At 43.2% G+C, this 72,089-nt stretch overlaps 2 protein-coding genes and 1 pseudogene across 3 annotated transcripts; all 3 read left to right on the top strand.

Moving 5' to 3' along the window:
- Positions 1-19,024: 19,024 nt before the first annotated feature.
- Positions 19,025-26,739, top strand: LOC139550346 (uncharacterized). 2 transcript variants are annotated; one of them, XM_071361186.1, is made up of 2 exons: positions 19,025-19,107; positions 24,585-26,739. In XM_071361186.1, the coding sequence occupies exon 2, from the start codon at positions 24,592-24,594 to the stop codon at positions 26,038-26,040; it is 1,449 nt and encodes a 482-aa protein (XP_071217287.1). In that variant the 5' UTR covers positions 19,025-19,107; positions 24,585-24,591; the 3' UTR covers positions 26,041-26,739. The 2 variants fall into 2 exon arrangements, with proteins under 2 accessions (XP_071217287.1, XP_071217286.1); XM_071361185.1 differs by lacking the exon at positions 19,025-19,107 and adding an exon at positions 23,975-24,092.
- LOC139550345 (uncharacterized) lies at positions 19,965-21,627 on the top strand. The gene has a single exon (XM_071361184.1). It carries the CDS (start codon positions 20,055-20,057, stop codon positions 21,522-21,524), a length of 1,470 nt encoding a protein of 489 aa, XP_071217285.1. The 5' UTR covers positions 19,965-20,054; the 3' UTR covers positions 21,525-21,627.
- Positions 26,740-55,371: 28,632 nt separating the features above from the next.
- Positions 55,372-57,992, top strand: LOC139551396 (uncharacterized; annotated as a pseudogene).
- The last annotated feature ends 14,097 nt before the right edge of the window (positions 57,993-72,089 follow it).

Genomic DNA, 72,089 nt, shown 5'->3' on the forward strand with positions numbered 1-72,089 from the left:
GCGCTGAGCTCAACTCTCTCCCAGGACAGAGTACGGGCTGCTTCACTGGATCTTCTCAGCAGCATGAATCTGGCCTGGACCCCAGGAGCCATGACCATACTAGAGTTATACACATAGATGTCATACTCAGGTACATCCTCCAAATCTGATCGTTTTTCCATAGAATAAGTCACTGCTCGTTGCCAGGTATTATAGTTGAGCATGGATTTGTTATGGGAAGAGTAGAACCCAGCCCAGGAGTTATCCAACTTTATCTTCCGGTCAGTGAATTACTTTTTCACACACAGGAGAGGCCTGTCACACACAGGCCTTTCTGTCCTTGACAAATTGCTGGAGATAGACCTATGCCTGCTTAATGTAGATCAACAGGAATCTCTCCATTGTCATCATGAAACTCAGGACTCCTACATATTTTGTTGACAACAGTGGGAAGTCTAAAGAACCTTGTAAAGAAGTATGGTGCCTTCTTGTGGAGCCTGACCTGGAGACCAGTTTTGAGGTGTAGCGAGGTGTCCCAGCTCCCAGATTCTCTGTCTGCCGAGTCACCGTCTAGCTTGCTTTCACTGTCATTGTTCTCATAAAGAACCACCATCACGCGCTGGTCCAAAAGCCTCTTGGGGATCCCACTCCAGACATTCTTGCGTGGTTTTCACTTCAAGCTTAATTGATTTATAGTTGTCATCCTCCATGCCACTCTGGGCTTCAACTGCACCAAGCCTTCATGGTCTACATGACCCTCTGGAGCGTGTAAAGTACAATACAATTTCTATAAGAAGTGACAGACCATTAGAGCTCTCTCCCGCCAGTTGTGTTCAAGATCATGCATTATGTTGTTGTTGAACTCTACATTAAATCTATGTGACATTTCAGATCGGGCAAAGGTTGAGAGACTTTGGAACCTCTTGACACTAGGGGGGCGCCATGTCGACTTTGTAAAAATTCGTTCCCAAATTAAACTGCCTCGTACTCAATTCTTGCTCGTACAATATGCATATTATTATTACTATTGGATAGAAAACACTCTCTAGTTTCTAAAACCGTTTGAATTATTTCTCTGAGTGAAACAGAACTCATTCTGCAGCACATTTCCTGTCAGGGAGTGAGATTTCAGAAATCGAGGTCCCTGTTCTGAGGTCAGTTTATAAGTCCCCATGTAAGCCATTGGGCTACATGCACTGCATACGCCTTCCTCTAGATGTCAGTAAGCGGGGAGAAGTTGAATGGAGTGGATTGCGCAATCTGGGGCCCTATATAAGACCGTGGAACGGAAGTACCGTTCTTTTCAACGGGGCGCCTGGCGCAGCAGGGACATCTCAGTGGCGTCCTGCAAAGCTTTCGTTTTAGCAGTTCTATATCTCCGGTCATGTTTTTATTCGTTATAGTTGTTAAAGACATCATAAGGTAGTTAATTTAAACCGACTTATAGCAGTTTATATCAGTTTATTGCGATTTTCCTGGATTTCTTTGTGATGCGCTTTCATGAGTTGGACACCTCTCCAGTGGGTGGTTATCGTTAGCTGCTATTTCCACATGAGAAGAGGACATCTTTCAACCAAAAGACGATTGTTCTGGAGAAAGGACACCTTGCCCAAGATTCTGATGGAAGCTCGGCAAATAGTAAGCGATCTTTATGTTGTTAATTCGTATTTATGTTGACAAATGTCAAATAATAATTCCGCCATGAATTTCGGTGCGGTCTCGCTTTAGCGCACGCTGTATGCTGAAGTAACGTTAATTTTAAAAATGTAACACAGCGATTGCATTAAGAACCTATTTGTCTTTCATTTGCTGTCCAACTTGTATTTTTTAGTTTATGAATAGTTTTCGATTAGAATATGTGCCTCTCCAAGATGGCTCCGGACAGATTGCTTGAAGTTTTGGCCACTAATCACATTGTATAACCACAATTTGTGCCGCTAAATATGCACATTTTCGAACAAACTCTATATGCATTGTGTAATATGATGTTATAGGACTGTCATCTGAAGAATTCTGAGAAGGTTAGTGAAAAAATTTATATATTTTGGTGGTTTATACGTTATCGCTATTTTTGGCTTGAATCAATGCTGTTGTGATGTTTGCTATTGTGGTAAGCTAATATAACGCTATATTGTGTTTTCGCTGTAAAACACTTAGAAAATCTGAAATATTGGCTGGATTCACAAGATCTGTGTCTTTCATTTGCTGTACGCTGTGTATTTTTAAGAAATGTTTTATGATGAGTAATTAGGTAATACACGATGGTCTCTGTTGTTATTCTAGTCGCAATGGTAAACTATGATTTATACCTGAAATATGCACATTTTTCTAACAAAACATATGCTATACAATAAATATGTTATCAGACTGTCATCTGATGAAGTTGTTTCTTGGTTAGTGGCTATTTATATCTTTATTTGGTCGAATTTGTGATAGCTACTGATGCAGTAAAAAAATGGTGGAGTAAGAAAAGTGGTGTCTTTTGCTAACGTGGTTAGCTAATAGATTTACATATTGTGTCTTCCCTGTAAAACATTTTAAAAATCAGAAATGATGGCTGGATTCACAAGATGTGTATCTTTCATCTGGTGTCTTGGACTTGTGATTTAATGATATTTAGATGCTAGTATTTACTTGTGACGCTATGCTAGGCTATGCTAGTCAGCTTTTTTACTGATGGGGGTGCTCCCGGATCCGGGTTTGGGAGGAATTAGAGGTTAAGAGGGTTGGGGCAATGCAGAAGGTGTTCTCTGGGTTGTATGCTGTACCTATGTTCTGAATGTATGGATGTTGCTGTGTGATGAAGACATGATCCACTACTATGGACTGATCTAACCTTTCTGGACTAACTTGGACTATGATCCTGTCCCTGTTTCTCTCATCTCTCTCCGCACCTGTTCTTGAGTTATGGTATAGTTGAGAAACATAACTAGAATGTGCTCTAACATTAGGCCTACTAGGAAGTGCTCTAACATTAGGCCTACTAGGAAGTGCTCTGGCATTAGGTCTACTAGGAAGTGCTCTGGCATTAGGTCTACTAGGAAGTGCTCTAACATTAGGCCTACTAGGAAGTGCTCTAACATTAGGCCTACTAGGAAGTGCTCTGGCATTAGGCCTACTAGGAAGTGCTCTGGCATTAGGTCTACTAGGAAGTGCTCTAACATTAGGCCTACTAGGAAGTGCTCTAACATTAGGCCTACTAGGAAGTGCTCTAACGCTAGGCCTACTAGGAAGTGCTCTAACATTAGGCCTACTAAGAAGTGCTCTGGAATTAGGTGTATTGGTATTGAGATTCCCTAGTGAGTAGTAACTTCCACTCTCAGAGGACAAAATAGGTAACGGAGGGTGTCTGTCAGCATTTCCATAGAAATTAAAGCTTAAGTTTCCCCTGGTTGGATTGAAATTGTTGTCGCTGTTGTCAATGTTCATGTTGTTGTCTACCAGCGAAGCAGCATCAGGTCAAGTCTTGGACAGGTCTGGCCAAAGTGGCCAAAGTCCATGTCCTTGAGATCATCTATTGAATTAAGCGTTCCTTTGAAAGCACATGCTGCATTCAGGGACAGTAAAACAATGAAACAACACTTGAAGCCCTTTCCACCCATGGCCAACCTAAGAAAAAGGTCAAATAACAATGGTTGCATCTTTGATAAAAAATGTTTTACAGAGAACAGCACCCACACAATTTGACTTAGAAGTAGTTATGTTACTTATTCGGCATCAGATCTACCTAATCCTCACATTAAATTATTTTTCTGTGCCTAATTTGTCACACCCTGTCCGTTTTCGTGTTTCGTCATCTCTATTAAAAGATGATGTACTCATATCCCGCTGCGCCTTGGTCCGCTTATTATGACGATCGTGACAGAATTACCCACCAACCCAGGACCAAGCAGCGTGTGAAACAGCAACAGGACCCACCTACACAGGATTTATGGCAATGGGAGCAGGATCTGGGCTACACTACGTGGGAGGAGATCGACAGGTGGGCGATCGACCCAGGACGAATGCCGGAGCCCGCCTGGGATTCTCTGGCACAGTGCGAGGAGGGATACCGGCGAATGGAGGCAGCACGACGACGCGGTAGGAAGCCTGTGAGTCAGACCAAAACATTTCTTGGGGGGGGATAAAAGGGAGTGTGGCGAAGTCAGGTAGGAGACCTGCGCCTACTCCCTGTACTTACCGTGGAGAGCGAGAGTACGGGCAGACACGTGTTACGCAGTAGAGCGCATGGTGTCTCCTGTACGTGTGCATAGCCCGGTGCAGTACATACCAGCTCCTCGTATCGGCCGGGCTAGATTGAGTATTGAGCCAGGTGCCATGAAGCCGGCTCAACGCGTCTGGTCTCCAGTGCGTCTCCTCGGGCCGGCTTACATGGCACCAGCCTTACGCATGGGGTCCCTGGTTCGCCTACATAGCCTGGTGCGGGTTATTCCACCTCCCCGCACTGGTCGGGCGATGGGGAGCATACAACCAGGTAAGGTTGGGCAGGCTCAGTGCTCAAGGGAGCCAGTACGCCTGCACGGTCCGGTATTTCCGGGGCCACCTCCTCATCCCAGCCCAGTACCACCAGTGCCTACACCACGCATCAGGCTTCCTGTGCGTCTCCAGAGCCCTGTTCCTCCTCCACGCACTAGCCCTGTGGTGCGTGTCGCCAGCCTATTACCACCAGTGCCTACACCACGCACCAAGCCTCCTGTGCGTCTCCAGAGTCCTGTGTATCCTGTTGCTGCTCCCCGTACTAGCCCTGAGATGCGTGTCCCCAGCCCGGTACCACCAGCTCCACCAGTTCCGGCACCGAGCCGTCAGAGGTGCCCGTCTGTCCCGAGCCGTCAGAGGTGCCCGTCTGTCCCGAGCCGTCAGAGGTGCCCGTCTGTCCCGAGCCGTCAGAGGTGCCCGTCTGTCCCGAGCCGTCAGAGGTGCCCGTCTGTCCCGAGCCGTCAGAGGTGCCCGTCTGTCCCGAGCCGTCAGAGGTGCCCGTCTGTCCCGAGCCGTCAGAGCCGCCCGTCTGTCCCGAGCCGCTAGAGCCGTCCGCCAGACAGGATCAGCCAGAGCCGTCCGCCAGACAGGATCAGCCAGAGCCGTCCGCCAGCCATGACCAGCCAGAGCCGTCCGCCAGCCATGACCAGCCAGAACCGTCCGCCAGCCATGACCAGCCAGAGCCGTCCGCCAGCCATAACCAGCCAGAGCCGTCAGCCAGCCATGACCAGCCAGAGCCGTCAGCCAGCCATGACCAGCCAGAGCCGTCAGCCAGCCATGACCAGCCAGAGCCGTCAGCCAGCCATGACCAGCCAGAGCCGTCAGCCAGCCAGGATCCGCCAGAGCCAGCCAGCCAGGATCCGCCAGAGCCAGCCAGCCTGGATCCGCCAGAGCCAGCCAGCCAGGATCCGCCAGAGCCAGCCAGCCAGGATCCGCCAGAGCCATCTGCCAGTCATGAGCTGCCCCTCAGTCCGGAGCTGCCCCTCAGTCCGGAGCTGCCCCTCAGTCCGGAGCTGCCCCTCAGTCCGGAGCTGCCCCTCCGTCCAGTGGCGCCCTATGGGATGGTAATCAGTCCGGGACTCGCCGTTCCAGAGGCGCCACCAAAGCGGGTAGTGACTATGGTGGAGGGGGGTACACATCCCGCACCCGAGCCGCCACCATAGGAAGGCCCACCCGGACCCTCCCCTTCTGTGTCAGGTTTTGCGGCCGGAGTCCGCACCTTTGGGGGGGGGGGGGGTACTGTCACACCCTGGCCTTTGTTATATTGATTTTCTTTATTAGTTTAGTTGGGTCAGGGTGTGACATGGGGGATGTTTGTGTGTTTTGTCTAGTTTAGGGTGTGTGTATTGTTTAGGGGGTTTTGTAGTATGTATGGGGTTGTGTTCAGTGTAGGTGTTTAGGAAAGTCTAAGGTTGCCTGATTTGGTTCTCAATCAGAGACAGCTGTTTATTGTTGTCTCTGATTGGGAGCCATATTTAAGGCAGCCATAGGCTTTAGGTGTTTGTGGGTAATTATCTATGTTTAACGTTTGTAGCTTGTGTATGCACTAACGTTTGTAGCTTCACGGTTGTTTTTGTTTTGTAAAAGTGTTCGTTTTCGTTTTTCGTCATCTCTATTAAAAGAAGATGTACTCATATCCCGCTGCGCCTTGGTCCGCTTATTATGACGATCGTGACATAATTCTCACTATTTGTGTTTAATATCCTAAATTACACCTTCTGTTAACATCTGACTCCAGAGTAATCTGTTCCTGCAATTTTTATTCAATGACATTTCAGATTTGGATGCAGTGAACTATGTTTTCAAAGTAACTTTAGTTAAGTAAAATATATTTTTCTTAAGGGTAGCTTCAGTGTGAAGTGATTGGTAGCTTGGTAAACTATATTTTCAGAGTACCATCCCAAACACAGAACCTCACACACCTTCGCATGTACCACTAGGATTTAGTCTTCTAGTCTTCTGTCAGTTTTTCTCCCGTATCAACAGCACTCTAGATTGAAACTATTTATTTATTCAACTAGACAAGTCAGTTAGGAACAAATTCTTATTTACAATGACGGCCTAGGAACAGTGGGTTAACTGCCTTGTTCATGGGCATAACGACAGATTTTTACCTTGTCAGCTCGGGGATTCGATCTAGCAACCTTTCGGTTACGGGCCCAATGCTCCAACCACTACCACCTGCCGACTTTAAGGTGCTTTGTTAATGTTCACACACTCCTGTACACACATGATATAGCAATAAAAATGCAGTCATAACAAGGCTCATATTTGCCGTTACTTGGTCACTCATTATATTTCTGTCAAATGTAACTTTAGTCTTTCTCACCATGTTCAGACTGTCTTATGACCAGCAATCAGTAGCAGTTGCTACAAATATAGAATCTTCATTTGATCACCCTGTTGCAGGAGAACTCTCCTGCAATGCAAGACATTTAAAACTTGTATTGTATTTGAGGATTAAAAAGGCATCTGAAGTTTTCATTTACGAAAAATGTATTTAACCCCACATTTTTAACAATTATAATTCATATAAGAAATCCCATTTCCTGTTCTTGCAGGATTATTTTCCTGCTTTTGCAATATGTCGCAAATTAAGATCGTACATCTGTAGATAAGTGACATAAATTACTCAATAACTGTTATCAATGAATCTAGGTTACAATACTTAATATGACCCTGATATGAAGCATGGATTAGATTAGATAGTAAGAATTTTCCTCTGGCCTAGATAGACAGGGCCCCCCAGCCCACTACACCTTCTTTCCTCCCTCTCTTTTCTCCCTTCACACCTGGAGTATGTGTTCTACTGAGAACAGAAGAGGTTCCGCCAACAACAACAATAATCTCATTATTAATTAAGTTATGTAAATGACATGCTGCATCTCAGTTAAATATGAATACTTATTTGAAATTAATCACGTAACATGACCATACTACGTGTTTCAGACCCCATGACGCTGAAATATTAGTGTGTGACCTAAATTTCCTGTGTGTGTGTGCGTGTGCGTGCGCGTGTGCGTGTGTAAAGGCAGCAGGTAGAGCGTTGGGCCAGTAACCGAAAAGTCACTGTTTCAAATACCCGAGCAGAAAAGGTGAAAAATCTTTCAATGTGCCCTTGAGCAAGGAACTTAACCCTATTGTGCTCCAGGGGTGCTGTAATACTATTGCTGACCCTGTAATAAAACACTTTTCACTACACCTTTCTGGTGCATGTGACAATAACAAATATTTGTATTTTATGTGTGGGTGTGTCTGCACAATACTTTATTTTACCCTCTTTTTAATTAGCCGTCCTAATAGAATGATACAAAGATCCTAGGTTAATAGTACTGACTTCTCTGACTGACTTCTGAGATATGTCAGAAATCTGACCAGCTCCAGAATCATCCCGGTAAACTGTTCACTCTGTTTCCAGGAGCATATTGAAGGCATCAAGAGTGAATCCTGGGACTTTTTTGTTGTACTTTTTTAGCAGGTTTTTATAATATTTTCCCTTGAACTTCCTCAATAGCTTACTGAGAACAGACCTTTTTCCCCTTCACACAGATTAACAATTAAAATCAATCATTGAAGTGAACAAGCTGGTTACAGATATGTTAAACAAACATTAACAGAGGCAATAAGAGAGTTGCAGTCAGTTTTAAAATTGGTGGCGTCTTGTTTTGTACGCTTTGTACAAAAGAATAAAATGCAGTACAACAGGAAATTTCTTAACGTATCTCTCTATTTGCTAGCTATAACTGGCATGTTCACGTGTCTCATAGCATGATCAACTGACCATGACCTCACCACCTGGGTGGTCTTAACCAATTACAGCGCAGTATGATACAGCGGTAAAATGCATCTAATTACAATTCAGTATGTTTACACTTATGAATATTACATGTGGCTAGTAATAAACTAGTCCTGAACATCTCTAAAACTAAGAAACAAATCATTCCTTATATTACAAATCATTCCTAATATTCTAGACCTCAGCTGAATCTGATAATAAATAATGTAGGTGTTGAGCAAGTTGAGTAAACTAAATTACTTGGTGTTGACTTAGATTGTAAACTGTCATGGTCAAAACATATTGATTCAATGGCTGTGAAGATGGGGTAGGTGTTTTTTTGCTTTTTTGACACATGCTCTGCTTTATGACACCACACTCACAAGAAAGTCCTGCAAGCTCTAGTTTTATTTGATCTTGATTTATGCCAAGTCATATGGTCAGGTGTTGCAAAGAAGGACCTAGTTAAGCTGCAGCTGGCCCAGAAGAGAGCGGCATATTTTGCTTTTCATTGTAATCAGAGGGCAAATATCAATACTATGCATGCCAGTCTCTCTTGGCTAAAAGTAGAGGAGAGACCGACTGCATCATTCTTTCTTTTTACTGATAAAAAAAAGTCCCCCCTTTTCGCCACAATTTCATCATATCCAATTTGTAAGTCGCTCTGGATAAGAGCGTCTGCTAAATGACTTAAATGTAAAATGTAAATGTAGTTAGTCTTGTCCCACCACTGCCACTCCCGTACAGAATCGGGAGAGGCGAAGGTTGAGAGCCTTGCGTCCTGCGAAACACAACCCCGCCAAGCCGCACTGCTTCTTAACACAATGCACGCTTAACCCGGGAACGCCAGCCGCACCAATGTGTCGGAGGAAACACCATACACCTGGCGGCAGTGTCAGTGTGCAGTCGCCCAGCCCGCCACAGGAGTCGCTACAGCGCAATGGGACAAGGACAACCATGGGCCAATTGTGTGTCGCCTCATCGGTCTCCCGGTTGCGGCCGGCTGCAACATACCCGGATACCAAGCTAGCTTCTGTAGTAACGCAGCTTGCCTAAGACCGCTGCGCCACTCGGGAGGCCCTATCATTCTTTCTTTTAAAATAATTATAAATGCGTTGAAAATTCCAAACTGTTTGCATAGTCAATTTACACACAGCACTGACACACACACGTACCCCACAAGACATTTTGCCAGGGGTCTTTTCACAGTCCCCAAATCCAGAACAAATTCAAGAAAATGTACAGAATTATATAGAGCCATTATTGCATTGAATTCCCTTCCGTTAAAATTTCTCAACTGAACAGCAAATCTGGTTTAAAAAACAGATAAAGCAACACCTCACGGCAGAGCGCCTCTCCCCTATTTGACCTACACTACCGGTCAAACGTTTTAGAACACTTACTCATTCAAGGGTTTTTGTTTATTTGTACTATTTTCTAAATTGTAAAAAAAATAGTGAAGACATCAAAAATATGAAATAAATAACAATCATGTAGTAACCAAAAATGTGTTAAACAAATCAACATATACTTTATTTTTCAGATTCTTCAAATAGCCACCCTTTCCCTTGATGACAGCTTTGCACACTCTTGGCATTCTCTCAACCAGCTTCATGAGGTAGTCACCTGGAATGCATTTCAATTAACAAATGTGTTTTCTTAAAAGTTAATTTGTGGAATTTCTTTCCTTCTTAATCAGTTGTTATGTGACAAGGCAGGGGGGTATACAGAAGATAGCCCTATTTGGTAAAAGACCAAGTCCATATTATGGTAAGAACAGCTCAAATAAGCAAAGAGAAATGACAGTCCATCATTACTTTAAGACATGAAGGTCAGTCAAACTGGAAAAAGTTTCTTCAATTGCAGTCGCAAATACCATCAAGCGCTATGATGAAACTGCCTCTCATGAGGACCGCCACAGGAATGGAAGACCCAGAGGTACCTCTGCTGCAGAGGATAAGTTCATTAGAGTTACCAGCCTAATAAAATGCAGCCAAAATAAATGCTTCACAGAGTTCAAGTATCAGACACATCTCAACATCAACTGTTCAGAGGAGACTGTGTGAATCAGGCCTTCATGGTTGAATTGCTGCAAAGAAACCACTACTACAGGACACCAATAAGAAGAAGAGACTTGCTTGGGCCAAGAGAAATTATCAATGGACATTAGACCGGTGGAAATGGATCCTTTTGTATGGAGTCCAAATCAGAGATTTTTGGTTCCAACCGCCGTGTCGTTGTGAATGGATGTGGGTGAATGGATGATCTCCGCATGTATATTTCCCACCGTAAAGCATGGAGGAGGAGGTGTGATGGTGTGGGGGTGCTTGCTGGTGACACAGTCTGTGATTCATTTAGAATTCAAGGCACACTTAACCAGCATGGCTTCCATAGCATTCTGCAGCGATACGCCAACCCATCTGGTGTGGGCTTAGTGGGACTACCATTTATTTTTCAACAGGACATTGACCCAACACACCTCCAGGCTGCGTAAGGGCTATTTGTGTCACGAACATTGTTGTAAGAATCTTACCAAAATGCAGCGTGGTTTCTGTTCATCATCTTCAAAAAAAACAATAAAGAACAAAACGAACGTGAAGCTATGCAGTGCTCAAGGCAACTATACACAAACAAGATCCCACAACAAACAGGTGGGAAAAAGCTGCCTAAATTTGACCCCCAATCAGAGACAACGATAGGCAGCTGCTTCTGATTTGGGAACCATACCAAGCCAACCTAGAAATAAAGAAACTAGAATGAATGCCCACCCTAGTCACACCCCGACCTAACCAAAATAGAGAATAAAGGATCTCTAAGGTCAGGGCGTGACAATTTGACCAAGAAGGAGAGTGATGGAGTGCTGCATCAGATGTCCTGGCCTCCACAATCCCCCGACCTCGACCCAATTGAGATGGTTTTCGATGAGTCTGACCGCAGAGTGAAGGAAAAGCAGCCAACAAATGCTCAGCATATGTGGAAACTCCAACATATGTTGGAAAAGCATTCCAGACAAAACTGGTTGAGAGAATGCCAAGAGTGTGCAATGCTGTCATCAAGGCGAAAGGTGGCTATTTGAAGGATCTCAAATATAAAATATTTTTTGATTTGTTGAACACTTTTTTGGTTACTGCATGATTCCATGTGTCATTTCATAGTTTTGATGTCTTCACCATCTGTAGACAAGATGGTGCCGACAGAGAGGGCTGCCTCGCTTCTAGTTCTTAGGAAACTTTGCAGTATTTCGTTTTTTTATGTATTATTTCTTACAATGTTAGTGTCAGGTTTTGGCCAGGACTGTTCTGGTTTTGTCACTAGATGTCCCCATTGCACCTTTTTTGAACCTTTTGTTTTTTCCTTGCTCTTTTATTGTTTGCACCTGTAGGTCGTTCCCTTGTTTGTATTTAAACCCTGTGTGTTCCTCAGTTCTTTGCTCAGTGTTTGTATGTTAGCACCCAGCCCCAGACCAAGCCTTTTTGTGTGAAACATATATTTCTCGGATTGGATTTTCCAGAGGTTCTCTGGTTTAGTTCTTGTGTAATTTTGAGTAGTCTTTTGAGGTTTGTTTTTCCCTGCTGTTTTTTACCACTTTGTGGAGTTTTCTTTGTATTTTTGAGGATATCCATTTTGTGCCTCTTGGCTTTATTTTGGACATTGTGGATTTAGATTTTGGCCTGAAGATTTTGTTCTTTAATTAAACCACCATCTCTAGAACTACTGTGTCTGCCTCATCTTCTGGGTTCTGCTGATTATTAGTGACTGTTTCTCGCACCGGGTCCTGACAGAAACACTGAGCCATTAATATGAACCCAGAGGCAGCCAGTACCCAGGACTTTTTTCCCATGCTGTCCCACCACGAGGGGACTGTCCAACGTCACGAAGCTGCTCTGGTTCAGCAAGAGGCCTTACTGGCTGGACATTCTCAACTTCTGTCGGAGATGATGACTTCCATAAAACAGATTTCTGATCCACTTTCTCCTGCAACCGCTTCTGCTCCAGTTCATCAGATTCAAGTGCCCGTGGCAGTTAACCCCCTGGCTGAACCTCGTCTGCCGCCTCCCCAACGGTTCTCAGGTGATCCGAGTGTTTGTAAGGGGTTTTTCACCCAATGTTCTCTCTCCTTCGAGCTGCAACCCTCGTCGTTTCCCACCGACCGGTCCAAGATAGCATATATCATCACCCTGCTGTCGGAAAAAGCCCTAGCCTGGGCTACTGCGGTGTGGGATGCCCAAAGTCCCTGCTGTGCCAGCTACTCTACCTTTGCTGAGGAATTCAAGCGAGTGTTTCAAGATCCCACCAGCGGTCCGGACTCAGCCAAACAGCTCCTGACTCTCAGCCAAGGTCGGCGCAGCGTGACGGACTATGCCATCCAGTTCCGCACGGTGGCAGCAGCGAGTGGCTGGAACGACGAGGCGCTCACAGTGTGCTTTTTGAAGGGTCTTTCCGACACCATCCAAGATGAACTGGCCACTCGGGAACCACCGGACAACCTCGAGTCCCTGATCAAGTTGGCTTCACGCATAGACCAGCGTCTGAGAGAGCGAGAGCTCAACCGTAGATCTCTCACCCTAGCTCCTATCGGTCCCAGCTCCGAGTCTCCACCTTTATCCTCGCTGACTCCACCGGAACCCATGCAGGCTGGACGCATCTCCCAGGCTGAGAGAGACCGCCGGATAAGGGAGCGATGCTGTCTATATTGCGGCAAACCGGGCCATTTCCTCTCCACGTGTCCCGGGCTCCAGGGAAAACGCACTCTCCCGTGCAGGCCTGGGAGGACTGTAACGGGAAACATAACCTCCTCCCATCCATCGAACTCCCGCCTGCTCATTCCAGTTACCCTTTCCTGGGACAACCACGAGCTTCCCCTTCAAGCCTTGGTAGACTCTGGAGCCGCAGGTAACTTCATGGATGGTGTCTGGGCGAAGGAGAATGGCGTTCCCTCTGAACCTCTAAGTGACCCCATAAGGGTTACTACGTTGGATGGAAGCCCTTTGGGATCTGGACTTGTCACTCGTGTCACTACCCCCTTGCGACTTTCAGTTTCCCAACACCAGGAAGTGATGAACTTTCATCTGACCTCGTGTTCCGAATTCCCTCTCGTCCTTGGATACCCCTGGCTTCACAGCCATAACCCTCACATCGACTGGTCTGTGGGCACTATCAAGCAGTGGGGTCCTACGTGCCAAGCCACTTGTATCTTCCCAAGTTCCCCGAGTTCCCCTCCCGAGTCTCTAGAATCCATCGACCTGTCCCGAGTTCCTGAGTGTTACCATGACCTCAAACCGGTATTTAGCAAACAGAGGGCCACCAAACTACCACCCCATCGACCTTACGATTGCCCCATCGACCTGTTTCCGGGCACCTGCCCCCCCAGGGGTCGGATCTTTTCCCTATCTCCTCCCGAACGAGCTGCTATGGATACCTACATCAAGGACGCTCTGGCAGCAGGCCTCATGCGTCCATCCACCTCGCCGGCAGGAGCAGGGTTTTTCTTTGTGGCCAAAAAAGACGGTGGATTACGTCCTTGCATCGACTACCGGGGACTTAATGCCATAACCGTCCGTAACCGCTACCCGCTACCCCTTATGGCCACAGCCTTTGAGCTGCTCCAGGAAGCAGTGGTCTTCACTAAGCTTGACCTACGGAACGCATACCATCTTGTGCGGATCAAACCCGGTGACGAGTGGAAGACCGCTTTCAACACGCCTACTGGTCACTACGAATACTTGGTGATGCCCTTCGGCCTGACCAACGCCCCGGCTGTGTTCCAAGCGCTCATAAACGATGTGCTTAGGGATATGCTTAACATTTTCGTGTTTGTTTACTTGGATGACATCCTCATCTTTTCGAGCTCCCTTCAAGAACACACTAAGCATGTCAGACAAGTGCTCAAACGCCTCCTAGACAGCCATTTGTACGTTAAGCCGGAGAAGTGTGAATTCCATTCCTCTCGAGTACAATTCCTGGGATTTGTAGTGGAACCCGGTCGAGTCCAGATGGACCCCAAGAAGGTAGGGGCGGTAGCGGATTGGCCCACCCCCAAGTCCGTTAAGGAAGTTCAGCGTTTCCTGGGCTTCACCAACTTTTACCGCAAGTTCATCAAGAACTTCAGCTCGGTGGCAGCCCCTCTCTCAGCTGTAACCAAGGGTGGCAACACAAGGTTTCTGTGGGGAAGAGAAGCTGAGACGGCCTTCCAAGGACTCAAGCAGCGCATCCTCTCTGCTCCCATCCTGACACTACCGACGGCGGATGAACCTTTTGTGGTGGAGGTAGACGCATCAGAGGTTGGTGTTGGAGCTGTCCTGTCTCAGAGGGGTGAAGACAAGAGGCTTCATCCTTGCGCCTTCTTCTCTCACCGGCTTACCCCGGCCGAGAGGAATTACGATGTGGGGGATCGTGAACTCCTAGCAGTTAAGATGGCATTGAAGGAATGGAGACACTGGCTCGAGGGGGCTTCTCAACCATTTCAAGTGCTTACGGACCACAAAAATCTGGAGTATATCCAGCAGGCGAAGCGGTTGAACTCCAGACAAGCTCGATGGTCTCTTTTCTTCAGCCGATTCCAGTTTATCCTCACCTATAGACCCGGGTCGAAGAATCTCAAACCGGACGCCTTGTCACGTATCTACTCTCCTGCCATTCGAGAAGATACTGACATGACTGTCCTTCCTGCCGCTAAGATCGTGGCTCCGATCTCGTGGCAAGTGGAGGATACCGTGAAACAAGCTCAAGCCATCGAACCGGGTCCTGGAGGAGGTCCTGCCAATCGGTTGTTTGTTCCCAAGGCAGCAAGGTCCCAAGTCCTTCTGTGGGGGCACTCCTCTCGCCTCACCTGTCACCCGGGCGTAGGTCGCACCTTGGAGTTCATCCAGCGTAAGTTCTGGTGGCCCACCATAAAAGAAGACGTTGCCACTTTCGTCAAGGCCTGTTCCGTGTGCTGCCAGGGCAAATCTTCTCACCTCCGCCCTCAAGGACTCCTTCACCCTTTATCTATTCCCCACCGACCCTGGTCCCATATCTCGTTGGACTTTATTACTGGCCTTCCTCCGTCCCATGGTAATACCACGATCCTAGTCATCATCGACAGGTTTTCTAAGGCGGCCAGGTTTGTTCCCTTGACCAAATTACCTTCTGCCAAGGAAACGGCTGAGTTGGTGATTAACCATGTGTTCCGAGTCTTTGGCATTCCGCAAGATATGGTTTCCGACAGAGGTCCACAGTTCGCCTCTAGGTTTTGGAAGGCCTTCTGCCAACTCATAGGGGCCACGGCCAGTCTTTCTTCAGGGTACCATCCGGAGTCCAACGGCCAAACTGAGAGGATGAATCAAGAGCTGGAAACCACCCTCAGATGTATGGTCTCCAACAACCCATCCACATGGTCATCCTTCATTGTTTGGGCAGAGTATGCGCACAACACCTTGTGCTCCTCCTCCACTGGTATGTCTCCGCACGAGTGTCAGTTTGGCTATGCTCCGCTATTGTTCCCGGACCAGGAGGCAGAAGTCAGAGTGCCTTCAGCCTTGAGGTTCATCAGACGCTGTCGGCTTACGTGGAAGAAGGCCCGTCTTAATCTTCTGCGTGCCTCACAGCAGTACCAGCGACAAGCCAACAGACGTCGCCGTCCCGGTCCTACCCTGTACCCCGGCCAGAGAGTATGGCTCTCAACAAAGGACTTACCGCTACGGGTGGAGTCTCGCAAGCTGTCCCAGAGATTCATCGGTCCCTTTAAGATTGCCAGGAGAGTCAATCCCGTTACTTTTCGCCTGCACTTACCCAGATCCCTTAAGATCAATTCAACATTTCACATTTCTTTATTAAAACCTGTTGTTTTTTCTCCCCTTATCCCGGCAGGCAGACCTCCCCCTCCGCCCCGTGTCATCGGAGGCCAGTCGGCTTATACCGTCCACCGGATACTGGATTCCCGCCGGGTGCAGCGGTCCTGGCAGTATCTGGTGGACTGGGAAGGCTACGGTCCCGAGGAGCGCTCCTGGGTTCCTGCCAAGGACATACTGGACCCTGACCTCATTCGTCAGTTCAGGGCCCTCCACCCTGAGAAGTCTGGTAGGAACGTCAGGAGCCGTTCCTAGGAGGGGGATTCTGTCAGGTTTTGGCCAGGACTGTTCTGGTTTTGTCACTAGATGTCCCCATTGCACCTTTTTTGAACCTTTTGTTTTTTCCTTGCTCTTTTATTGTTTGCACCTGTAGGTCGTTCCCTTGTTTGTATTTAAACCCTGTGTGTTCCTCAGTTCTTTGCTCAGTGTTTGTATGTTAGCACCCAGCCCCAGACCAAGCCTTTTTGTGTGAAACATATATTTCTCGGATTGGATTTTCCAGAGGTTCTCTGGTTTAGTTCTTGTGTAATTTTGAGTAGTCTTTTGAGGTTTGTTTTTCCCTGCTGTTTTTTACCACTTTGTGGAGTTTTCTTTGTATTTTTGAGGATATCCATTTTGTGCCTCTTGGCTTTATTTTGGACATTGTGGATTTAGATTTTGGCCTGAAGATTTTGTTCTTTAATTAAACCACCATCTCTAGAACTACTGTGTCTGCCTCATCTTCTGGGTTCTGCTGATTATTAGTGACTGTTTCTCGCACCGGGTCCTGACAGTTAGCCCCTCTCAAGCTGATACCACGGCAGCCCTCAAAGGACTCCACTGGACTTTAAGCAAACTGGATACCACATATCCTGAGGCTGCATTTATTGTAGCTGGGGATTTTATCAAAGCAAATTTGAGAAAAAGGATTCCAAAGTTCTATCAACATATCAACTGTAGTACTCGCGCCGTCAAAACACTCGACCAATGTTACTCCAATTTCCAGGATGCATACAGGGCCCTCCCCCACACATCAATCAAACAGGCAAAATGTCAGTATAGAGACAAAGTGGAGTCGCAATTCAACGGCTCAGATACGCAACGTATGTGGCAGGGTCTATAGACAATCACGAACTACAAAAGGAAAACCAGCCACGTCGCAAACACCGACGTCTTGCTTCCGGACAAACAAAACACCTTCGTTGCCCACTTTGAGGATAACACAGTTCCACCAATGCAGCCCGCTACCAAGGACTGTGGGCTCTCCTTCTCTGTGGTCGATAGGAGTAAAACATTTAAGCATGTTAACCCTGGGAAGGCTGCCGGCCAAGACAGCATCCCTAGCCGCGTCCTCAGAGCATGCGCAGACCAGCTGTTTGGTGTATTTACAGACATATTCAATCTCTCCCTATCCCAGTCTGCTGTCCCCACATGCTTCAAGATGGCCACCATTGTTTCTGTACCCAAGAAAGCAAAGGTAACTGAACTAAATGACTATCACCCCGTAGCACTCACTTTTGTCAGCATGAAGTGCTTTGAGTGACTATTCAAGGATCATATCACCTCTACCATACCTGCCACCCTAGACCCACTTCAATTTGCTTAACGCCCCATTAGATCCACAGACGATGCAATCGCCATCACACTGCACTCTGCCCTATCCCATCTAGACAAGAGGAATAAATATGTCAGAATGCTGTTCATTGACTCTAGCTCAGCATTCAACACCATATTACCCTCCAAGCTCATCATTAAGCTCGAGGCCCTGGGTCTGGACCCGCCCTGTGCAACAGGATCCTGGACTTCCTGCCGGGCCGCCCCAGGTGGTGAAGGTAGGAAACAACACCTGAACTTCGCTGATTCTCAACACTGGGGGCCCAGAAGGGTGCATGCTCAGCCCCCTCCTGTACGCCCTGTTCACCCATGACTGCGTGGCCAAGCAGGCCTCCAACTCAATCATTAAGTTTGCAGACAACACAACAGTAGTAGGCTTGATTACCAACAATGACGAGACAGCCTACAGGGAGGAGGTGAGGACTCTAGGAGTGTGGTGCCAGTAAAATAACCGCTCACTCACTCAACGTCAACAAAATACATATATATATTATTTTTTTAACCTTTTTTAACTAGGCACTGCACTGTCGGAGCATTTCGATACACAAGCATTTCGCTACACCCGCAATAACATCTGCTAAACACGTGTATGTGACCAATGACATTTTATTTTATTTGAAATGTCCAGCCCACCCATTATCTCAGCCAATCATGGACAGTGAAAAGGTTCCCACTTTTTCCATGGCTAAACCAACTAGGTTCGTAATTTAACCATTTTATTTGTATTTACAGATGGCATACACGTTTGTTATTAAGGCACATGAAAGTTCACATGTTCCAGAAGGCATTTCTGCCAAGAAACGCATTTTGATTTTTAAAAAATGTTTTACGTTCAAATGCCTCTCTTGTGAAGTAGTGACGTGCGACATATGCTTAGCTTCTTGAAACGCTTCACAAATGGACCCCCCTCCTCAATACCCTCCTTTCCTTGAGGATGGTCATGTGTATCCTACCTGAGTCCTTGAAATCTGCCACACCCACTTTGAATCTGCTTTTGCTTTGAAGGATGATTAAAAAATATATATGTTTTATCGTGAACTAAGTGCAGCTTGGGAGCCAAATTAATGGTTCTTCTAGCTGAATGGAGCCAACTGATCTGGCTCACCGAAAAGACTCGGAATGCCCATCCCTACTACTAGAAGCATGGCTTTCATTTCTATAGAAAACTGACAGATCCCGCCCATTATATTTTCTGCGTTCTGAAAGTGAAAGGTACTCACTCTAGCGATACATTTCATTTCTGATGAAACATGAGTGACCCAGTGACATCATAGATCAGCCTTTGTAAAACTCAGTTTTTCTGACCCTGGTCTTGTATCTGCCCTGTATACTGGTTATGTGTATGTAGGCTACAAGAAGCACCTTCTAGTCAGTTTCAATCCTGAAATCTGTTGACAGAAAAGAGAGAAACAAACACAGTCAAGACTAGATTCTGGTGGTAGGCTGCACAAGAAGGTGAGTGAGATTATTTTATTGGAACTCATTTGTTTTATTTTGATGTGAGGACTTATTACATCATGTTACAGTATTGATCGTGTTTACAAGTTTCCAAATGTTATTTTGGAAAACCTCATCGTACATATTGGGACATTTTGGTCTGATATAGTTACAGTTCACTTACAGTTCACATTTTCAGACCAAGCATTTTTTGGGAGTCCTAAAACGTTAAACCTATTGCCAACCACAAGAAATAAGCTACTGATACAGACTATACATACCGTGTAATGTGAGGACATATTACATCATATTACAGTATTGATCGTGTTTATGTAACCGATGTGAAATTGCTAGCTAGTTAGCGGTGGTGCGCGCTAATAGCGTTTCAATCGGTGACGTCACTCGCTCTGAGGCCTTGAAGTAGTTGTGGCTTTTGTGGCGCGATGGGTAATGATGCTTCTTGGGTGACTGTTGTCTGTGTGTAGAGGGTCCCTGGTTCGAGCCCAGGTCGGGGCGAGGGGACGGAAGTTAAACTGTTACATTTACAAGTTTCAAAATGTTATTTTGGAAAACCTCATCGTACATATTGGGAGATATTGGTCTGATATAGTTACAGTTCTCTCCAAAATAAAAGTTTGTCAGATATCTTCTGACATTTTTAGTGCTAATATTTTCAGACCTAGTGTTTTTTTAGGAGTCCTAAAACGTTAAACCTATTTCCAACCACAAGAAATAAGCTACTGATACAGACTATACATACCGTGTAATGTGAGGACTTATTACATCATATTACATTATTGGGACATAGGTCCAATATAGTGACAGTTAACTTCAAATGAAAGTTTGTCAGATATTTTCTGATGTTTTGGGGGGGGGGGTCCTAAAACTTTTAACATATTGCCGAGCACTAGAAATAAGTTACAGCTGTATTTATTTATTTATTAATTAATTTAATAAATGTGCTTATGTTGACACAATATTTATTTTGTCTTAGGTCGACCATGGTTGGAAGGGGATTCCTGGGTTGTTTCATCTTGTGTCTGTCTCTGGCCTCAGTATGCGCTATAAAAGGAACCCTTAATTCAATAGATGATCTCAGGGACATAGAGTTTGGTCACACCTTTCCTCGACACGGCCTCATGCTGCTCCACTGGCTAGCCAACAACAGTCACATTGACAACAACGGCAACATGAGACTCAATTTCAACCCAACCAGGAGAGACTATGGCATTCATTTCTATGGAAACAGACCCTGTTCATTACCTTTTCTGCTTCCTGAAAGCGGAAGATACTACTCACTAGGGAATATTGGTTGCAATAACAACAATGGTGCTATGGCACTTCCTGATTATGTAACTCAAATATTCTACAACTCAATTGGACCTGAGAACAACAGGGACAGGGTCGTACTCAGAGTTAGGGATGAAGGGTCCAATCAGTTCATAGTAGACGAGGTCTTTGTCACACAGCACTATCCACTAAATGAAAACAGAGGAAGTGCCTATGATCCAGACAATACATACCGTGTCAATGTCCGCCTCCTTAGACAAATCCAAAGTCTACCAACCATTGACCAAAATGACATTCCACGTATATATAATGTAGAGATCAACCACAACAGTCTGGAGCATCTGGAAAACATCTGGAGACACACACCTGGTCTGGCACTTCTTCTGGCAATTGTATTGTGCTTTACACGTCCCAATATCAAATGTTCATGGAGACCACGAAGGCTTAGCGCAGTTGAACCCCAGAGTGTCATGGAGGATAAGGATAATGCATTGATCAAGCTTGAGGTGAAAACCACAGATAGAGGAACAGCCAGGATCATCTGGAGTGGGATCTCCAAGAGACTATTAGACCAGGGTGTAATGGTGGTTCTTCATAGGAACAATAACAGTGACAGTAAGAGCGAGCTAGACAGATCATCAGTCGGGGGCCAAGCCTCTGGGAGCTATAACACCTCAGTACCCCTTAACCCTGGTCTCCAGGTCAGGCTCCATAAGGAGGTAAAACATTGGTGGGGGTTGTGGTCCACTATCGGAGAGGAGATCTGGAGAGGTTCTGAGTTTCACGATGCCAACAGAGAGATCCCTGTTGATATTATCGGACATGACGCCAGTCTGCAGCTCTTCGTAAAGGACGGGAAGGCCTGCGCTCGTCTGTATGTAAAGAAATCCTTCACTGCCTGGAAGAAAACGTTTAACAACTCCTGGGTTGGGTTCTACTCTTCCCATAACAAATCCATTCTCAACTATAATACCTGGCAATGGGCTGTGTCTTTTTCTATGGAAAAACGATCAGATCTGGAGGATGTACCTGAGTATGACATCTATGTGTATAACTCTAGTATGGTCATGGCTCCTGGGGTCCAGGCCAGATTGATGCTGCAGAGAAGATCCAGTGAAGCAGCCCGTACTCTGCCCTGGGAGTGAGTTGAGCTCAGCGCGACCAGACCATATCAGAGTGGGAATACAGATGAGCTGTAGTCACTGTAGGAATTAACAGAGACATTTGAAATCTCCCCGTCATGTAGAAAGCATAAAAAAATGTACACAATCATTATATTTTTTGTATTAGCATTGTTTTGTACATTGTTCTCAGATGTCCTTCTTCTGCCTTCCAGTGTTATTAATGGTTTAGTACACATTGGTATCCCATTTCATACTGATTACGCCAAGTTTATATTTTGTTGATATCTGATTATGTAATTGCCTCTAGATGTTTGTTTAATTGCACCTTGTTTGTACTTTTTATTGATTGATTTAAATGGCTAATGAATGTCATGTGTTTACGTAGTGTAACAGACCTTGAAAGAAGGAACCCAAAGACACACAAACAAACGCACGCACGCACGCACGCACGCACGCACGCACGCACACACACACACACACACACACACACACACACACACACACACACACACACACACACACACACACACACACACACACACACACACACACACACACACACACACACACACACACACACACACGCACACACAGACACACACAGACACACACACACACACACACTATGGTATTCACATCTTCAAAGGTAGGCTGTTTATCACGACCTGATTAATTTGCCATATGTTTCCAGCAGGAACTCCCTCCTCTTTAAACCTTTAATTAAACACATCATTGCCAATTAAGGCTAATTAGGGGAACGCTTGACAGGAGGACTGAAGTACTGTAGCACACTATAATGTTTAGGATAACCATGAAGGGTGTATTTATTAAACTTTTGATTAATGATTAACACAGTTACTTGATAAAGTTTAAATATTCTCATGTGCTTCCATTCTTCCACCTAATTTCAGATGACTATCCTAATGCTCTCAGATCTCCATTTTTTAAACCTTTATTTAACTAGGCAAGTCAGTTAAGAACAAATTATTATTTTCAATGACGAACTAGGAACAGTGGGTTAACTGCCTTGTTCAGGGGCAGAACAATAGATTTTTATCTTGTCAACTCAGGGATTCAATCTTGCAACCTTTCGGTTACTAGTCCAACACTCTAACCACTAGGTTACCTACCGCCCCATTCTGAGGGTCATGATACATGCGTCAACGAGCTTCTGCATAACTGAGCGCTAAAATAGAATTTGGTTCCATTTGAGACGCTTGATGTGCTGCAAGTCCCACCTCTACCATCTCCTCATCACGAGCATAATAACCTACGTGGGTGCTTGAAAGATGAACAAGGAGAGATTCATTAAAGATAACTAACTAAAACTAACTAGGTTTCTACATTTATCTGTTGATTAATAGTTGGAGTAGAGAAACATACAATTTTGTATGACACTCGGGAAAACTCCCTTAAATGAAACTTAAATTAAGCCCTGACCCTCCATTTTGGATGTGAGATAAATATAGTACTTTGTAAAGACCAGTAGATGGCAGTACATCACACAGATGTGGCTGGACCAGAGGTATGCAACATGGGTTCCTGGGAGCCACAATGTCTGCTGATATGTACATATCTAACTCAAATCACTCCCTGTACTCCCTGTATGTAGTTCCATTCTTGTGTATTTTATTGTATTCCTCTTGTGTTAGTTGCTATTTAATTTGGTATTATTATATTTAAACTCTGCCTCATTGGGAAAGGTTTGTATGCAAGCATTTCACTGTAAAGTCTACACCAGTTGATTTCTGCACATGTGACGTATAACATGTACTGGTTATGTGTCTGTAGGCTGCAAGATAGTGATGAGTAATTTTGCAAACAAAGGACTCATTTTGAATAGATTTTTTTGGTGAAGGTGGATACCGAATCACCTGTGTAAAAAATATGTAATTTGGCTCCAAGATTTGCATATTGCTACTACTGCTTCTTGATCATCTGCAGATCAAAGCATTAGTTGAAGATGGTCATTCTTCACTGCAGGAACAATGGGAAGTGAGGAGAGAGCCTCATTCTGGTCAATGCATTTTTGCAGCAAATAGTTTTTTGCAGGTCACCTAATAATTGGGTCAATTAAACTGTATTTGAACTCACATGTCACGATCTCATATCATGGCAGGCAACTTTTTAGGCTTTACATGAAAGGTTGCCATTTTTTTTCACATTTTTATCGTGAACTAAGTGCCGTTTGGGAGCCAAATAAATGGCACTTTTAGCTGAAAGAAGCCAAATGATCTGGCTCACCAAAAACTCGGAATGCACATCCTTACTACGAGAAGCATGGCTTTCATTTCTATAGAAACTCTGACAGACCCCGCCCATTATATTTTCTGCATTCTGAACGTGGAAGGTACTCTAGCGATACATTTAATTTCTGATGAAACATGAGTGACCCAGTGACGTCAAAGATCAGCCTTTGTAAAACTCAGTTTTTCTGACCCTGGTCTTGTATCTGCCCTGTATATTGGTTATGTGTATGTAGGCTACAATAAGCACCTTTTAGTTAGTTTCAAACCTGGGACCTGTTGACAGAAAAGAGAGAAACAAACACAATCAAGACTAGATTCTGGTGGTAGGCTGCACAAGAAGGTGAGTGAGATTATTTTTATTGGAATTAATTTGTTTTATTTTGATGTGAGGACTTAATACATCATATTACAGTATTGATCATGTTTAAGTGTTTCGAAATGTTATTTTGGAAAACCTCATCGTACATATTGGGACATTTTGGTCTGATATAGTTACAGTTCACTTACAGTTCACATTTTCAGACCAAGCATTTTTTGGGAGTCCTAAAACGTTAAACCTATTGCCAACCACAAGAAATAAGCTACTGATACAGACTATACATACCGTGTAATGTGAGGACTTATTACATCATATTACGTTATTGGGACAAAGGTCCAATATAGTGACAGTTAACTTCAAAATGAAAGATTGTCAGATATTTTCTGATGTTTTGGGGGGGGGGGGGGGGGCGTCCTAAAACTTTTAACATATTGCCGAGCACTAGAAATAAGTTACAGATGTAATTTATTTAATAAATGTGCAAATGTTGACACAATATTTGTTTTGTTACAGGCTGGCCATGGTTGGAAGGGGATTCCTGGGTTGCTTCATCCTGTGTCTGTCTCTGGCATCAGTATGCGCTATAAAAGGAACCCTTAATTCAATAGATGATCTCAGGGACAAAGAGTTTGGTCACACCTCTCCTCGGCACGGCCTCATGCTGCTCCACTGGCTAGCCAACAACATTCACATTGACAACAACGGCAACATGAGACTCAATTTCAACCCAACCAGGGGAGACTATGGCATTCATTTATATGGAAACAGACCCTGTTCATTACCTTTTCTGCTTCCTGAAAGCGGAAGATACTACTCACTAGGGAATATGAACAGTATTGGCTCAATGATGGCACTTCCCTATTATGTCACACGAAGATTCTACAACTCAAGGGGACCTGAGAACAACAGGGACAGGGTCGTACTCAGAGTTAGGGAGGAAGAGTCCAATCTGTTCATTGCAGACGAGGTCTATGTCACACAGCACTATCCACCAAATGAAAACAGAGGAAGTGCCTATGATCCAGACAATACATACCGTGTCAATGTCAGCCTCCTTAGACAAATCCAAAGTCTACCAACCATTGACCAAATTGAGATTCCACGTATATATAATGTAGAGATCAACCACAACAGTCTGGAGCATCTGGAAAACATCTGGGACACACCTGGTCTGGCACTTCTTCTGGCAATTGTATTGTACTTTACACGTCCCAAAACCTTTTTATTTAAGGAGCAATCTCTTCGTTTAACATCTCAACCCCAGAGTGGCATGGACAACCCCAGAGTGGAGGATGATAAATCATTGATTAAGCTTGAGGTGAAAACCACAGATAGAGGAAAAGCCAGGATAATCTGGAGTGGGATCCCCAAGAGGCTATTAGACCAGGGTGTAATGGTGGTTCTTCATAGGAACAATAACAGTAAGAGCGAGCTGGACAGCTCATCAGTCGGGGGCCAAGCCTCTGGGAGCTATAACACCTCAGTACCCCTCAACCCTGGTCTCCAGGTCAGGCTCTGTAAGGAGGTAAACAATTGGTGGACTTACTTGGGGTTTGGGTCCACAATTGGAGAGGAGATCTGGAGAGGTTCTGAGTTTCACAATGCCAACAGAGAGATTCCTGTTGATATTATCGGACATGACGCCAGTCTGCAGCTCTTTGTAAAGGACGGAAAGGCCTGCGCTCGCCTGTACGTAAAGAAATCCTTCACTGCCTGGAAGGAAATGTTTAATAACTCCTGGGTTGGGTTCTACTCTTCTGAAGGCACCCTGGATCATAAGACCTGGCAATGGGCTGTAAAGTTCTCTGAGGAAAGCCGCTCAGATTTGGAAGAAATACCTGAGTATGATGTCTATGTGTACAAGTCTAGTATGACCATGTCTCCTGGGGTCCAGGCCAGATTCATACTGGAGAAATCTGGGGGTGAAAAGGCACGCACTCCACCCTGGGAGAGACTTGTCCAGGGGTGAGCTCACCTGATAACATGATCTATGATGTTGATATTCTCATTTTTAGCTGCTTGTGTAATTGCTTTTGTTTAACATTCATGTACCCTGCTTTTCATTTTGTTTATTTTAGTTGCTAATCTGTGTAAAGTGTAAAAGAGAATCTGTTCCCAAAAATCCCTTCTGTTCCTCTTTCATTGCTATTTTGAGGGGATGACTACAGGCTGGTGGTGTGCGTGGATGACTTGACCTGTCCTCATGACAAATCATTCAGTACATTACATTTTATGTTTCTCTTTGTGATGTATCATGGGCTGGAGATCTTTATATGGAAAGGGGGGATACCTAGCCAGTTGCACAACTGAATGTATTCAACTAAATGTATATTCCGCATTTAATCCAAACCCTCTGAATCCACGTCATCGGTGCCCGGGGAACAGTTGTTGGGGGTTAATTGCCATGCTCAAGTGCAGCACAAAATGTTTTTCCACCTTTGCGGCCTGGGGATTTGAACAAGTAATCTTACTGGGTTGCTGACCCAATGCTCTTAACCACCAGGCTACCTGCTGCATTTGTGTGGTGGGGACTGTGTTGATTGGTTCTGTTTGTTGGTGTTAATTCTTGTGTTTTGTAAAAAATTCTATGAAAATTGAATCACGAAAAAAGTTACATGATATATTCAAGAGAAAATATACAATAAAAACCTAAGAAAGACAAACAAAATGGTGGTGTTTTTCTAATCCCAGGATCCACTCTTGAGCCATTCAATGATATGCTCGTGGAAGATGAGTGTGAAAATCTGACTGGAGCTGGACAATGGTGATCTCATATCTCATATCAGTAGTCAGTCACTGAAGTCGGTCTACAGTGGTTTCCATACCTATTCACACTATGGTTTGCAAATGGAATCAGCCATGACCCACCAGCCAGTCCTGACCCACCATTTAGGAAAGTGAAACACAATGTAAGGTCAGCCCAGAGGGGTGGGGAACTCCATCACCATGAACCACAGTGTGATGATGTAGCAAATAATTTAGACCAGGGAATCCTGATGACTTCACTCTCAGACCAATCATTGGTATTAAAGGATCAGGTACATTTAGTGCCAGTCAAAGTGAGAAGAGACAATGTGGCTCCCAGGAGCCCTCTCCTGGTCTTTACAAAGTACTATATTTGTCTCACACAGCCAACATGGAGGACGGATCAGGGCTGAGTTTCTTTCCTGGGAGGTTTTGAAATATACAAATAGATGTGTTTCTCCACTCCAAAGATTAATCCACATATAGAAGGGGAAACCTAGTTTGTTTTCGTTAGTTATCTTTGATTCATCTCTCCTCGTTCATCTTTCAAGCACCTACGTGGTTTAGTATCACTGAGGTATCTACTTACGTTCCGTTTCATGGTTGCTGTCATCTTTCTTTCTGGGATTACTCTCCCTGCACTAGCGCTCAGTGCTCACTGGACAGACAGCAGTATGCCGTGAACATGCTCTGGGAACTCAGAGCACATGGACAGCTAAATAAGCCAATGGCACTACACCTGGCTAGCTGGGGTCATGACCTCAGAGCATGAACATACAATGTTAAATTTTTTTACAATCGCTAGGACCCATTTCTCAATATTTAGGTCACTTTTTCAAAACTTTTCACACAGTGAGCACAACAGCAGTCTGTGGGCTAATCTGTGGATCATTTTTCATTGCTTTGACACAAAATGCATTCAATGACTACATCTTTCAAATTTCATGAATTCTTTTCTCACTCAGACACAACCACCACCAAAACTCTAAGTACCTACAGGCCAATTTGCACATGTTTACATACTATTTTCAAAACTGTTGAACTTAAGTTCAAAACCTAACATAACAGAAAATGAAATAAGACAATAATACCGTATTGAAATATATTCCAAATCTAAACGATTAAATACTATCAAAACAATTTAACCAACCACAGCTGGTTCCCATTGTAGCTGAGCACCTACCCAGGTGTTAGTCTTTCAGTTTCATTACCATCTATACAAAAGGGGACATTTTAGGAATAATGCTGTACTGTAATGTAAACATGGACCCAGCCAGAGATAGAGAAGTGGCTGACAGAGGAAGAAGAGTGGCTGGGAGAGGGAGAGGAGTACGTATGTGTGGTGGAAGAAGACTGAGAGGAAGATCAAGAGCTGTAGTCTCAGATGAGATTAGGGCTACTATAGTTGATCATGTGATAAATCATGGTCTATCAATGAAAGAGGCTGGTCTGAGAGTGCAGCCAAATCTGCAATAGGTCAACACTGGCATCTATTGTGAGAACTTTCCGGCAAAACAACAGTAAGATGTGCATTCTGCAAGGGCATCTGAGTAAACTGCACATTACAGAAGTAAATTGAGCAAAGCCTCCAAACCCATTTGTGTGTAATTGTTTTTGTATTTCTGCATTGGACCCAACGGTTACCTCCCACAGGCGGGAGAGGTAGGATTTTCACTGCTGTGCAGGAAACTGCAACTTTGATGTGGTAATCAGAAACAATGGCATAAAACTCACAGATATTCGGGACAGTGTTGGCAGACAACATTACATTTGGAAATATTCACAATATAGGCATTACAACTATTTCTAGAGTCCTGAAACAACATCAAGTCAGGATGTAGCAGTTGTACACTGTCCCATTTGAGAGGAACTCTGAACGAGTCAAGCAACTCAGGATCCAATATGTCCAGGTAAGATGACTATAAAATACAGAACTGGTTTTGAACAAAACCAGACAGGGCTGAGGCACACAATGGCATGTTTTTAGGTATAATGTAAAGTACCGTAATAGCCTAACTCTTATGTTGCATTGTGGATTTATTTTAGAGAGTCATGGAGACTGAAGCCAGGCAAACACCCCACATATTCATCTTTGCGGCGAGGAAGAAATGTGATTGGGAAAAGAGCCACAGTGGATGTCCCGGGCCAGAGGGGTGCCAACATCACAATGTGTGCAGAAATATCCTCTGATGGATTGCTGTTACACAAACCAATAATTGGGCCATACAACACCGAGCATCTCATTTCATTCCTGGATGACCTCCATGGAAAGGTTGTGCCAGGTGAGGAAAGGGTTGCAGTGAGGCGAAAACGTTTGTTATTGTATGGGACAATGTGGCGTTTCAGCACTCTCGTGTCACAGAAGGGTTTGCAGCCCATCCCAAGATGGTGGCACTTTTCCTCCCAGCTTACTCTCCACTCCTCAACCCCATAGAGGAATTACTTTCCTCATGGAGGTGGAAGGCTTATGACCACCATCCACATGAATAACTGTGTATTGCCCAAGATGACATAAGATGTGATGTGGATGAGAACCTGTGGCCAAATGCAGAAGACAGGGTTGACTAGCATTGCTACTGTATCTGTATCAGTAGATGGTGTATATACAAATTATTGTATTTTTGGAATCACTCAATGTCAAAAAATGACATGAAACATATTGAAGCATATTGCGTCATGTCTGATTCGTTCCTGTAACATATACTGCAGTGAATTCTAAACAGTAGAGAGGTCTCATTCTTGTTTTGTAAAGACATTTTACAAAAGAAAACATTGTGTAATGTTACCTGTTGTTAGTGTTTTTAGGTCATTGTTTTATGAGTGACAAAGTGTGCTTGTTGGGTGACAACCTTTGCTCGTGTTGTGGAAGAATGAGTTGATTTGAGACATGTATGAAGTGTTTTGGTAGTTTTAGTGCATTTTGGATGTGAAATGAACTGCTGTGCCAAGCTGAAAGTTGTTTAAGAGAACTGTGTGAAAAGTTTTGAAAATGTGACCTAAGTATTGAGAAATGGGTCCTAGCGATTGTAAAAAACGGTAATATCTTTGGCTGCCCTGTGGAAAAACTATTTTAATAATTCAATGGATGTTTTGTGCGCAAAGGTGATAACTAAAGTGTCTCATTAGTAATTTTCTCATTTCACTTCTCTATGGGGCCATCAGTGGGAACTGTCTTTCTCAGCCGTGATTCAGTTAAACTGCAATACCGAAACAATACTGTAGATGCAGGCAAAGCGTTCTTCCAGTCCAAAACCCTGGCCCCTTGGTTAGTATGCTCGGTATCAGCTGAATCAGAATATATTTAGATATTAATATATTTGTTAATTCCATTATTTACATTTTAGATGTATGTGTATTGTTGTGAATTGTGAGATACTGTTGGAGCTAGGAATACAAGCATTTTGCTACATCCGCAATAACATCTGCTTACAATGTGTATGAGACCAATACAATTTGATTTGATTTCAAGTGGTACTCGCTAAGCGTGACGTCCTTTACACATTCTCACAATGTAGTTGTAAGTTCTAAACAGTAAACAATCCAAATAGCAGACAGCATTACTCCAATTACAAACCATGTTTTCAATAAACAACAATGACTGTTTTTGTTGCTAGAATAATTTAAGCCACATAGAGAAGTTAGAAGCCTACATACCCCAGATAAATTAATACAATTTGTAAAAGTATTAAATAATTTTTCAGAAACTAATATAAGCCTTGCATTTATTAGATAAAGGTGTGTATTTCTAAGGAGTCCGGATTTTCCTCAGGCTGAGATAGACAAGGCCTGTTTAATATAATTAGGTGATAGAAATGAATGTATTTTCTACTTAGTGGCCATGGCCATCTCTTCTAGGCCTGACAGGGAGAGAACTGAATGATGTTCAGTCATGGTTGATCACATAAACCTTGCACAGGAAAACGTATCTCGCTGTGGTTGTTCTTGCTGACTTCTTCAAAACCAACACCATTGATTAACATGTTGAGACATGTTGCATTTTCCTTATTCTGTTAATCAGTCTGAAATCTGTACTATAGGCATCTTTCATGTATTAATGGTGGTTGACATTAAAACCTGTTGTATGAGGAAGCCATGGCTAAATTACATGTTTAAATAGCACGCAGCAATCAAACGTTCATAATAATAGTTCTCATCAATAGGCCCTTGGTCAGCCATGATATAACGTGATCAAATAATGTCACATATTCCCTCAGGACCACATTATATGAAGGGGTATACATAACACCTTTATGATACCAGTCATAACACCTTTGTGTTGCAGTATTATTACTTACAACAGTCATAACACATTTATTCCAAATCCTTCGAAAGGAATTCTCAAAATTAAAGTCCCTACGAATAGCTGTTAAATTATCAGTACAAAATGCATGTTTTTACTGTCATAGTACCCAACCCCCTGACACACTATTCACACAACAGTCTGGGAGCACTGGGTACGCCTCAGAGCATTACCCAGGTAGCATTAGCAATTTAGGGGTTTATATGCCTTGCTCAAGGTCACAATGGCAGTATAGGGGTTGGAACCAGACCTGTGTGTAAATAGTATATTTCAAATACTCTAACTAGCTGTACTTGATGATTGAGCTTGCCTGGTGCAAAGGAACCTATGGAAGTGTAAAACCCATCAATCTGGCACTCTGGGCACTATTTGAACCCAATTGCAAATCCCCCTACCAAGGCAGCAGGGGATGGCACCTGAAAAGACATGTTGGTGTGATTAAACTTGTCTGAGACCTGAAGTCTTGTATGAGTTCCCTAAGCTAATGCCTACACTTAAGCTCAGCAGGGTAACACAGTCTTGTGGCCTGCAGGAGACGTAGGCTAGAAACCAGTCTGTCCAATTGGTGCAGTGACCTGGATAGGTATCTGTGTGGTGAAATGAGTGGTGGAGCATAACGAAGGTGGTTCTGTGTGTTTAGTAATCTAAAGAGTCTAGAGTGACAGGCCAGTAACTGGAAGGTTGTCAGTTTAACCCTGGGTCTCTTGTTACCTTAATGAACTATGGGGCCACGTGTAATGTAGCCTAGAGGTGGGAGGGGAGGGCTAGCATCTGGGGGTTTGCTGGTTTGAATCCTGGGTCTGGTAGATGTGGACCGGCAACTGAAGTGTTGCCGGTATCTATTCCTAGATGCCATCTCCTGCCGTTGTGCTCTTGAGGAAGGTGCAACCACAAAACGGTCTACGGTGTAGTCTAGAGGCTTCATTCCACGTTCTACAGACTGTTGACATCTAGTGGAAGGCGTAGGAAGTGCAAACAGATCCATATCTTACAGGGAATTGAATAGGTGATGAGTTGAACGTTGACCAGTCTCAGAATTCTCACTTCCTGTTTGGTTTTTGCTCAGGTTTTTGCCTGCCATATGAGTTCTGTTATACTCACAGACATCATTCAAACAGTTTTAGAAACTTCAGAGTGTTTCATATCCAATAGTAATAATAATAGGCATATATTAGCATCTGGGACAGAGTAGGAGGCAGTTCACGATGGGCACGCAATTCATCCAAAAGTGAAAATGCTGCCCCCTATCACAAAGAGGTTAAATCGCTCCCTATCCCAGTCTGCTGACCCCACATGTTTCAAGATGGCCACCATTGTTCCAGTACCAAAGAAGGCAAAGGTAACTGATTGAAATGACTATTGCCCCGTAGCAGTGGCTGTAACGGCAGCCTTCCTCCTCTTCACGAGAAGAGAGGGTGTAACAGGGATCGGACCAACACGCAGCGTAGCCAGTGCTCAACATGTTTAATAAAACGATAAACAGTGAACACTTACAACGATACAAAATAACAAATGTGGCAAACCGATACAGCCCTATCTGGTGCAGAGAAAACACAAAGACAGGAAACAACCACCCACAAAATCCCAACACACAACAAGCCACCTAAATATGATTCCCAATCAGAGACAACACAAAACACCTGCCTCTGATTGGGAACCATATTAGGCCAAACATAGAAACAGACAAACTAGACACACAACATAGAATGCCCACCCAGCTCACGTCCTTACCAACACTAAAACAAGCAAAACACACAAGAACTATGGTCAGAACGTGACAGTGGCGGATTTAGGCATAGGCGACATGGGCAGCCTCCCAGGGCGGCATCTATTGCCGTGGGCGGCATGAGGCGCCCCCCCCCAAAAAAAACATTTGACATTTGTGCGATCGGTTTTCTATCGCTCATTTGCACGTCACGTCAATGATATCATGTCACCGTGTGGGACTGTCGGTCAGTTAACTTCTTGCAACTATAGGGGGTGCTGTTCCGCATTAGCATATTTGGGTCTCCAAATTAAACTGCCTCGTGCTAAATTCTTGATCGTACAATATGCATATTATTGTTATTATTGGATAGAAAACAGTCTATAGTTTCTATAGGAGTTGAAATTTTGTCTCTGAGTGGTACAGAACAATTTCTACAGCACTTTTCATGACAGGGTTCAGATTTCAGAAATTTTTACCCCTGATCTGGGGTCTGTTTTTAAGGCGACAGTGAATGCTATGAAGAAACCGACACTGCCTACGTCTTCCTCTGGGTGTCTGTACGTCATCACGTTTTCAATGAAACCAATGGGACATTCACAGCCATTATAAAAGCCCAAAATGTACAGAGACCCCCCTTTCTCAACGTGCGCCTGAAGCGTGAAGGACATCGGACCTGCCTCGTTCCAAATCGTTTTCTAACCAGCAATATTTCTCCGGTCATGTTTTCAGTCGTTATAGTTGTTAAAAACATCATAATGTAGTTAATTTGAACCGTTTTATAGCAATTTATATCCGTTTAGTGCGATTTTGAGGAATTTCTTTGTCGTGCCCTTTTTAGCTTTGGAAACGTTTCGGGGTGTCGGTCGTTGGTGGTGGACATTTCGAAGGACAGAGGACATCTATCGACCAAAAGACGTTTATAACATAGAAAGGATACATTGCCCAAGAATATGATGGAAGATCAGCTCAAAGTAAGCAATATTTAATATGATAAACCGTGTTTCTGTCGAAATATTTTAAACGCATATTTCGCCATTTTGTTTGGTATAGCTTCACCTGGCGAACCCTGTATTGAAAAGTAAGGATAATTTTAAAAATGTAAATCAGCGGTTGCATTAAGAACTAATTTGTCTTTCGATTCCTGTCTACCCTGTATTTTTTAGTCAAGTATATGATTAGCTTTCAATTAAACTAGATCACTCTGATAGATGACGTCAGACATATTGAGGCTTGATTTCCTAGTATTTTTATTGTGTAACCACGGTTTTGTATGGCTAAATATGCACCTTTTCGAACAAACTGTATATGTATGTTGTAAAATGATGTTACAGGAGTGTCATCGGAAGAATTCTGAGAAGGTTAGTGAAAAAATTAATATCTTTTGGCGGTGATTACGTTATAGCGCTCTTTGGCTGGAATCGATGCTCTGGTAACGTTGGAACATGTGGTATGCTAACTTATCGATTTATTGTGTTTTCGCTGAAAAACGCTTAGAAAATCTGAAATATGGTCTGAAATCACAAGAACTGGGTCTTTCCATTGCTATGCTTTGTCTATTTTTATGAAATGTTTTATGATGAGTAAATTGGTCATACACGTTGCTCTATCTAGTAATTCTAGTGGATTTGTGATGGTCGGTGCAATTGTAAACTGTGATTTCTACCTGAAATATGCACTTTTTTCTAACAAAAACTATCCTATACCATGAATATGTTATCAGACTGTCATCTGATGGTTTTTTTTATAGGTTATTGGCTATCAATATCTTAGTTGAGCCGAATTGGTGATAGCACCTGAAGGAGTAAGAAACTGATGGAGTTAGAATAGTGGTGTATTTTGCTAACGTGTTTAGCTAATAGATTTACATATTTTGTCTTCCCTGTAAAACATTTTAAAAATCTGAAATGGTGGCTTTATTCACAAGATCTGTATCTTTCATCTGGTGTCTTGGACTTGTGATTTAATGATATTTAGATGCTACTATCTACTTGTGAAGCTATGCTAGCTATGCTAATCAGTCTGTGGGGGGTGGGGGGTGCTCCCGGATCCGGGGTTAGTAGCCGTGAAAGGTTAACCTTGTCGGAGTGGGCGCCCTGATTCTAGTTTGTGAGCTAGGCAGGCTACTGCCTGAGAAGGTCTCCCGCTCAGAAGTACGAGATAAGGAGGGGGCGGGGAATCTATCAAATAGCGCTCTTCTAACTTTGTACAGTACAGTCGTGGCCAAAAGGTTTGAGAATGACACAAATATTAATTTTCACAAAGTCTCCTGCCTCAGTTTGTATGATGGCAATTTGCATATACTCTAGAACGTTATGAAGAGTAATCAGATGAATTGCAATGAAAATGCAAAGAACTGAATCCCAAAAAACATTTCCACTGCATTTCAGCCCTGCCACAAAGGGACCAGCTGACATCATGTCAGGGATTCTCTTGTTAACACAGGTGTGAGTGTTGACGAGGACAAGGCTGGAGATCACTCTGTCATGCTGATTGAGTTCTAATAACAGACTGGAAGCTTCAAAAGGAGGTTGGTGCTTGGAATCATTGTTCTTCCTCTGTCAACCATGGTTACCTGCAAGGAAACACGTGCCGTCATCATTGCTTTGCACAAAAAGGGCTTCACAGGCAAGGATATTGCTGCCAGTAAGATTGCACCTAAATCAAACATTTATCGGATCATCAAGAACTTCAAGGAGAGCGGTTCAATTGTTGTGAAGAAGGCTTCAGGGCGCCCAAGAAAGTCCAGCAAGCGCCAGGACCGTCTCCTAAAGTTGATTCAGCTGCGGGATCGGGGCACCACCAGTATAGAGCTTGCTCAGGAATGGCAGCAGGCAGGTGTGAGTGCATCTGCACGCACAGTGTGGCGAAGACTTTGAGGATGGCCTGGTGTCAAGAAGGGGAGCAAAGAAGCCACTTCTCTACAGAAAAACATCAGGGACAGACTGATATCCTGCAAAAAGTACAGGGAATGGACTGCTGAGGACTGGGGTAAAGTCATTTTCTATGACGAATCCCCTTTCCGATTGTTTGGGGCATCCGGAAAAAAGCTTGTCCGGAGAAGACAAGATGAGTACTCCCCACATTCATGTGTCATGCCAACAGTAAAGCATCCTGAAACCATTCATGTGTGGGGTTGCTTCTCAACCAAGGGAGTGGGCTCACTCACAATTTTGCCTAAGAACACAGCCATGAATAAAGAATTGTACCAACATATCCTCCGAGAGCAACTTCCCCCAACCATCCAGGAACAGTTTGGTGACGAACAATGCCTTTTCCAGCATGATGGAGCACCTTGCCATAAGGCAAAAGAGATAACTAAGTGGCTCGGGGAACAAAACATCGATATTTTGGGTCCATGGCCAGGAAACTCCCCAGACCTTAATCCCATTGAGAACTTGTTGTCAAGCCTAAAGAGGCGGGTGGACAAACAAAAACCCACAAAATCTGACAAACTCCAAGCATTGATTATGCAAGAATGGGCTGCCATCAGTCAGGATGTGGCCCAGAAATGAATTGACAGCATGCCAGGGCGGATTGCAGAGGTCTTGAAAAAGAAGGGTCAAATATTGACTCTTTGCATCAACTTCATGTAATTGTCAATAAAAACCTTTGACTCTTATGAAATGCTTGTAATTATACTTCAGTTTTCCATATTAACATCTGAGAAAAATATCTAAAGACACGGAAGCAGCAAACTTTGTGGAAATGTCTTGATCGTTTTGAAGGACGGACCAAGGCACAGCGTGTGTTGGGTTCCACATATTTATTACCGTGAAACTTGAACAAATTAATATTTGTGTCATTCTCAAAACTTTTGGCCATGACTGTACTAATACAAATAGTAATGCAATTAGTTGTGCAATTTAGTTTGTTTGTTTCTTGTTTGAAGTGCAATAGTGTAATAATCAGGTTCTCTTCTTTTTGAGTGTGTTATTCTATTTGTGTATTGGTGTGATATAGGATTTGTGCAATTTAGTTTTATTAGTGTGTGTTTTTTGTTAGTAACAGTGTAATAATTTGATTCTCTTTTTTATTTGTACTTATATACTACAATTTGTTTCTATTTGTCTTTGTTACTTCTTTATGATATTTATGAGTCTTATTTTTGTATGTATATTTATATTTACGTAGTTTTAAATATTATGATTATTTATTTGTGTTGTTCCAAATGTCTGAATCAAAATTACAATTAGTGCAGAATGGTGCTTTTTTGTTGTTGGGGTGGGGGGTGCTGAAAGCAGGGTGCGCCCCGGGAGCCATACAAGCTAGAACCGCCACTGCACCGTAGCACTCACTCCTGTCATCATGTGCTTTGAGAGACTAGTGCTTTGAGAGACTAGTCAAGGATCAAATCACTTTCACCTTACCTGCCACCCTAGACCCACTTCAGTTATTTTTTTACCTTTATTTAACTAGGCAAGTCAGTTAAGAACAAATTCTTATTTTCAATGACGGCCTAGGAACAGTGGGTTAACTGCCTTGTTCAGGGGCAGAATGATAGATTTTTACCTTGTCAGCTCGGGGATTCGATCTTGCAACCTTTCGGTTACTAGTCCAACACTCTAACCGCTAGAATACCTGCCGACACCAAGTTTGCACACCGACCCAACAGGTCCACAGACGATACAATTGTCATCACACTGCACTATCTCATCTGGAAAAGAGGAATAACGATGTAAGAATGCTGTTCATTGACTACAGCTCAGCCTTCAACACCATAGAACCCTCCAAGCTCATCATTAAGCTTAAGGCACTGTGTCTCAACCCCGCCCTGAGCAAGATGGCATAGCAGTCGGACGTGTGTTTTGTCTTGTCCCGTCCTGTTCCGGGTATATGTAGTTTTCTTCATATACAGTTGAAGTTGGAAGTTTACATACACTTAGCTTGGAGTCATTAAAACTCGTTTTTCAACCACTCTACAAATTTCTTGTTAAAACCTCTTTGGGCTAGACGTGGCGCTAGCGACCCACCTCGACAACATTTGGTGAAATTGCAGAGCGCGAAATTCAAATTACAGAAATAGTCATATTTAACATTCATGAAAATACAAGTGTCATACATCAGAAATATCAGAAATATCAGAAAAATGTATCAGATTTCAAAAAGGCTTACGGCGAAAGCACACCATGGGATTATCTGAGGACAGCGCCCCGCACACAAAAGCATTAAAAACATTTTTCAACCAGGCAAGTGTGCCACGAAAGTCAGAAGTAGCGATAAAATAAATGCCTTACCTTTGAAGATCTTCTTCTGTTGGCACTCCAAAAGGTCCCAGCTACATCACAAATGGTCCTTTTTTTTGATAAAGTCCTTCTTTATATCCCCAAAAACTCAGTTTAGCTGGCGCGCTTCATTCAATTATCCACCAGTATCCCTCCTTCAAAATGCATACAAAATGAATCCCAAACGTTACCAATAAACTTCTCCAAACAAGTCAAACAACATTTATAATCCAACCTCAGATACCCTAATACGTAAATAAACTATACAATTTTAGACAGAGAATCGTTATTGTCTTTACCGGAGATAAACAACAAAGAACGCGCTCTCATCCAAGCGCATGAAAACACTACAGCCAAAATGGGAGCCACTTAGAATAACTACAAATTCTAGCAAATTTTTCCAAAAACAAGCCTGAAACTCTTTCTAAAGATTGTTGACATCTAGTGGAAGCCCTAGGATCTGCAATCTGGGAGGTTTTCCCTTCATATTAAACATGAAAGCCATTGGAATCAGTGGTGGGCTGAAATTATTATTTTTTCTGGAAGGTTTGTCCTAAGGTTTTTGCCTACCATATCAAGTTTGTTATACTCACAGACATTATTTCAACAGTTTTAGAATCTTTAGAGTGTTTTCTATCCAAATCTACCAATTATATGCATATCCTAGTTTCTGGGCCTGAGTAACAGGCAGTTTACTTTGGGCACGCTTTTCATCCACACGCCAAAATACTGCCCCCTAGCCCAAAGAGGTTTTAACAAACTATAGTTTCGGCAAGGCGGTTAGGACATCTACTGTGTGCATGACACAAGTAAAGTCTCCAACAATTTTTAAAAGACAGATTATTTCACTTATAATTCACTATACCAGAATTCCAGTGGGTCAGAAGTTTACATACATTAAGTTGACTGTGCCTTTAAACAGATTGGAAAATTCCAGAAAATGATGTCATGGCTTTAGAAGCTTCTGATAGGCTAATTGACATAATTTGAGTCAATTGGAGTTGTACCTGTGGATGTATTTCAGGGCCTACCTTCAAACTCAGTGCCTCTTTGCTTGACATCATGAGAAAATCAAAAGACCTCAAAGAAATTGTAGACCTCCACAAGTCTGGTTCATCCTTGGTAGCAATTTCCAAATGCCTGAAGGTACCACGCTCATCTGAACAAACAATAGTACACAAGTATAAACACCATGGGACCACGCAGCCATCATAGCGCCCAGGAAGGAGACGCGTTCTGTCTCTTAGACATGAAAGTACTTTGGTACGAAAAGTGCAAATCAATCCCAGAACAACAGCAAAGGACCTTGTGAAGATTCTGGAGGAAACAGGTACAAAAGTAACTATATCCACAGTAAAATGAGTCCTATATCGACATAACCTAAAAGGACGCTCAGCAAGGAAGAAGCCACTGCTCCAAAAACCGCCATAAAAATGCCAGAATACGGTTTGCAACTGCACATGGGGTCAAAGACATTTTGGAGAAATGTCCGCTAGTCTGATGAAAAAAAATAGAACTGTTTGGCCATAATGACCATCGTTATGTTTGGAGGAAAAAGGGGGACGCTTGCAAGCCGAAGAACACCATCCCAACCGTGAAGCACGGGGTTGGCAGCATCATGTTGTGGGGCTGCTTTGCTGCAGGAGGGACTGGTGCACTTCACAAAATAGATGGCATCATGAGGGAGGACAATTATGTGGATGTATTGAAGCAACATCTCAAGACATCAGTCAGGAAGTTAAAGCTTGGTTTCAAATGGGTCTTCCAAATGGACAATAACCCCAAGCATACTTCCAAAGTTGTGGCAAAATGGCTTAAGGACAGCAAAGTCAAGTTATTGGAGTGGTCATCACAAAGCCCTGACCTCAATCCTATTGAAAATGTGTGGGCAGAACTGAAAAAGCGTGTGCGATTAAGGAGGCCTTCAAACCTGATTCAGTTACACCAGCTCTGTCAGGAGGAATGGGCCAAAATTCACTCATGTTATTGTGGGAGCTTGTGGAAGGCTACCCGAAACGTTTGACCCAAGTTAAACAATTTAAAGGCAATGCTACCAAATACTAATTGAGTGTATGTAAACTTCTGACCCACTGGGAATGTGATGAAAGAAATAAAAGCTGAAATAAGTAATTCTCCCTACTATTATTCTGACATTTCACATTCTTGAAATAAAGTGATGATCCTAACTGACCTAAGACAGGGAATTTTTACTTGGATTAAATGTCAGGAATTGTGAATAACTGAGAATAAATGTATTTGGCTAATGTGTAAGTAAACTTCCGACTTCAACTGTATATTTTAGGATAAGGCTGTAACGTGCTGGAATGTGGAAAAAGTCAAGGGGTCTGAAAACTTTCCAAATGCACTGTTTATATTCATTTGTGATCCTATCCTTGTAGAAAAGGTCGGACCTTCATATTTAGTATTTCTCTATGCACCCCTAGTTTGTCCCTTTAGTTAGAATGTCCGACTGCTCATCAGTTAATAACCCCTAACTTTCTATCCAATCAGATACATTCTCTTTAGCCTGCTAGTCCCACTTCCAGCCAGTGAGTTTCGGTGAAGACAGAGAACGGACAGTTTGTGATTATCCACAGAAGCAATAAGAAGACAAGTTGCAGCATGTTTAACTGTATTTGTGTGTGCATTTAAAAAAACACACCCTTCAGGTGTCCATTAAAGAACCCTAAAGAGTACCTGTGTGGTTCATTGTGGTGAGATGACAAGACAATAAAGACGACATCCAAACTGGTCTAGCCGGCAGCCTTGTAGTGACTCAATATCCAACCCATATATACCTAGCTTAGCTATGACAACACATGTGTAACCCTGCCCTATTTTACAATCCTTCACATGATTGTCGGGGTAGGTTCCTTGTTCCTTGTCAATAATGGGCTTATTGGTGAAATCAGCAGTCAGACAATATCTTCTTGAAGTAAATCAATCAAACCTTTATTAATGCAATTGCAGACAGAAGTTCACAATGGAAACACATCATGTATGTTTCAGAGTAAGTTCTGCATCCCACCTAAGGGCGCAGCTGATGTTATACATGTGATCAATCCCTGGTGGTATGATCACCAACGTCAATGTTTGTATACAGCAATAAGCTGAGGTTGCCTTATAGGATGACCTAGTAGAGTAGCTTCTCTGAATTCATTAGCATTTTCCACTGTCACGCATGATAAAAATGTCAAAACCAGACAGTGGTTACTTCTCTTCATCTACTTTCGGTCTGCCTCAGACCTTGCCTGCAAGCACACTCTTGCAACAGCCAGGGCTTAACCACAAAGACTAATATAGATGGCTTGTGCAACGTATAGTGGCAGAGTTTTAGACACATAGCAACAGTATCTATTATAAGGCCTGCAGCAAAACATATGAATCTTAAGGTCCCCTTAATCAATAATGGGGAGGGTCTTCGGGACCCTAACCCCTACATGATCCTGTGGTGTTATGAGAGATATTATTATTAAGTAATCCACAATGACCTGGTGATGTAAAAGTCTATTAATGACATTATCTTCCTTATTCCTACAGATACCTTGCAACTGAAGATTACTTACATTTTACATTTACATTTAAGTCATTTAGCAGACGCTCTTATCCAGAGCGACTTACAAATTGGTGCATTCACCTAATGACATCCAGTGGAACAGCCACTTTACAATAGTGCATCTAAATCTTTTAAGGGGGGGGGGGGGGGGGGGGCAGAAGGATTGCTTTATCCTAGGTATTCCTTGAAGAGGTGGGGTTTCAGGTGTCTCCGGAAGGTGGTGATTGACTCCGCTGTCCTGGCGTCGTGAGGGAGTTTGTTCCACCATTGGGGTGCCAGAGCAGCGAACAGTTTTGACTGGGCTGAGCGGGAACTGTACTTCCTCAGTGGTAGGGAGGCGAGCAGGCCAGAGGTGGATGAACGCAGAGCCCTTGTTTGGGTGTAGGGCCTGATCAGAGCCTGAAGGTACTGAGGTGCCGTTCCCCTCACAGCTCCGTAGGCAAGCACCATGGTCTTGTAGCGGATGCGAGCTTCAACTGGAAGCCAGTGGAGAGAGCGGAGGAGCGGGGTGACGTGAGAGAACTTGGGAAGGTTGAACACCAGACGGGCTGCGGCGTTCTGGATGAGTTGTAGGGGTTTGATGGCACAGGCAGGGAGCCCAGCCAACAGCGAGTTGCAGTAATCCAGACGGGAGATGACAAGTGCCTGGATTAGGACCTGCGCCGCTTCCTGTGTGAGGCAGGGTCGTACTCTGCGGATGTTGTAGAGCATGAACCTACAGGAACGGGCCACCGCCTTGATGTTAGTTGAGAACGACAGGGTGTTGTCCAGGATCACGCCAAGGTTCTTAGCGCTCTGGGAGGAGGACACAATGGAGTTGTCAACCGTGATGGCGAGATCATGGAACGGGCAGTCCTTCCCCGGGAGGAAGAGCAGCTCCGTCTTGCCGAGGTTCAGCTTGAGGTGGTGATCCGTCATCCACACTGATATGTCTGCCAGACATGCAGAGATGCGATTCGCCACCTGGTCATCAGAAGGGGGAAAGGAGAAGATTAATTGTGTGTCGTCTGCATAGCAGTGATAGGAGAGACCATGTGAGGTTATGACAGAGCCAAGTGACTTGGTGTATAGCGAGAATAGGAGAGGGCCTAGAACAGAGCCCTGGGGGACACCAGTGGTGAGAGCGCGTGGTGAGGAGACAGATTCTCGCCACGCCACCTGGTAGGAGCGACCTGTCAGGTAGGACGCAATCCAAGCGTGGGCCGCGCCGGAGATGCCCAACTCGGAGAGGGTGGAGAGGAGGATCTGATGGTTCACAGTATCGAAGGCAGCCGATAGGTCTAGAAGGATGAGAGCAGAGGAGAGAGAGTTAGCTTTAGCAGTGCGGAGCGCCTCCGTGATACAGAGAAGAGCAGTCTCAGTTGAGTGACTAGTCTTGAAACCTGACTGATTTGGATCAAGAAGGTCATTCTGAGAGAGATAGCAGGAGAGCTGGCCAAGGACGGCACGTTCAAGAGTTTTGGAGAGAAAAGAAAGAAGGGATACTGGTCTGTAGTTGTTGACATCGGAGGGATCGAGTGTAGGTTTTTTCAGAAGGGGTGCAACTCTCGCTCTCTTGAAGACGGAAGGGACGTAGCCAGCGGTCAAGGATGAGTTGATGAGCGAGGTGAGGTAAGGGAGAAGGTCTCCGGAAATGGTCTGGAGAAGAGAGGAGGGGATAGGGTCAAGCGGGCAGGTTGTTGGGCGGCCGGCCGTCACAAGACGCGAGATTTCATCTGGAGAGAGAGGGGAGAAAGAGGTCAAAGCACAGGGTAGGGCAGTGTGAGCAGAACCAGCGGTGTCGTTTGACTTAGCAAACGAGGATCGGATGTCGTCGACCTTCTTTTCAAAATGGTTGACGAAGTCGTCTGCAGAGAGGGAGGAGGGGGGGAGGGGGAGGAGGATTCAGGAGGGAGGAGAAGGTGGCAAAGAGCTTCCTAGGGTTAGAGGCAGATGCTTGGAATTTAGAGTGGTAGAAAGTGGCTTTAGCAGCAGAGACAGAAGAGGAAAATGTAGAGAGGAGGGAGTGAAAGGATGCCAGGTCCGCAGGGAGGCGAGTTTTCCTCCATTTCCGCTCGGCTGCCCGGAGCCCTGTTCTGTGAGCTCGCAATGAGTCGTCGAGCCACGGAGCGGGAGGGGAGGACCGAGCCGGCCTGGAGGATAGGGGACATAGAGAGTCAAAGGATGCAGAAAGGGAGGAGAGGAGGGTTGAGGAGGCAGAATCAGGAGATAGGTTGGAGAAGGTTTGGGCAGAGGGAAGAGATGATAGGATGGAAGAGGAGAGAGTAGCGGGGGAGAGAGAGCGAAGGTTGGGACGGCGCGATACCATCCGAGTAGGGGCAGTGTGGGAAGTGTTGGATGAGAGCGAGAGGGAAAAGGATACAAGGTAGTGGTCGGAGACTTGGAGGGGAGTTGCAATGAGGTTAGTGGAAGAACAGCATCTAGTAAAGATGAGGTCAAGCGTATTGCCTGCCTTGTGAGTAGGGGGGGAAGGTGAGAGGGTGAGGTCAAAAGAGGAGAGGAGTGGAAAGAAGGAGGCAGAGAGGAATGAGTCAAAGGTAGACATGGGGAGGTTAAAGTCACCCAGAACTGTGAGAGGTGAGCCGTCCTCAGGAAAGGAGCTTATCAAGGCATCAAGCTCATTGATGAACTCTCCAAGGGAACCTGGAGGGCGATAAATGATAAGGATGTTAAGCTTGAAAGGGCTGGTAACTGTGACAGCATGGAATTCAAAGGAGGCGATAGACAGATGGGTAAGGGGAGAAAGAGAGAATGACCACTTGGGAGAGATGAGGATCCCGGTGCCACCACCCCGCTGACCAGAAGCTCTCGGGGTGTGCGAGAACACGTGGGCAGACGAAGAGAGAGCAGTAGGAGTAGCAGTGTTATCTGTGGTGAGCCATGTTTCCGTCAGTGCCAAGAAGTCGAGGGACTGGAGGGACGCATAGGCTGAGATGAGCTCTGCCTTGTTGGCCGCGGATCGGCAGTTCCAGAGGCTACCGGAGACCTGGAACTCCACGTGGGTCGTGCGGGCTGGGACCACCAGGTTAGGGTGGGCGCGGCCACGCGGTGTGAAGCGTTTGTATGGTCTGTGCAGAGAGGAGAGAACAGGGATAGACAGACACATAGTTGACAGGCTACAGAAGAGGCTACGCTAAAGCAAAGGAGATTAGAATGACAAGTGGGCTACACGACTCGAATGTTCAGAAAGTTAAGCTTACGTTGCAAAAAAAAAAAAAAAAATAAAAGATCTAATTGACTAAAATGATATAGTACTGCTGGCTGGTGAAGTAGCCTGGCTAGCAGTGGCTGCGTTGTTGAAAGTGAAGCTGGCTAGGTGACCTCGACAATTTCTCTAAATTTCTCTAAACTACACAATTATCATGGATACAAGGACAGCAAAGACAACTAGCTAACACTACGCTAATCAAGTCGTTCCGTTGTAATGTAAGTTTCTACAGTGCTGCTATTCGGTAGAAGTTGGCTAGCTAGCAGTGTTAGCTAGCAGTGTTGGCTAGGTAGGAGGACGGCAGCGCGGCAGGCGAAAATAGCTGGCTAGCTAACCGATAATTACTCAAAGCTACACAATTATCTTAGATACAAAGATAGCAAAGAAAACTATGTAGCTAGCTAACACTACACAAATCAAGTCGTTCCGTTGTAATGTAATCGTTTCTACAGTGCTGCTAATCGGTGGCTAGCTGGCTAGCTAGCAGGGTTGACTACGTTACGTTACGTTAGGACGAGAATACCTGGCTAGCGAACCTCAGCGAACCTCGATAACTACACAATTATCCTTGATACAAAGACGGCTACGTAGCCAGCTAAGTAGCTAGCTAAGATCAAACAAATCAAAGATAGCAAAGACAACTGTGTAGCCAGCCAACACTACACTAATCAAGTCGTTCCGTTGTAATGCACTCGTTTCTACAATGCTGCTATTCGGTGGCAAGCTGGCTAGCTAGCAGTGTTGGCTACGTAGCGTTACGTTACTTCCAAACCATTGCCTACAGTTACCGTGCAGGTTGGGTGCATCATCAAGAGAGTGTCTCATGAGGGAATTCATGCCTGGTCCAACATAGGATGACTGGTTGGCCATAGTTGCTGGCTTTGAAGAATGGTGGAACTTTCCTCATTTTCTGGGATCAGTGGATGGCAAGCATGTGGTTAGTGGATGTCGGCAGAAGAGCGACGGAGATACTTTGGCAATCTGCCTTTGGTCCTCAGGGATGGAACCCTGGACCTCCCCGAAGACAGCCTGATTCTGGAGCAGAGCACCGGGGACTAGTGGTGCCAGGGTCAGCTGTTTGTTCCCCTGCACCTGCCCACAACTGCTAATATCCTAACCGTCCGACAATATGTGATAAAGTGAAAATCTGAGGCCTGCACCCAAACCTAACCTGCAAATATACGAAAATGTGCTATAGGCTACAATCAAAGACTGCAAAACAAAAATTTGACAGAGGGTACAGGATTTGTTGTTGTTGCCTGATTTAGATATGTTTCTGCTTATAATTTACGACATTTTGGTAGGCTATTTGTTAGTCAACTTGTCTATAATTTGATACATGCAGCTTCTCTTCTGTCATTATATGTTGCCCTAGAAGACTAAATAAACCCTTGCTCAACAGAATAATGTAATATAGATCAATCTAGTTGACATCGGTAAAGTTGTCTCTGTCATCTTTTGCAGAGCAAAGACATTTAGGGAATTGCGAGAAAATACAATAAAGCAAAAAAAAATTACTAAAAAGATTTTCTGTGCAAAATGTCCAAATTACATCAGATTAACCGGTTGTAAGGAATTATAAGGCTGTGAAAATGACCCAATCTGTTTCTGATAAGATTTCAGTTCGGCTTCGATGTATATTTTATGTGGTTGAAATACTATCAGCTTTTATGATGCATTTATGATGAAGACAGAACCTCTACAGATGGTATCTAACTGAGCATTGCATTCTCTCAAGACGCAGAAAGAAAGAAATGATATTTCTCCACTCCTGTTCCCAAGTCCAAATTTAGCCTACATTGGGTGTATAATTTTACTGCAAGAAATGCTTAATTCTGCAGGAGTTATTATTAAGGCTATAGCCCTATTCACTCGGGACTAGTATTATTAGAGAACGTTGGTTATGTATTTATTACCCAAGAATGTCCATTATTCCAAAGGATGATTCGGATGGGACTAGTTTTTTCCAAACTGCCCTCTGTAATACTTTCTCTTTTTCTATTAATTGACAGTTATGACTGAAGCCTGGAGGTTTTTTTCTAGGCATGAAGATATTTCAACAAGTCCAGGCTACACTGATAAAACTCGAGCTTGGTTCCCAAGTTTGTAAACCATACCAAACCGTCTTTGGTATAGTGTTGCCACAATATTTGAATTGAGGAAGTGTGATCTGTGAAAGAAAAATTACGTATTTACCTGATTTGTTTGACATTAATAGTTAACAATTAATACTTAACAAATAGTAAGACATTTCTGTTCTACTAATGCTGTGTTTTAATGGTCTCCAATCTATCTCCCTGCAGCTAATCTGGGCATATGGTTTTAATATAGATAGCTTGAGCTGACCATTGATTAATGACTTGGTGATAAAAACCTACAGCTGGCATTCCATAGATAAGATGTGGTGTGTGTGATCCGAGATAGAGATAGCCTGGAAGAGTAGAACAATCCCTTATTGTGTCTAATCATTCTTGCATCTGGGAAATGACACCGGCTGCAGATGAACACAGGATGAACCCAGGATGGATTGTGGTGCCCCCCCGATCTGCATGGGGGGGTGGAACCAGCCATGACTAAGCATTTTTGGGTCTCCTATAGAAGATCTCTGTTTTTGATTAAAGGTTAAGCTCTCGGCAACACACACTTCGGAGTGTGTGGTCGACCATCTTCATTATTGCAATAATTAATCGATATTAAATAAAGATGATCGTTTGACGAAATTACAAAGTCTCTCTCAGTATACATTCATTTCCACGACAGATCATAGTCATTAGGATAGTTTAGCAATCGACAGTAGAAGATGTCCTAAATGCTCCCCAGCCTTCAGATGTGAGCTAAACATCTAACGTGGACTTGATGTGAGTTTTTAGGATATGGATGAGAAGGTAAACGTGTTCCAAACGTTTAGCTCAGTTGTATGCTGCTTTGTGATCTATTAACAGCAGGGGTTGCATTAAATAGGCACAAAAAAATGTTATGATGCATTTGGCGATGTTCAATTCATTCGCACAAAACATATAAACAAAAGAATTCACTGTGAAAGTTGATACGTGTAGGCCCTTCATATATAGGCTATGTGCAGCATTTTGGGCAATTTATTGAATCAGTTATTATTTTCTTGGTCAAACCGCAAGCAACACCTGACAAACTCAGACATTTCTCTCATGTTGATTCACATGGTACTAATATTATCAGAGGACTTTGGAGTTTGCAAAAAAACAGTAGGTTATTCTGGTTGGTCAATATCCAGATTTCAGTTTCCATTTAACCCATCTGAACAACAGGCTACAGTTCCCTTGACATGCCATAGCCTATTTGAAGTCCCATCATGTGACTGTCAAATTTGGATAGCACCTCACAATCATCACATATAACATAGCCAGCACTAATATCATCTATTACCACTTCACCAAATCTTTCCCAAACATTACTTTTCTGGCAATCACTTCTCTTTATTTTCAAACCTCCTTTTGCAGCTTTTGGCTTATTGAATTAAACTTCGACAATGTCCTTTTCCCTCAGTGGATTTACTTTTTCTGCCTGTTCCCAAAAGGCTTATTTGGCGATAGGCTGTGACGGCTATTTGGCATGCATACAGTTAAGCCCTAAAGTTTAAGCTTATGCAGTTATATGAGATAGCCTAAAACAATGAAAGAAAACACTCAATGTAGCCTATATAAATTGCATAATAATAATTGGATTTTTTAAGGTATTGCTTCTCTTTATTCAACCCACCTGCCACCCACCTGCCCTTCAGCCACACAGTATTTAATTAACCTAAACCCGTCCGCCCCGCAGATATAACATATGTTTTATATTTCAGATTTTTCAAATAGCCTTGATGACAGCTTTGCACACTCTTGGCATTCTCTCAACCAGCTTCATGGGGTAGTCACCTGGAATGCATTTCAATTAACAAGTGTGTCTTCTTAAAAGTTAATTTGTGGAATTTCTTTCCTTCTTAATCCATTTGAGCCAATCAGTTGTTTTGTGACAAGGCAGGGGGGTATACAGAAGATAGCCCTATTTGGTAAGATACTAAGTCCATATTATGGTAAGAACAGCTCAAATAAGCAAAGATAAATGACAGTCCATCATTACTTTAAGACATAAAGGTCAGTCAAACCAGAACATTTCAAGAACTTTGACATTTTCTTCAATTGCAGTCACAAATACCATCAAGTGCTATGACGAAACTGGCTCTCATGAGGACCGCCAGAGGAATGGAAGACCCAGAGGTACCTCTACTGCAGAGGATAAGTTCATTAGAGTTACCAGCCTCAGAAAATGCAGCCAAAATAAATGCTTCACAGAGTTCAAGTATGCGACACATCTCAACATCAACTGTTCAGAAGGGACTGTGTGAATCAGGCCTTCATGGTTGAATTGCTGCAAAGAAACCACTACTACAGGACACCAATAATAAGAAGAGACTTGCTTGGGCCAAGAGAAATTATCAATGGACATTAGACCGGTGGAAATGGATCCTTTTGTCTGGAGTCCAAATTAGAGATTTTTGGTTCCAACCGCCGTGTCGTTGTGAGACGCGGTGTGGGTGAATGGATGATCTCCGCATGTATATTTCCCTGTAAAGCATGGAGGAGGAGGTGTTATGGTGAGGGGCTGCTTTGCTGGTGACACAGTCTGTGATTAATTTAGAATTCAAGGCACACTGAACCAGCATGGCTTTCATAGCATTCTGCAGCGATACACCATCCCATCTGGTTTGGGCTTAGTGGGACTATAATTTATTTTTCAATAGGACAATGACCCAACACACCTCCAGGCTGTGTAAGGGCTATTTGACCAAGAAGGAGAGTGATGGAGTACTGCATCAGATGACCTAGCCTCCACAATCCCCCAAACTTAACCCAATTGAGATGGTTTGGGATGAGTATGACCACAGAGTCAAGGAAAAGCAGCCAACAAGTGCTCAGCATATGTGGAAACTCCAACATATGTTGGAAAAGCATTCCAGACAAAGCTGGTTGTGAGAATGCCAAGAGTGTGCAATGCTGTCATCAAGGCTATTTGAAGAATCTCACATCTAAAATATTTTTTGATTTGTTTAACTCTTCTTTGGTCACTACATGATTCCATGTTTTATTTCATAGTTTTGATGTCTTCACCATCTGTAGACAAGATGGTGCCAACAGAGAGGGCTGCCTCGCTTCTAGGTCTTAGGAAACTTTGCAGAATTTAGTTTTTTATGTATTATTTCCTGCATTGTTAGCTTAGAAAATTTTATGTGTTACTACATACATCCTTTGAAGAACTCACCAGCACTACCAGCATTATGACCAGGAATACGACTTTCCCAAAGTGGATCCATTGTTTGCACAATCCAGGGCAATTTAACTGATTCCAGAGGCCGACCCCAAAACAATGCCAGCGGAGAAGAGGAATTCGGAGCGGTCATCTAGTCAGACTTAGGAGGTGCACACACCACTCACCGCTTCTGAGTATATTACTCACTAATGTCCAGTCTCTAGATAACAAAGTTGACGAGATAAGGGTAAGGGTTTCTTTCCAGAGAGACATCAGGGATTGTAATATACTCTGTTTCACGGAAACATGGCTCTCTCGGGATTTACTGTCGGAGTCGGTCAAGCCATCTGGATTCTCAGTTCATCGCTCCAACAGGAATAAATATCTCTCCAGGAAGAAGAAGAGCGGGGATGTATGGTGTAATTGTGATAACATACAGGGACTCAAGTTCTTTTGTTCACCCGATCTAGAATACCTCACAATTCAATGCCGACAGTATTATCTCCCAAGATAATTTTCTTTGGTTATATTCAAGGCCCCTCAAGCTGATACCATGACAGCCCTCAAAGGACTCCACTGGACTATAACCTTTCTGAACCACTCATCCCGGATCCGGGATAGCACAGCATAGCATAGCGCCACAGGTAAATAATATTACTAGAAAATATTCATATTCATGAAATCACAAGTGCAATATTGCAAAACACAGCTTAGCCTTTTGTTAATCCACCTGTCGTCTCAAATTTTGAAATTATGCTTTACAGCGAAAGCAATAGAAGCGTTTGTGTAAGTTTATCGATCGCTCGACAAAACAATAAGTACACATAGCATCAGGTAACTTGGTCACGAAAATCAGAAAAGCAATCAAATTAATAATTTACCTTTGATGATCTTCGGATGTTTTCACTCACGAGCCTCCCAGTTAGACAACAAATGTTCCTTTTGTTCCATAAAGATATTTTTTATATCCAAATACCTCCGTTAGTTTGGTGCGTTATGCCCAGGAATCCACCGGAAAGAGCGGTCATGACAACGCAGACAAAAATTCCAAATTATATCCATAATGTCCACAGAAACATGTCAAACGTCTTTTATAATCCATCCTCAGGGTGTTTTTCAAATATCTATTCGATAATATATCAACCGGGACAGTTGGCTTTTCACTAGGACCGGGAGTAACAATGGCTGCCTTTCCCTTTTGCGCACAACTCACTCTGAGAGCCCCCACCTATCCACTTACGCAATGTGGTCGTTCACGCTCATTCTTCAAAATAAAAGCCTGAACTATGTCTAAAGGCTGTTGACACCTTAGGGAAACCATAGAAAAAGGAGTCTGGTTGATATCCCTTTAAATGGGCAATAGGGATGCATAGGAACAGAGAGGTTTCAAAAACAGGGGCACTTCCTGATTGGATTTTCCTCAGGTTTTAGCCTGCAATATCAGTTCTGTTTAACTCACAGACAAACGTTTGACAGTTTTGGAAACTTCAGAGTGTTTTCTATCCTAATCTGACAATTATATGCATATTCTAGTTTCGGGGGCTGAGAAATAGGCAGTTTCAAATGGGTACGTTTTTTAGCCAAAAACGAAAATACTGCCCCCTAGCCTTAAGAAGTTTTAAGCAAACTGGAAACCGCATATCCTGAGGTTGCATTTATTGTAACTGGGGATTTTAACAAAGCAAATTTGAGAAAAAGGCTTCCAAAGTTCTATCAACATATTGACTGTAGTACTCGCGCTGTCAAAACACTCGACCACTGTTACTCCAATTTCCAGGATGCATACAAGGCCCTCCTACGCACTCCTTTCGGCAAATCTGACTAGAACTTAAATTTGCTCCTCCCTTCCTGTAGGCAGAAACTCAAACAGGAAGTACCCGTGCTAAGGACTATTCAAGGCTGGTCTGACCAATCGGAATCCACGCTTCAAGATTGCTTTGATCATGCGGACTGGGATAGGATCCGGATATCTTCCTGAGTTTATCAGGAAGTGTATAGGAGATGTTGTACCCACTGTGACTATTAAAACCTACCCTAACCAGAAACTGTGGATAGATAGCAGAATTCGCGTAAAACTGAAAGCGCGTACCACGTAATTAACCATGGCAAGGCGACTGGGAATATGGCAGAATACAAACTGTAGTTATTCCCTCTGCAAGGCAATCAAACAGGCAAAACATCAGTATAGAGACAAAGTAGAGTCAAAGATCAACGGCTCAGATATGAGAAGTATGTGGCAGGGTCTACAGACAATCACGGACTACAAAAGGAAAACCAGCCACGTCGCAGACACCGACGTCTTGCTTCTGCACAAACAAAACACCCTCTTTGCCCGCTTTGAGGATAACACAGTGCAGCCAATGCAGCCCGCTACCAAGGACTGTGGGTTCTCCTCTGTGGCCGATATAAGTAAAACATTTAAGCGTGTTAACCCTGGGAAGGCTGCCGGCCCAGACAGCATCCCTAGCCGCGTCCTCAGAGCATGCGCAGACCAGCTGGTTGGTGTATTTACAGACATATTCAATCTCTCCATATCCCAGTCTGCTGTCCCCACCATTGTTCCTGTACCCTAGAAGACAAAGGTAACTGAACTAAATGACTATCGCTTCCAGCTTCCAGCTTACCTGTCACCCTAGACCCACTTCAATTTGCTTACCGCCCCAATAGATCCACAGACGATGCAATCACACTGCATTCTGCCCTATCCCATCTAGATGTAATAAATGTCAGAATGCTGTTCATTGACTATAGCTCAGCATTCAACACCATATTACCCTCCAAGCTCATCATCAAGCTCGAGGCCCTCGGACTGGACCCGCCCTGTGAAACAGGGTCCTGGACTTCCTGAAGGGCCGCCCCAGGTGGTGAAGGTAGGAAACAACATCTCCACTTCGCTGATCCTCAAACCTGGGGCCCCTCAAGGGTGCGTGCTCAGCCCCCTCCTGTACTCCATATTTACCCATGACTACGTGGCCAAGCACGCCTCCAACTCAATCATCAAGTTTGCAGACGACACAACAGTAGTAGGCTTGATTACCAACCATGACGAGACAGCCTACAGAGAGGAGGTGAGCACTCTGGGAGTGTGGTACCAGGAAAATAACCTCTCACTCAACGTCAACAAAACAAAGGCGATGATCGAGGACTTCAGGAAACGGCAGAGGGAGCACCGCCCTATCCATATCGACGGGATCGTAGTGGAGAGGGTGGAAAGCTTCAAGTTCCTTGGCGTAGATATCACTGACAAACTGAAATGGTCCACCCACACAGACAGCGTGGTGAAGAAGGCGCAACAGCACATCTTCAACCTCATGAGGCTGAATAAATTTGGCTTTTCACCTAAAACCCTCACAAACTTTTACAGTTGAACAATCGAGAGCATCCTGTCGGGCTGTATCCTCGCTTGCTATGGCAACTGCACCGCCCGCAACTGCAGGGCTTTCCAGAGGGTGTTGCGGTCTGCTCAACAAATCACCGGAGCAAACTACCTGCCTTCCAGGACACCTACAGCTCCCGATGTCACAGGAAGTCCAAAAAGACTAAAAAACAGCTTCTTTCTCAAGGCCATCAGACTGTTAAATAGCCATCACTAGCACATACAGTAGAGGCTGCTGCCTATTTACATAGACTTGAAATCATTGGCCACTTTAATAAATGGAACACTAATCACTTTAATAATGTCTTCATATCTTGCATTACCCATCTCATATGTATATACTGTATCCTATGCTATTCTACTGTATCTTAAACTATGCCGCTCTGACATTGGCTGTCCATATATTTATATATGCTTAATTCCATTCCTTTTTTTAGATTTGTGCGTATTGGGTATATGTTGTGTATTGTTAGATATTACTTGTTAGATATATATATCTAATTTTATTTAACCTTTATTAACTTGGCACTGCACTGTCGGAGCATTTCGCTACACAAGCATTTCGCTACACACGCAATAACATCTGCTAAACACGTGTATGTGACCAATGACATTTTATTTAATTTGATTTGATTTTAAATGTCCAGCCCATCCATTATCTCAGCCAATCATGGACAGTGAAAAGGTTCCTTCTTTTTCCATGGCTAAACCAACTAGGTTCGTCATTTAACCATTTTATTTGTATTTACAGATGGCATACACGTTTGTTATTAAGGCACATGAAAGTTCACATGTTCCAGAAGGCATTTCTGCCAAGAAACGCATTTTGATTTTTTAAAAATGTTTTACGTTCAAATGCCTCTCTTGTGAAGTAGTGACGTGCAACATATGCTTAGCTTCTTGAAACGGGTCACAAATGGACCCCCCTCCTCAATACCCTCCTTTCCTTGAGGATGGTCATGTGTATCCTACCTGAGTCCTTGAAATCTGCCACACCCACTTTGAATCAGCTGTTGTTTTGTAGGAGGAGAAAAGCATGCACACATTTGAAAACAATATGTGACTTATCGTTTTATCTTTACAATCTCTTGCACATCACACTTAAATTGTTTTGCTGACTTGTGAGTGGAGAAGTAGAACCTCTCCTCATTTACCTTTGACCTTTTTCAAAAGGAGGCGAGAGAGGACAGAAGAGAGATGACGCAAGAGTTGTGTAAATGCCATTGTACTGGTTATGTGTCTGTAGGCTACAAGATAGTGATGAGTCATTTCGCAAACAAAGGACTCTTTTTGAACAGATCTTTTTGGGGAAGGTCGAAACCGAATCACCTGTGTAAAAGAGAAGTAATTTGGCTCCCTGATTTAAATATTGCTACTACTGCTTCTTGATCATCTGCAGATAAAAGCATTTGTTGAAGATGGTTATTCCTCACTGCAGGAACGTTGGAAAGTGAGGAGAGAGCCTCATTCTGGTCCATGCATTTTTGCAGCAAATAGTTTTTTGCAGGTCACCTAATAATTTGGTAAGTCAAACTATATTTGAACTCACATGTCACGATCTCATATCATGGCAGGCAACTTTTTAGGCTTTACATGAAAGGTTGCAATTTTTTTTCTTGTTTTTATCGTGAACTAAGTGCCGTTTGGGAGCCAAATTAATGGTTCTTCTAGCTGAATGGAGCCAAATGATCTGGCTCACCGAAAAAACTCGGAATGCACATCCCTACTACCAGAAGCATGGCTTTCATTTCTATAGAAACTCTGACAGACCCCGCCCATTATATTTTCTGCATTCTGAACGTGGAAGGTACTCTAGCGATACATTTAATTTCTGATGAAACATGAGTGACCCAGTGACGTCAAAGATCAGCCTTTGTAAAACTCAGTTTTGCTGACCCTGGTCTTGTATCTGCCCTGTGTACTGGTTATGTGTTTGTAGGCTAAAAGAAGCACCTTTTAGTCAGTTTCAATCCTGGGATCTGTTGACAGAAAAGAGAGAAACAAACACAGTCAAGACTAGATTCTGGTGGTACGCTGCACAAGAAGGTGAGTGAGATTTTTTATTGGGACTCATTTGTTTAATTTTGATGAGAGGACTTAGTACATCATATTACAGTATTGATCATGTTTACAAGTTTCCAAATGTTATTTTGGAAAACCTCATCGTACATATTTTGAGATATTGGTCTGATATAGTTACAGTTCAGTTCAAAATAAAAGTTTGTCAGATATCTTCTGACATTTTTAGAGCTAACATTTTCAGACCAAGCATTATTTGGGAGTCCTAAAACGTTAAACCTATTGCCAACCACAAGAAATAAGCTACTGATACAGACTATACATACCGTGTAATGTGAGGACTTATTACATCATATTACGTTATTGGGACATAGGTCCGATATGGTGACAGTTAACTTCAAAATGAAAGTTTGTCAGATATTTTCTGATGTTTTGGGGGGGGGGGGGGGGGGGTCCTAAAGCTTTTAGCGTATTGCCGAGCACTAGAAATAAGTTACAGATGTATTTATTTATTCATTAATTTATTTATTTAATAAATGTGCAAATGTTGACACAATAGTTGTTTTGTCACAGGCTGGCCATGGTTGGAAGGGGATTCCTGGGTTGCTTCATCCTGTGTGTGTCTCTGGCCTCAGTATGCGCTATAAAAGGAACCCTTAATTCAATAGATGATCTCAGGGACAAAGAGTTTGGTCACACCTCTCCTCGGCACGGCCTCATGCTGCTCCACTGGCTAGCCAACAACATTCACAATGACAACAACGGCAACATGAGACTCAATTTCAACCCAACCAGGGGAGACTATGGCTTTCATTTCTATGGAAACGCTGATAATCCCCATCCATTACCTATTCTGCCCCGTCAACGTGGGGCAGTTACTACTCACTAGGGAATCTTGTTGGCAATAACAACAATGGCGCTATGGCACTTCCTTATTATGTAACTCGAAGATTCTACAACTCAAGGGGACCTGAGAACAACAGGGACAGGGTCGTACTCAGAGTTAGGGATGAAGGGTCCAATCAGTACATAGTAGACGAGGTCTATGTCACACAGCACTATCCACCAAATGAAAACAGAGGAAGTGCCTATGATCCAGACAATACATACCGTGTCAATGTCAGCCTCCTTAGACAAATCCAAAGTCTACCAACCATTAACCTAAATGATATTCCACAAACATATCATGTAGAGATCAACCACAACATTCTGGAGCATCTGGAAAACATCTGGGACACACCTGGTCTGGCACTTCTTCTGGCTATTGTATTGTCCTTTACACTTCCCAATATCAAAGGTTCATGGAGACCACGAAGGCTTAGGGCAGATGAAACCCAGTGTGACATGGAGGATAAGGATAATACATTGATCAAGCTTGAGGTGAAAACCACAGATAGAGGAAAAGCCAGGATCATCTGGAGTGGGATCCCCAAGAGGCTATTAGACCAGGGTGTAATGGTGGTTCTTCATAGGAACAATAACAGTGACAGTAAGAGCGAGCTAGACAGATCATCAGTCGGGGGCCAAGCCTCTGGGAGCTATAACGCCTCAGTACCCCTTAACCCTGGTCTCCAGGTCAGGCTCCATAAGGAGGTAAAAAATTGGTGGAATTACTTGGGCTTTGGGTCCACAATCGGAGAGGAGATCTGGAGAGGTTCTGAGTTTCACAAAGCCAACAGAGAGATTCCTGTTGATATTAACGGACATGACGCCAGTCTGCAGCTCTTCGTAAAGGATGGAAAGGCCTGCGCTCGCCTGTACGTAAAGAAAGCCTTCACTGCCTGGAAGAAATTTTTTAATAACTCCTGGGTTGGGTTCTACTCTTCAGACAGCAAAGACACCCAAGAGTATAATACCTACCAATGGCAATGGGCTGTAAATTTCTCTGAGGAAAACCGCTCTGATTGGGCAGATATACCTGGGTATGATGTCTATGTGTATGAGTCTAGTATGACCATGTCTCCTGGGGTCTAGGCCAGATTCATACTGGAGAAATCTGGGGGTGAAAAGGCACGCACTCCACCCTGGGAGAGACTTGTCCAGGGGTGATCTCACCTGATAACATGATCTATGATGTTGATATTCTCATTTTGAACTGCTTTCGTAATTGCTTTTGTTTATGTTTAACATTCATGTACCCTGCTTTTCATTTGGTTTATTTTAATTGCTCATCTGTGTAAAGTGTAAAAGATAATCTGTTCCCAAAAATCCCTCTGTTCCTCTTTCATTGCTATTTTGAGGGGATGACTACAGGCTGGTGGTGTGGGTGGATGACTTGACCTGTCCTCATGACAAATCATTCAGTACATTACATTTTATTTTTCTCTTCATGATTTATCATGGGCTGGAGATCTTTATATGGAAAGGGGGGATACCTAGCCAGTTGCACAACTGAATGTATTCAACTAAATGTATATTCTACATTTAATCCAAACCCTCTGAATCCACGTCATCGGCGCCCGGGAAGCAGTTGTTGAGGGTTAATTGCCATGCTCAAGGGCAGAACGGCAGATTTTTCCACCTTGGCGACCTGGGGATTTGAACCAGTAACCTTACTGGGTTGCTGGCCCAATGCTCTTATCCACCATGCTAGCTGCTTTTGTTGTTTCTGTTTGTTGGTGTTAATTTTTGTGTTTTGTGAAAAATCTATGAAGATATAATCACAAAAAAAGCTATATGATAAATTCAAGATAAAATATTCAATAAAAACCTAAGAAAAACTAACAAAATTGTGGAGTTTTAATCATCCCAGGATCCACTCTTGAGCCCTTCAATTATATGCTCATGGAAGATGAGTGTGAAAAGATTACTGGGATTATGATGGAGCTGGACAATGGTGATTTTGGACAAATCTCATATCAGTAGTCAGTCACTGAAGTCGGCCTACAGTGGTTTCCATTCCTATTCACACTATGGTTTGAAAATGGAATCAGCCATGACCCACCAGCCAGTCCTGACCCACCATTTAGGAAAGTGAAACACATAACGTAAGGTCAGCCCAGAGGGGTGGGGAACTCCATCACCATGAACCACAGTGTGATGTAGCAACTGATTTAGACCAGGGAATCCTGATGACTTCACTCAGACCAATCACTGGTATTAAAGGATCAGGCACATTTAGTGCCAATCAAAGTGAGAAGAGAAAATCTGCAGACATTGTGGCTCCCAGGAACCCATGTTGCATACCTCTGGTCCAACCACAGCTGTGTGATGTACTGCCATCTACTGGTCTTTACAAAGTACTTTACAAAGCCGTGAAGCACGGCGGTGGCAGCATCATGTTGTGGGGTTGCTTTGCTGCAGGAGGGACTGGTGCACTTCACAAAATAGATGGCATTAGGAGAATTATGTGGATATATTGAAGCAACATTAGTCAGGAAGTTAAAGCTTGGTCGCAAATGGGTCTTCCAAATGGACAATGACCCCAAGCATACTTCCAAAATTGTGGGAAAATGGCATAAGAACAACAAAGTCAAGTTATTGGAGTGGCCATCACAAAGCCCTGAGCTCAATCCTATAGAACATTTGTGGGCAGAACTGAAAAAGCGTGTGCGAGCAAGGAGGCCTACAAACCTGACTCAGTTACACCAGCTCTGTCAGGAGCAATGGGCCAAAATTCACCCAACTTATTGTGGAAGCTTGTGGAAGCTCCCAGGAACCCATGTTGCATACCTCTGGTCCAACCACAGCTGTGTGATGTACTGCCATCTACTGGTCTTTACAAAGTACTATATTTGTCTCACACAGCCAACATGGAGGACGGATCAGGGCTGAGTTTCATTCCTAGAAGTTTTGACCTAGAGTCAAACAAATACATGTGTTTCTCCACTGCAAAAGATTAAAGATCGAAGGGGAAACCTAGTGGCCATGGCTATCTCTCTCACTGTGGTTGTTCTTGTTGACTTCTACAAAACCAACACCATTTTCCATATTCTGTTAATCAGTCTGAAATCTATACTATAGACATATTTTAGGTATTACTGGTGATTGACATTAAAACATATTTTATGAGGAACCCATGCCTAACTGACATTAAATAGCATGCAGCAAAGAGCACACAGCAATCAAAAATTCATAATAATAGTTCTCATCAATAGGCCCTTGGTCAGCCATGAAATAACGTGATCAAATAATGTCACATATTCCCTCAGGACCACATTATATGAAGATGTATATACAGTATATAACACCTTTATGAATCCAGTTATAAGACCTTTGTGTGCTGCAGTATCATTCATTACAACATTCATAAGGAATTCTCAAAATTAAAGTCCCTTCAAATAGCTCTTTTTTTTTACACTACAGCGAACATGCGTATTTTCATAGTACCCAACCCCCTGACACACTATTCACACAACAGTCTGGGAGCACTGGGTACGCCTCAGAGCATTACCCAGGTAGCATTAGCAATGTAGATGTTTATATGCCTTGCTCAAGGTCACAATGGCAGTATAGGGGTTGGAACCAGACCTGTGTGTAAATAGTATATTTCAAATACTCAAACGAGCTGTACTTGATGATTGAGTTTGCCTGGTGCAATGGAACCTGTGGAATAGTCCCATGAATGTAAAACCCATCAATCTGGCACTCCAGGCAGGCTCAAGCCAACACTTGAAATATTTTAACAATTTCAAATACTATTTGAACCCAAATGCAAATCCCCCTACCAATGCAGCAGGGGGTGGCACCTGAAAAGTGATGTACTGTGGGTGTGGTTATACTTGTGTAAGCTCCCTAAGCTAATGCCTACGCTTAAGCTTAGCAGGGTAACACGGTCTTGTGGCCTGCAGGAGGCCTTGGCTAGAAACCAGTCTTTTTATTTGGTGCAGTGACCTGAATAGGTATTCGTGTGGAGGTGGTGAAATGGGTGGTGGAGTGTAACGAAGATGGTTCTGCATGTTTGGTAACCTAAAGAGGCTAGAGTGACAGGCCAGTAATGGGAAGGTTGTCAGTTCAACCCTGGGTCTCTTGTTACCTTGCTGAACTATGGCGCCTCATGTACTGTAGCCTAGAGGTGGGAGGGGAGGCTTACATCTGGGGGGGTTGCTGGTTTGAATCATGGGACTGATGGAAAAAATCTGGTGGATGTGAACCTGCAACTGGAGGGTTGCTGGTGTCTATTTCTAGATGCCATCTGCCGTTGTGCTCTCGAGGAAGGCACAACCACAAAACGGTCTAAAGTGTAGTCTTCTTCATCTCGGGGAAGCTAACACAAGTCTCACACAAGGTTACTCATCATGATACACAGCCTGTTGTGTGTATATTGTGTCAGGGATTGGGTAATGTGACATCAAAATTACAAGTTGCATAATGGCTAAGTAAAAATGTGTGTGTGTGTGGACGTGTTTAGCTATTCTTGTGGGGACCAGAAGTCCCACAAGAATACTAAACAAACAAAAATTTGACCAACTGGGGACATTTTGTTAGTCCCCACAAGATCAAATGCTATTTCTAGGGGGTTTAGGGTTAAGGTTAGAATTAGTGCTAAGGTTAGAATTACGTTAAGAGTTAGGAGCTTGAGTTAGTTTTAGTGTTACGGTTAGGAGCTAGGGTTAAGATTAGGTTTTTGGGTTAAGGTTAGGGTTAGAGTAAGGGTATGGGTAAGAGTATGGTGTGTGTGTGTGCAATTGTCAGTGGTATGTGGTACCAAATTGAGGAAACGAATGTCACATTCGGTATCCCAGGGGAGGAGTAAAAGATGAAGGCTCTAGGTTGGTTATTTATCACCGCAGATCTTTAGTAAAGTAGATGCTTAACTTAGCATAAAAAGTGTGGATGTCAAGTCATTACAATGGCAACAAGTGATGAAGCAAACAAATTTTCAAGGCAAAACATACTTTTTTTCTTCTCTGAGCAAGATAGCAGCACTGCCGAGCCGAAAGAAAACATCACCATCTTCTGGGGAAAAAAAGAGGGATGGAAGAATGGGAAAATCTTTAGTACGCAAGTATAAACACCATGGGACATTCAGCCGTCATACCGCTCAGGAAGGAGATGCGTTCTGTCTCCTAGAGATGATCATACTTTTGTGCAAAAAGTGCAAATCAATCCCAGAACAACAGCAAAGGACCTTGTGAAGATGCTGGAGGAAACAGGTACAAAAGTATCTATATACACAGTAAATCGAGTCCTATATCGACATAACATGAAAGGCCGCTCAGCAAGGAAGAAGCCACTGCTCCAAAACCGCCATAAAAATGCCAGACTACGGTTTGCAACTGCACATGGGGACAAAGATCATCCTTTTTTGGAGAATTGTCCTGTGGTCTGATGAAACAAAAATAGAACTGTTTGGCCATAATGACCATCGTTATGTTTGGAGAAAAAAAGGGGAGGCTTGCAAGCCGAAGAACACCATCCCAACCGTGAAGCACGGCGGTGGCAGTATCATGTTGTGGGGTTGCTTTGCTGCAGGAGGGACTGGTGCACTTCACAAAATAGATGGCATTAGGAGAATTATGTGGATATATTGAAGCAACATTAGTCAGGAAGTTAAAGCTTGGTCGCAAATGGGTCTTCCAAATGGACAATGACCCCAAGCATACTTCCAAAATTGTGGGAAAATGGCATAAGAACAACAAAGTCAAGTTATTGGAGTGGCCATCACAAAGCCCTGAGCTCAATCCTATAGAACATTTGTGGGCAGAACTGAAAAAGCGTGTGCGAGCAAGGAGGCCTACAAACCTGACTCAGTTACACCAGCTCTGTCAGGAGCAATGGGCCAAAATTCACCCAACTTATTGTGGAAGCTTGTGGAAGGCTACCCGAAACGTTTGACCCAAGTTAAACAATTTAAAGGCAAGGCTACCAAATTATAATTGAGTGTATGTTAACTTCTGACCCACTGGGAATGTGAAGAAAGAATTAAAAGCTGAAATAAATAATTATCTCTACTTTTATTCTGACATTTCACATTCTTGAAATAAAGTGGTGATCCTAACTGACCTAAAACAGGGAATTCTTACTAGGATTAAATGTCAGGAATTGAATGTCAGGAAACTCAAAAACTGAGTTGAAATGTAATTGGCTAAGGTGTAAGTCAACTTCCGACTTCAACTGTATATAAATAAATAGAAGCAATATAGACAGCATACATTTTTTATATTTGTCATGACTTCCGCCGAAGTTGGTCCCTCTCCTTGTTCGGGCGGCTTTCGGCGGTCGAAGTCGCCAACCTTCTAGCCATCGCTGATCCTCTTTTCATTTTCCTTTGGTTTTGTCTTGTCTTGTATCACACCTGGTTCCAATCCCATTCATTGCATGTTGTGTATTTAAACCCTCTGTTCCCCCTCATTGTCTTTGTCGGTGATTGTTTGTCTGTAAGCATTGTGCAAGATATGTTCTGGTGTGCGACGGGTTTTTGTACCCACTTATTTTATTTTGTATATTTTGGTTTTCAGAGTTTTGAGCAAATCAAAATCAAATCAAATGTATTTATAAAGCCCTTCTTACATCAGCTGATATCTCAAAGTGCTGTACAGAAACCCAGCCTAAAACCCCAAACAGCAAGCAATGCAGGTGTAGAAGCACGGTGGCTAGGAAAAACTCCCTAGAAAGGCCAAAACCTAGGAAGAAACCTAGAGAGGAACCAGGCTATGAGGGGTGGCCAGTCCTCTTCTGCCTGTGCCGGGTGGAGATTATAACAGAACATGGCCAAGATGTTCAAATGTTCATAAATGACCAGCATGGTCAAATAATAATAATCACAGTAGTTGTTGAGGGTGCAACAAGTCAGCACCTCATGAGTAAATGTCAGTTGGCTTTTCATAGCCGATCATTAAGAGTATCTCTACCGCTCCTGCTGTCTCTAGAGAGTTGAAAACAGCAGGTCTGGGACAGGTAGCACGTCTGGTGAACAGGTCAGGGTTCCATAGCCGCAGGCTGAACAGTTGAAACTGGAGCAGCAGCACGGCCAGGTGGACTGGGGACAGCAAGGAGTCATCATGCCAGGTAGTCCTGAGGCATGGTCCTAGGGCTCAGGTCCTCCGAGAGAGAGAAAGAAAGAAGAAAGATCACCACCTCAAGCTGAACCTCGGCAAGACGGAGCTGCTCTTCCTCCCGGGGAAGGACTGCCCGTTCCATGATCTCGCCATCACGGTTGACAACTCCATTGTGTCCTCCTCCCAGAGCGCTAAGAACCTTGGCGTGATCCTGGACAACACCCTGTCGTTCTCAACTAACATCAAGGCGGTGGCCCGTTCCTGTAGGTTCATGCTCTACAACATCCGCAGAGTACGACCCTGCCTCACACAGGAAGCGGCGCAGGTCCTAATCCAGGCACTTGTCATCTCCCGCCTGGATTACTGCAACTCGCTGTTGGCTGGGCTCCCTGCCTGTGCCATTAAACCCCTACAACTCATCCAGAACGCTGCAGCCCGTCTGGTGTTCAACCTTCCCAAGTTCTCTCACGTCACCCCGCTCCTCCGCTCTCTCCACTGGCTTCCAGTTGAAGCTCGCATCCGCTACAAGACCATGGTGCTTGCTTACGGAGCTGTGAGGGGAACGGCACCTCCGTACCTTCAGGCTCTGATTAGGCCCTACACCCAAACAAGGGCACTGCGTTCATCCACCTCTGGCCTGCTCGCCTCCCTACCTCTGAGGAAGTACAGTTCCCGCTCAGCCCAGTCAAAACTGTTCGCTGCTCTGGCACCCCAATGGTGGAACAAACTCCCTCACGACGCCAGGACAGCGGAGTCAATCACCACCTTCCGGAGACACCTGAAACCCCACCTCTTTAAGGAATACCTAGGATAGGATAAAGTAATCCTTCTAACCCCCCCCCCCCCCCCCCCCTTAAAAGATTTAGATGCACTATTGTAAAGTGGCTGTTCCACTGGATATCATAAGGTGAATGCACCAATTTGTAAGTCGCTCTGGATAAGAGCGTCTGCTAAATGACTTAAATGTAAACTTACCATCCTGAGACAAGGCCGAGTATAGCCACAAAGATCTCAGCCACGGCACAACCCAAGGGGGGGCGCCAACCCAGTGCCTCCCCCCCCCCTATTAAACTGCTCCGTTTTATACCAAGTTCATTCTCCTGCGCCTGATTTCCCTGCCACCAGCACGCACCCTTACAATATTTGCCATTTACCTTTGCTTGATCACATTTATCAATAAAAGCGATATTCGTTTTTTTGGAAACAAAAATCAATTATAATCAAGATATGGGTGTAATAAATCATGTTTATCTTGAACAAATATAAATGAAACAAGGTTTTCAACACTTGATGTTTATTGCTTTGAACTGAACAAATTGGAAGGACACATTTTATACTGTATATAGTAGTTTATGGAAATGATAAATGAGCCCCACTGAACACAAATGAAGGCCGGTCTACACACCACACATTTTACTAACATCTTTTTTACTAACATCTCACTCACTCACATACAGTATATAGTTACAGTAGGCCAAGGTAGGCGAGTCAGACACACATACATGCAACAACATCACTCACACTTACTTCCCGTATTGGAGTTGTTGGTTCTGTGGGTTGGACGGATGGGGCACACACATCTTGATACCATATTTTGTGGGTTTAGACAGTATGTAGTGCCTGAAGGTGCAGCGGCCCCTAAATGGCATAAGCTGTTCGTCAACACTAACGTTGACGAACAGAGTTGTAAAATAGGGGAAGGCAGTCCACCCACTTGTCCCACACTGACCTGATTGCAGATAGCTTGTCTCTCTGCCGCCGATCTGGTCTGGTGTCTCGGTTATCGAAGAGGATAATCCTGGAAATAATGTGGAAGTTTTCTAGGGACATTGTTGCACGGAAAAGTTCTCTGACAGTTTCTGCATCCCACAGAGATTCTGTGGATTACCCATTGGATCTGAAAGCACCAGCAAGGATAAGAACCCCAAAGTATACATGTAAATTAGTGTGGTCCATCTCCTTCCATCTCTCTCCAAAAACACACCTTCCCTCCAAATTAGTGCAGTCTAGAATGATTTTCTGGATGGTGTCTGGGATGAACAGTTCAAAAGAAGACTATGTACTGCACACGAGTAACCGCCATCTGCGTCGGTCCTGGTTGCATCCTTATCACATTGGCAGCCATGTGGGGTGGCTCATTCCTTTGGCAAGAAGACCATTCACTACCTGGGTGGGAGAACTCCACGGGAATTCCCACCAGCTAGGTACCTGGTCGTCAAAGTTCTCATTCGCAGCTTTGAGAGATTTCTTGTATATTATGCTTGCCCATCCGGAAGCTTTGGCTTTGTTGGACCAACCCTCCCAAGGCAGCCTCAGACTCTTGTGGGATGCATAGAGAATGTTTGTACATAAGCACATTTTATTTTCTAAAAGAAAATGAGGAATGTAAGATTAAGAACGTCACATTCGGTATCCCAGGGGAAAAGTAAATGAGGAAGGCTCTAGGTTGGTTATGTATCACTGCAGTTCTTCGGTAAAGTAGATACTTACCTTGGCATAAAACGTTTGGCTGTAAAGTTATTACAGGTAACATTTTGGTATGATATTACATGATCTGTTGAAGTTATTCATAAAAGTTGTTATTGACCTGATAACGTAATAACTTGTTACATTTAGCGTTATTACATTATTACGTTAACCTTTCAACATTTTATTACGTTATCTAGCAAGTTATTACATTAACCGGTTTTATTACATAAAAAATCTAAACCTACTTACAAGTAAAAGAGTTATTACATTAACCACTGTTAAATGCCCTCTGGTCCTAGACCTTAAAATGTACTGTGTTTCTCTCACATAGCCAACATGGAGGAGAGCTCAGGAAGTTGTTCTCTTCCATCTACACTTATTACACTCACCCTTCATTACAACCTTATTCCTTCTACCTACATTACACAAACTGTATATTTTGTCCAGAGATAATTGTTAACTATGTGTGGAAAACAACCTTAATGAATGGTTTAGTAGATCCTCGTCATGATTTGTTTTCCCAGTTCTTAAACATCTTACAGATAAACAAAACATATATGGTTGCCTAGAAACAATTAAATCACGCTGTTGGAATAAGAATGTGTCGTCTGTTTGGTTCTACGACGCCCACAAGCACCACAGAACCTGTGAGTGTGCAATTTTGTATATTTATGAAAAGACTTGAATAGGCCTTTTTTCCCTGATGCTTTTATTATATATCTTAGATTCATTTCAGACACCTTGAACCATTCATCTTTTCATTTATTATTATAGCAGTAAGGCCATTTTGGTTATAACTGAATCTTGGCTAAAGAAGTCTATGGTTGACTCTGATGTGTATCTGTTTATATATCTAATAGGGTTGACAGTGGAGGGGGTGTCACCATATACATAAAGAGCCATTTAAACGTTTCTGTATCCATCACAACCTCTGTCACTAAGTAATTTTAATGTCTAGTCCTAAATGTGGGACTTGGTTAAGATGCCCATCTGACTCTGGTGGGAATTTATCGCCCTCGGCCTCCATATGTATTCTTGGCAAATTGTCTGACCGGCTGTCTAACTATGTTTAATCTGAATTACTGATAGTGGGTGATCTTAATCTGGATTGGTTGATGCCCGTATCTGATGGGACTGAAGAATATTTGAACTGAGATAAATGAAACTTCTTTTAACTTCTCACTCTGTTCTTAATGAGCATCAGTCCAGTTTCAGACCTGGATGTAGCACAGTTTCAGCTGCTACACTTGTTTTAGGTTGTGTTACATTTCTTGGATCATAAAAGTTGTTGTGTTAACTTATTTATAGACCTTTCCAAGGCCTTTGATACTTTTTACCAGCTAATTTGTATTCAACGGTGGATTGATATAGGCCTGGATCAGGCTTCTTGCAAGTGGTTTGAAAATTCTGGCAGACCGGACTCAATGTATGATCTCTGATGGTGTTGAGTCTGGTTTCCTGGATATTACAAAAGGTGGACCGCAGGGGTCGGTACTGGGACCTGTGTCTTTACTATTTGTCTAAATAATACTGGTGTATCGGTTAACTTTTAATATTAATCTGTATGCAGACAGCACTGTTATGTATGCTATTGCCCCAACTGTTGACCAGGCTATGTTTGAGCTGCAATCTGACCTTGTAACCTTACAGAAAGCCCAGGTTGTGTAAAACCTGGACTTAATGCAGAAAAGACTAGATACATGCTGTTCTGTGGTTCCTCAAGAATGTTTCATATGGACTACATATTTATTCATTGGATGGTTCCCGCCTACAAATATCTGGGCATTTGGATTGACAAAGACTTAATGTAAAAAAAACTTTTTTTTAAACGATGAGCTACTTAAAACTTCTTGTCAATATGGGGGCGCTGTTTTCACTTTGTAAAAATTCGTTCCCAAATTAAACTGCCTCGTACTCAATTCTTGCTCGTACAATATGCATATTATTATTACTATTGGATAGAAAACACTCTCTAGTTTCTAAAACCGTTTGAATTATATCTGTGAGTAAAACAGAACTCGAGTTGGAGCAATCTTCCTGTCAGGAAGTGAGAAATCTGAAATTAGGAATTCTGTTCCTGGGTCAGTTAAATAATTTGCAATTATTCTATTGGTCGACAAGCACTGCATACGATTTCCCCTAGATGTCAGCAAGCGTTGAGAATTGGAATGGTGTTGCTAGGTAGATCTGAGGCCATATAAATGGGCTTGGCACGAGGGGTGCACCCTTTTCAACGTTCGTCATGGCGCAAAGCAGACCTCAGGATGGCATTCTAAAAAGCTCACGTTATCGGCGTTAGATATATCCGGCTCTGATTTTATTCGATATAGGTGTTAGAAACATCATAACGTAGTTATTTTAACCTCTAACGAGTCACAAACCCGGATCCGGGATCCCCCCATCAAAAAAGCTGACTAGCATAGCCTAGCCTAAAGCCACAGGGATATCATATAATCAAATGTTCATGAAATCACAAGTCCAAGACACCAAATGAAAGATACAGATCTTGTGAATCCAGCCATCATTTCCGATTTTTTAAATGTTTTACAGGGAAGACAAAATATGTATTTCTATTAGCTAACCACCATAGCAAAAGACACAACTTTTTTTTCCCACCATTTTTTTCCTGCATAGGTAGCTATCACAAATTCGACCAAATAAAGATATAAATGGTCACTAACCAAGAAACAACTTCATCAGATGACAGTCTGATAACATATTTATTGTATAGCATATGTTTTGTTCGAAAAATGTGCATATTTCAGGTATAAATCACAGTTCTACATTGCAGCTGCAATCTGAAATAGCGCCGAAGCAGCCAGAATAATTACAGAGACCAACGTCAAATACCTAAATACTCATCATAAAACATTTCTGAAAAATATATGGTGTACAGCAAATGAAAGACAAAGATCTTGTGAATCCAGCCAATATTTCCGATTTTTTAAGTGTTTTACAGCGAAAACACAATATAATATTGGTTAACTCTAGAGGTTCATCGGGTCTCCACCGAATTGGGTAGATCTGCTTTTAGTTTTGATGTGCCCAACTGCTGGAACAATCTGCAGATCTCGTTGAAAATGGATGTTCTGGTGCCACTCAGGCAGTTCAGGGTATTGATTGAAGACCTGGTAGCTGAGCGATGTTGATGTTATCCATGATTGTGTATTCGATTTTTTTGTATTTTTCTATATTTTATTTTAACTGCTGCTTCTACTTTCTAAAATGTGTAAATTGAAAACGCAGGGCTCTCTTAAAAGAGACCTTGGTCTCAATGGGAAACCTCCTGGTGTCTTTAAACTCAAAATCAACTAGCTAAAGGGTCCAGTTAATGACCAGATGAAATCAGTTTCAGATGTGTGCCTGGTAGATCGTCATCTGGACGCTTATACTCAAGATTTAATAGATTATTAAATATATAGGTTTCATTTGATATTAATGGCATTGATATGTCAGTTGATAACTGGGCGGCAGATAGTCTAGTGCTTATGAGTGCTGGGCCAGTAACTGACAGGTCGCTGGTTTGAATCGCTGAGCTGACTGGGTGAAACATCTGTAGATGTGCCCTTGAGCAAGGCACTTAACTCTAATTGCTCCTGTAAATTGCGCTGGATACGATTTGAATTGCTAATCTGTGTAAAACAGTCTGTTCTCTATTTTCTCGAGGGAAAATACAATAAAAAGCAGGGAAAACAAAATCATATTGTGCCCTCTTGAACCCTTTGAAGACGGTCTGCGTTTGAGGGTGGGATAATGCTAGTCGGTCAGCATCGATTTAAAATCTGTCAGTAACTGAGATTGGTCAGTTTTGAACTTGACACGTCTTCATATTAATGTAATGTGTTTAGTAAGAACTGTCTCACACAGACACACCCAAACGCATGCCATGACTTTTCCTGAGATGTAACGTCTCATCTCCCACAGTGAAGGCAGGGTAGGGAGTCACCACGGTACACAACTTCAACAGTGTGATTTTTACGGTTTCTATGCAAAAAGTTAACATATCTTTGTTTAACTTGTTAACAAATCATGACTAGCATATACAGTACTACGTTATTCATTTAGGTTGTTTTCCTCACTGGGTTACAATTTATATCTGTACAAAATACACATTTTGTGTAATGTAGGTAGAAGGAATAATGTTATAATGAAGAGTGAGTATAATAAGGGTAGAAGGAAGAGGACCACTTCCTGTAATTAAACTCAGCCCTTAACACTCCTCCATGACGTCTACATAGTGTTGTAAAAAGTACACAATTGTCATACTTGAGTAAAAGTAAAGATATCTTAATAGAAAATGACTCAAGTAAAAGGGAAAGTCACCCAGTACAATACCACTTGAGTAAAAGTCTAAAATTATTTGGTTTTAAATATACTTTAAATATACAAAATAAATTCCTTATATTAAACAAACTAGTTGCCACCATTTTGTAGTTTTTTGGATAGCCAGGGGCACACTCCAACACTGATATAATTTACAAACAAAGCATGTGTGTGTAGTGAGTCCGTCAGATCAGAGACAGTAGGGATAACTAGGGTTGTTCTCTTGAGTATTTATGGATATCAGGGAAAATTTATGGAGTAAAAAGTACATTATTTTCTTTAAGAATGTGATGAAGTAAAAGTAAAAGTTGTCAAATATAAATAGTAAAGTACAGATATAGTATTTTTACTGAAGTACTTTACACCACTGAGGCTATATGAGAGAAACTCTACATTTTAAGAACAACGGGCATGTAACAATGGTTAGTGAAATAACACTTCTAATTGTAATAAGGTTTAGATTTTTTAATGTAATATAAACGGTTAATGTAATAACTTGCCGGAAAACGTAAGAAAATGTTGAACTGTGAACATAATAAGGTTTTCTGCTAAATGTAATAAGTTATTGCGTTATCCAGTGGATATTATGTCAATAACTTCAACCGTTCATGTAATAACATACCAAAATCAATGTTTTATGTACTACTTCCCTCAATTTCATACCACATACCTCCTCTCACCACCAATTACACACACACACAGTTTGCCATTGTACAACTGGAACTTGTCATTTTGATGTCACAGTGCCCGACCCCTGACACAACATACACACAACAGGCTGTGTATCATGATGAGTAACCTTGTGTGAGACTTGTGTTAGCTTCCCCGAGATAAAGAAGAAGACTACGCTTTAGACCATTTTGTGGTTGCACCTTCCTCAAGAGCACAACGGCAGATGGCATCTAGAAATAGACACCAGCAACGCTTCAGTTGCCAGTTCACATCCACGAGACCCAGGATTCAAACCAGCAACCCCCAGATGTTAGCCTCCCCTCCAACCTCAAGGCTACAGTACATGCAGCCCCATAGTTCAGCAAGGTAACAAGAGACCCAGGGTGTAACTCTTTAGGTTACTAAACACACAGAACTACCTTCGTTATGCTCCACCACTCATTTCACCACACAGATACCTATCCAGGTCACTGCACCAATTAGACAGACTGGTTTCTAGCCTAGGTCTCCTGCAGGCCACAAGACTGTGTTACCCTGCTGAGCTTAAGCGTATGCATTAGCTTAGGGAGCTCATACAAGACTTCAGGTCTCAGACAAGTTTAACCACACCTACATCACTTTTCAGTTGCCATCCCATACTGCCTTGGTAGGGGGATTTGCAATTGGGTTCAAATTGTATTTGAAATTGATAACATACTTCAAGCATTTGTTTGAGCCTGACCGGAATGCCAGACTGATGGGTTTTACACTTATGGGATTATTCCATAGTTTCCATTGTGCCAGGCAAGCTCAATCATCAAGTACAGCTTGTTAGAGTATTTGAAATATACTATTTACTAAAGGTCTGGTTCCAACCCCTACTGCCATTGTGGTGTTTTACAAATGTCACATCCTATTTCTCCCGGAAAACATGGTATTCCCTCCAAAACCGTGCCATTCAAAAGCATTATAAAGCATATACAGTGCCTTCGGAAAGTATTCAGACCTTTGACTTTTTCCACATTTGATTAGGTTAGAGCCTTATTCTAAAATGTATTACATCGTTTTTTTTCTTCTCATCAATCTGCACACAAAACCCCATAATGATAAAGCAAAAACAGGTTTTTAGAAATGTTTGCAAATGTAAAAAATTGCCTTAGGTCTTCTTGGGTATGACGCTACAAGCTTGGCACACCTGTATTTGGGGAGTTTCTCCCATTTTTCTCTGTAGAT

Source organism: Salvelinus alpinus, chromosome 23 (assembly GCF_045679555.1).
Source record: "Salvelinus alpinus chromosome 23, SLU_Salpinus.1, whole genome shotgun sequence".
Classification (NCBI taxonomy): domain Eukaryota; kingdom Metazoa; phylum Chordata; class Actinopteri; order Salmoniformes; family Salmonidae; genus Salvelinus; species Salvelinus alpinus.

Excerpts from the sequence above, each read along its gene's own strand:
- LOC139550345 (XM_071361184.1), top strand. The coding sequence starts at position 20,055 with ATGTTGACACAATATTTATTTTGTCTTAGGTCGACCATGGTTGGAAGG.
- LOC139550346 (XM_071361186.1), top strand. The coding sequence starts at position 24,592 with ATGGTTGGAAGGGGATTCCTGGGTTGCTTCATCCTGTGTCTGTCTCTG.